Here is a 61,310-nt window from a genome sequence, read left to right on the forward strand (position 1 = left end):
CGTCGGCTTTTCTACCTCCAATAAAATTTGCACTATAAATTCACCGTAAATTCAATCCAATACTTGTATCAAATGATTACGCACTTTAAGTAAAACTTCAGAGATTGGACGACACTTTTCTTCTTACGGCAACTATTCACTTAAACGGTGGTTTTGTTTCTACAACGGTCTTGGAAATAGCTAGAATTTAGTCGCTACTTTTCTTGGAGTTATTACAATTCGCCATAACAAATTTTACGGGGCCCGTATTAAATTTATCTCAAAAACGACATAAAAATGTTTACTGCAATATGGATTTGACAGCGCAAGTCAGCGACTAAGATGTCAATTTTGGCCGTAGTGATAAGCGCTGTGATCGTTTTAGCTACCCCCTCCACCCGCTTTGCACCCTGCCAATATTTATCTATCATTGTCATTATAATTTAATATCTTCAGACATAATTTTTTTGACACAATTTCCTTTTCGAACGTGTATCGCACGATTCGCACGACGTTTTTCAGTACAGATGACCCTCCGAAGTTTCGACCTGACAAAAAATGAACCACTTCTCGCACTAGTGCGTAAAAAAGCACCATCTATACTGAAAAAATCATGACGCGGTATACGACCGTCTCCAAAAACTACATTTTAATGTGAGTTCGGAGATCGATTCTAGTTTTTTGGCATGGTTTTGATATACTATGACCTTGATAATAGTCTTGGCGATTGTCGAACATCATCATTCGCCTGCCCTTATCGCATTCATTTGGGGTCGGCGCAGCATGTCTTCCGCTTCCATACCTCCCTATCATCCGTCATTTCATCATTCACTTGCTTACATATTGGCGATTGTCGAACATATTACACACTTTTTCGAAGAACTAAAAAGTAGTAGATGAATGTACTATGTACTGAACTTAAAGGCACTCCGATTAGTTGAACCTGGACTAAACGGATTCTGAGGTTAGACTTTAATTAACATGAACTGCGTTAACCTCCGTACATTCAACCAATTTTAATCCTAAGCCTCTGTAGAACCTTAACACAGTAAACTTCAATGTGATTCATATGGCGAACAGAACACGGTGTCAAAAAGACAGGGTTCCGTGTTCTGTTGTGGTCTAGGATTGACCGTACCTCCTTGGCCATCCTGACCATGGTGTAGTCCTTGGCAGCAGGTCCCAGGAGTTGCATCCTGGTCTTCAGCAGATCCATCGGCTGGACGATGCAGATTGCCATCATGCTGTAACATCGAAACAAGGATCCAGGGGTTTCACCATAGTGACATTGACACCTTAGCACTGAAAATTCGGTGCCTATATTGTTACTCAGCGTCAATATTTTCTTGTTGAACAGGCAATGAAAGGCGAAGTGTCATCGTTGGGCGACAATTTTATTGACGCTGTTGCGAAGTAGGCCGGAGACCGTATTATTTTTTGTGACATACGCGGCAAACGAGCAGACGAGCTGCCTAATGGGAAGCAGTTATAGCCGCCCATCGCCCATGAACATAAGCGACATCAGCGTAGCCATTTGTACGTTACTGACCTTTGAGAACCCTAAATACCTGCTTCTTGAAGAAACCCATGTCATAAGGGAAACACTCCAGAAGATAGTTCATGTAGGTATAAGTAATGTGTGTGCTTATTCATAGACGTTATTTCCAACATTTAAAAGGGAACAGTTATAAGTTATCCCCAATTTCAAAGCAATTTTGCAAGCGGTATTGAAGATTTGTATTTTTTGTATTTGTTTTTTGTAATAATAGCGTCAAATAGCTGTAGGAGGTAGGGCATAGCGGATGATATTCCGCTTTGTAGGTGTGCCGGTAGGGCACAGCACAGCGGATATCGTCTCGCTCGAATCTAGAGCAGAATCCAACTGGGGTAGTACCTCCGTCTTACAGAAGACCGCAGCCAAATAGCACTAGACCCTACTCATAGTGTTGTGTTCCTGTCGGTGAGCAAGGCTGCCAGAGCTCAACGAGGGTGCGGTGTGCTGATGACAGGAGGACTTACGGAATTAACTTGTTCCGTCTATTGTCCTTTGAGTCGTCGGCAACCCGAACCCTCCTTAGAACTTGTACACTCCTTTTTGCTGTGTACTTAACACAGCAAAAGGGAATGTACAAGGGTGGCAAAGCGCATGTGACACTGTTTGAGTTGCAGGCGTCCATAGGTTACGGTGACCGCTTTACATCAGGCGGGTCGTATGCTTGTTTGCCACCGACGTAGTATAAAAAAAAATACTTTTCCCGAAATCGGTAGGTAGGGGTCCCAATCCTACCGACTGCGCCAACTTCTGTACATAGTACTAGCGACCCGCCCCGGCTTCGCACGGGTGTAAGGCCTCAGTGCACGCTCATATTGGGCGTGCAGGGGGGGGGGGGCGGGGCGTGCGACGTGCATGTCAAACAATTGAAGCTCATACAACTGTCCTGAGTCGACGCTTCATGGATTGTATGCACGCTCGCCCGCCTCTCCCAACGCTCGCACCGAGCGTCCGCTCAGTCCTTTCACTTACGGCTCAGCCACGACATTGGTCTAAGCGCGGCAGCTGTGAGCGGCGGCCATACATTGGAGCGAGACACAGCGATGGGACTTTTCATTCGCACGTATGGCTGCCGCTCACCGCTGTCGCGCTTAGACCAATGTCGTGGCTGGGCCGTTAGATATGCCATACGGACTTTTTAACCGACTTCAAAAAAAAAGGAGGAGGTTCTCAATTCGACTGAATGTTTTTTTTTTTGTAGACCTATATCCCAAATAGTCGATGTCGCTCAAACTAACTACAGGGGATCAGGTAAACCCCGCCGGCGATGGCGGGATGAAGCAGTATGCAGTATTCCGCAATTTTCGATTTCATGCGAGCGAAACGGGAAAAAGATAATAAACAAGTCAAAAGTCACTCACCCGGCCGATCCCCCGAAAAGAAACTGGTAAAGTGGAGGGATGATCGTGATCTTCGGTTTCGGCTTGTCTCCCATGGTTCGAAAAGTTCAATACACATTTGTTACTATGATTGCATTTGTTACATTTGTTGCTGATTTGTTATGTTATAATGGTTGTATTAATGTTGGATGGATGGTTGGATGTGTTAAATTATGTAAAATACGGAATCATGGTGGTTTTTTTTGTGTGACTTTTGACGTCCAAATTGATTTAACTGTTTTTTACAGATTCACGATCATGCATCCTATGGAGTGTGTATAGTTTGAGAGATTGTTATTGGGAAGGTCGTATATATATGCAATCGACTCATGCTTGACCAAGTTTTAAGTTTGGAAGCTCAGTTGTCTATGTGCAGACTTTTGACTTTTCAAACAGGTCTGTTTGAACATTGGTCTGGCGAATCTGTTTGGTCATGGCAACGCATTGTTATAACGATACTGCGCACGTGTGCGGGATGGCTTAAGGCAGTTGCGCTGACAGTGCAAACCTTTGCGTCAAAATACAGCAAACAGTGTGAATTTCACGAAAGTTATTTTAGAAAACTATTAAAAATTAAGTGCATGGTCGTAGAAAAAGTATTGTATGCAACGGTGTTTAACTGAGTCAAAAATTACTCGTGGCGACTTTATTAACAATTTTCGGCTTCGCCTCAAATTGTGACCCACGCCTCTCGTCTTTTTTGACCTCATTTAAACGCCTGTTGCATAAAATACTATAAACTTATTTGGTAATATACAGATAAAAAAAAAACTACTAATACTGTGGTAACCTCTTTAACACTGGCCACACGTGCGAGAGGGACACCAGCCCAAACAATGCCCTCTCATATGGACCGTTTTTGCTAGTCTGATACGAACGCCTTTCTGGCTCAGTGATAAGGTTCAATTTAGTATGGCAAAAAATGTGATCGCGCTGTCCCCTGTAAAGGTCTATGGGAGTGTGTAGTGGACCATTTTTTTTTAAAGTCACTCATCAGCGAGTGACTAAAAACGTGTACAAAACGCGCGAATGTGAGCATGACTTTTTATTTGGAATAAAATTAATAAAACCAAAAGCAAAGTATTAAAAATAACAATTTAATAAATAATTTGTTCAATAATATTTAATAAATTATCAGTGTAAAAATATATACCTACAATACCTACACTTCTTGAAACAGTTGGTACAAATGTTTCATGTTACTATTTTTTACGCGTATAAAAATAAATCAAAATAACCAAACAACATTTTCAGCACATACCTACCTACGTTTTAAATAAATACAACAGAACAAGCAAACAAATATTATCGCACAGTTTACCTATATTCCTAATTCTTATTACAGTAAGATCGTTTTCACATTATGGCATTACCCATTAGAAGTATTAGAACATTAGAAGGAGGAGACACACTCAAAGGTTATGACAGATGGCGCCACCCTATTAATCCATTGCACAGATAAAGAATTTCATACGTGAGATCGCGGAGATGGTATTTGTTTTCTCTCTCTCACATATGAATGACAGTGACATGCCTAGACACAAGAATATTATATACCATGGATATTGCGTGCCGAACATTACGTTGAAGCCAGAAAATTTGACCTTGAATTACGTCACGCCGGTCTTGCATCTCTTTCTTTAGGGTGTCCATGATTAAGCATACATTAGGGATATCCCGCGGAATTTGACGTATTACGTTTATACGACTGATTAATTTTGTAACTTATTAAATTCAAATCCGATCAATCGTTTTATCACGAAAGTGAACATCCATCCTCACAAACTCAAAAAGTAAGGTACATTAGGGCAATTCCGAAAGTCGTCTAATTAGGAAAGTCGCATAGAAATCACCATTATTTCCGTCATATCAAGATTCCCCTTTCGGAATTATCTGAACATTTCTGTCATTCGGAATTACTCTAATGCACCTTACTAATTTGTCAACCGCCAATAAGGTCCATTTCTATACCACTCTGCAGTTACTTTGCCTTACGCCACAAAATACGGTACAGTTTTTACCAGTGGTAAACTACTGGGATTTTTTTCAGAACCGTTCCAGAATAAGAGCGTGGTGAGTGTTGCAACACGAGGCTTAAAATATAACTTTTCTTTTACTGACACCTGTATTTATTAAAAAATGTTTCAGTCACTTTAAACTATCACAATAATATTTTGGTAGTAACTACTGGGAAAACTAATCCCAGTAGCTATCAACCCCCGGTGTGGTAATTAACAATGTGGGGAAAATCCCAGTAGTTAGGACAGGTAAAAACTTGGTGGTAACTAGTGGGAATAGCCACAAAAATATAAGGGAAGTATTTGTCAATGGGGAAATAATGAAATACTAGGACGTTTTAAAACAGTATCTTTATTTTTAAGCGCCGCCCCAAATCTCAAGGAAGGTGGTTCTCAATTCGTACGTATTTCAATTCTCTTCGCATGTATATATATATATATGTATCTCAATTTAATGTTTATGCCACGATATCTCCGTCGTTACTGGACCGATTTTTAAAATTTCTTTCTGTGTCATAATCTTCAGGCTTAAAGTGCAAATCTGCAAATTGTCGAACGCTCTGAAACATTTCCTTTTATCGGTACAATCGACAGCCAACGCTGCCTCCTTCCTTCATCTTTTGGAACACTGAAAAGTTTAATATTATTCATGTTAATTGTAAAGACATAAACAATAAAGTTGGTATTATTATACTGTGATATGAACTATGAACATAGAAACCGTACCAAGTTGATAGATTTAGCTCCATTCAATAAGAGTAAATACCATGCAAGAAAAAAGATTGGTCACCCTAGTCGTAAAACCACACATAGCATTATTTTTCTTTAAAGGTCATATTTATCGTTCTAAACCTATTCGTGGGAATTTTGATATAATTTGAGACAATGAAAACAATATAATGATAAGAACTAACCAAGATTACAAGCAAAATAGCAGAAAATTTATTGCCAGCGAGGTTTATGAACATTTTGGTAAAATAAGTACTTACTTGTGAAATTTTACGTCGGATTTCGGTTTCCATTTACTTCCACAATGGTTCACTATGCAATACATAGCGCAGAACTTAAGTAAATCGTCGAAAAACGTTTATTTCGCAAAATAAATATCTGAATCGGTGAATGACTTTTGACAATTCTGACATATCGGGCATATTTTTTTATTATTAGTGTTCCCATAGTACGCAGGAGGTAAATACCGGAGAAATAAGGTTTTTGATTGAGTTTTTTTTCGTATAATACAAAGAAAAGTAAGTCAATTTGATTGAAGAATGTTTTATACGTTTTTTTTAGTAACTAATCTGGCAATACATCACAGTGTCGGAAAGAGATAGAACATAGGAGTAAAGGTGAATGAACCTGGCTTCAACTCATTGGTCGGCACGCAAAATCCATGGTATATAATATTCTTGCCTAGACACTTGCACAGGCGCCGCCTGGCGGGATAAAATGTCAGTGTGCCTCCTCATTCGTTCCGTTCCATTTCCTTCCACATAAGTTTTACTCTTTTTTACCATGTTGTAGTCTTCAATTTTGACAGACATACTAAAATACAAGTAAAATACACCAACCGAACAGTGGCACATCATAACCTTTACATGCTTTAGGACGGGGTTGCCATAAGTATAATATACGGACGTCAACAAAACCACCTGTAACAATGAGTAAAAAGGCTAAATGTGGAGGCCAGACACATTTCTCCATATGACACACTTAACCGTATTGCCCATGAAGAATAGAGGTAAGGAGGAAAATCTGTCGAAGTAGAACAGTCGCAAAAATGACCGGCTGAGGCCTTTTAATTGCAGTTAGAAAATAACAAATCTCTCTCGACAACTTCTGATACAGGTCAATTCACAAGAGCTGGCACGAATGGAACGAATGTTTGAATGAAAATATGCATGTGTGTGACAGATTAACCAATAAAATGGTGGCTCTTGACAGTTACGACTGTATACCAATACAGGTGTCACTCACACAATCAAAGTTTCGTTCATTTCATTCGTGCCAGCTTTCGTGAATCGACCTGTACATAAAGAGGTTGCTCCTTTATCTCTATTCTTCATGGTATTGACCTTACAACATTTGACTTTTCATTTACAGAAGAAGATGCGATTTTTTTTTTCAAAGTAGTGACGTAATGTCCCGGTATCAACCATAATTTAAGCTAAACTTAAGTAGAAAGCGTTGATCTGCTCCAACACGATGAGAGTAATCACAGTATGGGGTCCGATCTTGAAGTAAGTGGGCAGGAAGCCGCTCCAGAGGCCGAGGGGGCCCTCCTTCTTTACGACGTCCAGGATGATGCCGAGCATGCTCACTCTGGAGCCGCCTTGGGCCGCGTTCTGGACTCTGTAAGATAATAAAGCTTGTTATTTTTTTTTAAGTGAAACTTCTAATGCGACAGCGCGTAACACTCAGTCAGTGTTACGTTGCATGAAATGCCGACTCACTCAGCGCGTAACATTCTGGCAGTGTCGTTGCGCTGAACGCGACTCACTCATTCCATTCATTCACTCAAAAAAAATAATCAAAATAATTTATTCAGCAAATAGGCCACAGGGGCACTTTTACACGTCACATGTACATATTTAGAAAATATTTAAAATTGAATTGATTTTACAATTGATAAGTTCTACTAATTCTAAGTTCTAACTAAAGTATTAACACTTATTCACTCAGTCAGTGACAGAACAAAAATGAATTGGAATGTGTGTTTTATATTTAGATCGAGTGCAAAATGAGTTTATCTTTGTTTTTTCAAGAATTTGAGCAACTAGCAATGTAAAATATTTAAAACAGTAAAAAGATGGATGTAACTAAACGCAATAACGTGATGGTCACTTTGCTATGTAAAAGAGACAGGTTGTGATTTGTAATGAATTTTAATTTAATTTGGTTATGGTTTAGCTACGCCATTGACCTTGTGATCCATTGAAATCGTACATTCAGCCTTGCATCAAATGAGGTAGTTCTAATTGGTGTTTCATATTGTTGTATATGCAATAGTGATGCGGCATCTAAGTTTTCCACCTCGAAAGCTAATGGGGTCATTATTAAATACACGAAAAACCTTAAAAAATTTCAGCATTTGTGATTTTTTTCAACAAAGTACCCATAGTACGGCAAAAGTCACTATACTCAATTTAAAGTAGACAAAATTTGTAATTAAATGAGACTATAATTTGGTCTTGGTACGCCAAATAGTTTCGAAGATTCGGCTTCTCAAAGGTTCGCAGTATGAAGTAGGGTTAGTTAGTGAAATAAGCGTAGTTAACGATAAATGAACTAGACTGGACCTCGAAGGTCCACGGCACTCCTTTAGGAGAAAGCTTACCGAGGTAGTATGTCTCTGTCAACTGATCAGGAAGGTCAAAATCATCATCATCTGATGGTGGATCATCAACGAGTGGTTTACCAACATTGGTACACACCAGACCTGGTACATTACCGCAAAATTGTCCACTGCAGTAGGTGCAAACAGCTGAGCTGTTGACACTTACTTTCTCGCAACCACAACTGCTGGTACAACCTTCTTTGTAAGTCCAGAGAATTGTTTATTTTAAGCAGAAGCTGAGGAGTTGGTGGTTCCAGCTTCGGTTGAGAAATGAAGCCTTGTGGACTACGTAAGAATTCATCTTCAGTATGGATTAAAAAAGATTATACACCTCCGAACAGCTCCAACTACTTTTCCCTTTTGTCGAAATTGTGCAAAACTTTGAATGGCTGTATCTTAGTAAATATATGGCTTACCAAGACAAAATTATATTCATAATAACGATAATTTAGTAGACATCAAATTGTTCATAGCCACTTTTGCCGTTCAAAAAGTTTTTGGTGGTAAAATTTAACAAAAGTCAGAAAAAGTCATAAAATTTTACGGATTTTCATGAATTTAATTATGACCCCATGGGCTTTCGAGGTGGAAAACTTGGATTTGACATTACTATTTCATCTCTAATAATATATAATACAAATTAGAACTACCTCATTTGAGGCAAGGCATAATTGATACGATTTCAATGGATCATTGCCATTTTGGCAATAAACGCGCTTTGCTTAGTTTGGGGCTAAGTTGATCTGTGTAAGGTGTCCCCAATATTTATTTATTTATTTATCTCACGAACAACTTTCACACGCAGTTCAGTATCACTATCTATAAGACCATATCAAATTAACTTAAATAGGTACCTTAATGGTGAATCCACGTAAAAGTAACGCGAGTCACGACTTCAGTGAGCGTTTATTTGAACTATATTTATTTATTTATTTAAACTTTATTTCACAAAAGAACAACTTAATGTACATAAGGCGAATTTAATGCCATGAGGCATTCTCTACCGGTCAACCTTTGGGCAAAGCAGAGAAGATTGTGGGCGGTGCCTTAAGAGACCAATTTTGAAATACTATACTTTAGCAACAAATTAAAGGATCTATGCATATATCGGGGAAGTAACACTTATTTAAAGATAGATAGATTATCTCTTTGAACTTGCGTCGTGAGTAAATGGAACATGACATAAAATCGTGACTCACGTTACTCTTGCCGCGGATTGACCCTTCATATGGTACTAACAGCAACACTCTTAGCTAACCATCGCTAGACGTTATGCCCTTGTAATAAGGATAATAAGGATTACAAAATGTACAGTTAACAGTGTTGCCAATGGTACTAAACCTGGTCTGGGCACAAGACTGTGAATTAATATTGAATCCTTCTCCATTTGACTTACTTCGTCTTGACCTTGTCGAACGGCAAAGAAGCCGCCGTTGAAAGGAACCCTGCTATCATGGAAGCACAGAAGTGGAGGGGAATGCCGTCCCCCATTTTAGGCAGCAGTGCTTCACGAGCCTGCAAGGATCAACACAGTCACATATTTAAACTGTCGTCAAAATTGCCGCTCCTTTTACTTAATTTACGGACATCACAGAGGCTTAAAACGTATTGATTTCACTAATAAAAGGGGCTTTAACCTCGTAAGGCCCAATGTACAGTACAATGTACATAGTGTTGCAAGTTGCAATCTAATTTGAACCTTCCATGAACTGAATAAAGTAGAATTTCCATTGTTACATTGATTTATGAAACAAACAAAAATCTTACCAATTTATTTATAGAATAAGGTTCAAATTCAAAATGGGAAAAACTAACTATGGTGGGCCTTACGAGGTTAAATATTTTACTGCAACACGACGTCAGTGGACAGTAGCTTATCAAAACGCATGCAGCGCCACTTAAAGCTTTGACAGTTCCAAAGTTCGAATTAAACTCATATTTATAATTTACTAGCTTTTGCCCGCGACTTCGCTCGCGTTAGAAAGGGACAAAATGTAGCCTATGTCACTCTCCATCCCTTCAACTATCTCCACTTAAAAAATCATGTTAATTCGTAGCTCCGTTTTGCCGTGAAAGACGGACAAACAAACAGACACCCACACTTTCCCATTTATAATATCAGTATGGATTAGGCAAGAACTTAAATATTAAAGTAAGTAGTTAGTGGTGATATTGAGACAGAAGATAAGATAAATTAACACAGAACCTTACCTGAGCATAAGTACCGAGCTGAGCCGCGTTAAGAATAGCGGCGCGCGCGGCGGTGGCCGATGTTCCACGCATCAGAGTCAGTGCGCCCTCCTCTTTGACCATCCTGGAATTCAACATTTACGTTAGCAGTCAGTGCTTTAGGTACGGTATTAGTAAGTACCTACCTAATCTCGACATTGAATAGAATAGAATAGAATAGAATAGAATAGAATAGAATAGAATAGAATAGAATAGAATAGAATAGAATAGAATAGAATAGAATAGAATAGAATAGAATAGAATAGAATAGAATAGAATAGAATAGAATAGAATAGAATAGAATAGAATAGAATAGAATAGAATAGAATAGAATAGAATAGAATAGAATAGAATAGAATAGAATAGAATAGAATAGAATAGAATAGAATAGAATAGAATAGAATAGAATAGAATAGAATAGAATAGAATAGAATAGAATAGAATAGAATAGAATAGAATAGAATAGAATAGAATAGAATAGAATAGAATAGAATAGAATAGAATAGAATAGAATAGAATAGAATAGAATAGAATAGAATAGAATAGAATAGAATAGAATAGAATAGAATAGAATAAACATTTATTCGTGAACACAGCCAAGACATAATACACATAATAACAAAGAGACAGAAAGGAATGAAGTGCCGCGAAATGGCCTCATCTCAGCGTGTTGCTGGTGACTTCCAGCGTTGATCTTCCGATGAGACCATCAAGTGAGAAAGATTCACGGAGCACTGATTGGAGGAGGATTCATTGGTCTAAGGAAACAGTGGTGACCAGCGGCTACGCGAATGAAATATCCCATCGCTGGGCCTCGGTCTCAGCTGAGACTACTTGCTCGTCGCTGTCACCTATGCCGTTGCCGAATCGTAAATAAGTTAATATTACTTCGGTAAGACTAATGCACTACTCTAAAGAGATAAATACTTAAGGTGTACTCGGGTAATTCCGAACGTCGAAAACCGTCGGCAAATTCCGAAAAGGGATTTATTACTATGGAATCACGGGTGATTATCATTTGAATTTCGGAATTTTCCGACGGTTTTCGACGTTCGGAATTACCCGAGTACACCTTACTAAGAGCGTTGAACATATTAGTGTAATTTCTTCGCTGGTCCAGCGGGAGGCGGCCGTCAGCAGTCATCCGCACCAGCGCCAATTCAGCAGGGTTCCCCACTAGCACTCCAACATTACCCGCGATCACGCCAATGGCCAACTTCGTACCGAAATTTGGCACGCCATTTGTTAAGATTAACCGACTAGCTCAGGGAGATGATTACCTGCTAAGAGCGTTGAACACATTAGTGTAATTTCTTCGCTGCTCCGGTGGTAAGCGCCCGTCAGCAGTCATCCGAACCAGCGCCACTTCAGCAGGGTTCCCCACTAGCGCCCCAACGCTACCGGCAATCACGCCAAAAGCCAACTTCGTACCGAAATTTGGCACGCCGTAGTTACTGCACAAAACGATTTTATAAAGTTAAAGAACACCTATGTTACGTTCATTTTTGAACCATATGAGACAATTTACATGTTGAGACAGACTAAACAGACAAACATGAGTTATGTAAATTTCCTCATGTAAATAAAGATCGTATTATTTTAAGTAGGTACCTGATTGAATAGTAAGGTACTGGCATGTTTACTGAAAGCATATTCATAATATGTACAGGCAGCTGCAGAGAAAAGTGCATATAATTTTTTATGCAGCAAATCGAATAGCAGTTACAGTCAGCGACAAAAACTTATTCAGACAGTTAGACATATCTGCAAGAATTACTACTTAATTGTTGCTGCTCGATTAAAAAATAGTCAGACGATATTTTCTTAATAATTATGTGTATTATCACACTCACGCTGTATAGACATCGGTGATATAGGTGAAGCAGCCGAGCCGGCCTGTCGTGTAGGTGGCTTGTCGGAACAACGCGGCCGAGAGACCGACATACAGGCCGCGAATTCCCTGGTTTTTAACCACCTGAAATTGTGAAAATTCAGAACCCTAAGTTAACAAGCACAATCAGACAATCTTTTTGCCAATTTTAACATAATTAGTACCTGGGAGACCGAGCTTAACTCGGAGTTCGAAAATTCGCGTTTCTCGGGACCTAAGTCCGTTTTCACATTACCCTATCCGATATCGGATGTCGGAAGGATTTCAATGGAAAAAAATCAAGATGGCGCCTGTAATGGAATAATATGGGATATCGGTCCTACATACATCCGATAACGGATGGGAAAATGTGAAAACGCACTAAGACTAAGCTATATCGATTTTTCACTCTCGAAATACAAATTTCATCCCCCACATAACAAATTTCATCGAAACCGTTAGAGCTGTTTCCGAGATCACCGTTATATACTTATTAATAAATAAACATACAATAATTTCTCGTTTAAAGGTGAGGGGATGAGACGTGTTTGCGAGGCCAGAACCTTCCACGTATTTTGGTCTGAACGAAAACCATTGGTACGAACGAAAGCTAAAGCAAAAATTAACTTCTCTATCGGAAGAATTAGGTACTAACTCTCTGAGGCTTTTGGATTGAGTCTTTCTTGATATATAGTTGTATGAGTTTCCTAAAAACTAAGTTTAGGTAGTTTCCTGAAGATCCAATGAAAATAAATTATTACAAAACTTTTGATGGAGCGTTAAGAAACCTAAAAGGCATTCACGAAAATTACAATACTATTGTCTAGGGTGTGCAAACCGGTTAACCGGTTAACCGAAAAACCGGTTAACCGAGACTTTTTGGCCTCTGTTAAAAACCGGTTTTTATAGTCTCTAACTGGTTAATAACCGAAACTGTATTTATTTCTCAAAATTTGGAAAATTAGGCATTAAAAGGTTCAAAAATACGTAATTATTTAATGTTTTGTAATAATAAAGATTTATTCATTACATTTCATTGACAACATTATTATCTGTAATGATTTTATTTTAAAAATTAGTCCCGAGTCTACTCAATTATAAATTTTATACAATACAATAGAGTCCGGTTAGTATATTACGACTCCGCATAGACCTAACGTCCAACCTCTTACAACGACATAAGCACAGGTATTTATTTGGTTTTCGTATGTGATAGTATGAAAGTACATCCGTTTATTACGACTCCGATTTTAACGACCAGCCGCTTTTTACGACACATTTTACACAGAATCCGTCCGTCAAGTCCGGTTGCAACGACGAGCGACAACGTTTTTAGTTTTACGGCCCCCTGTCTTGCCTACAACAAGTAGCAAGATTACATTGTGGCCACGTAACTTTTTGGAGTATTGCTTTTGAAATTTTAACAATTTGTTCGCCTCGGGCACAGTATAAAGCAGTAATAACTCTTCTAACAAACTTCACTCCGCGCGGTGTGTCGAAACTACTCTCCATATGCACCGAATACATGCGAAACTGGTAAGTATTGGGCTGGACAGTCGGGGCCGCGTTTGCGCGCTGTGTTGACGTGTTGAGTTCGGGAGAAAATGACGTCAGCACCGAAGACATATTTTCGTTACTGTAGTGTTTATGGGTGTATGGAGAACAGTTCTCAAAATGCGGAAATGTCAGAATGTTCTTTAGAATTCCTAGTCACCCAGAAAAGTAAGTGGTTGTTATATTTTTGCAGTGTTAGGTACATTATTGCTTACGTAAATGGCGTAAAAGTGAGATTTAAAGCTAGAATGACACATTAAAATCAATAAGGATTTATCTGTAACGACATTTAGGTAGATGCTGCGATCTATCTAGCTCGAAAGTTTGGTACCTACTTAAATATTGTGCAAACATCTATTCAAACATTTTATGTAAATACGATTTCGTCAGTATTTAAGAAACAAACACGTACTTGAATCTTTATTAGATAAAAAGGTAGAAAGAGCGTTGGTACTAGCATAGCGCCATACACAGTTACTACGAGTAGGACAGTAGCACAGGTACAACCCTGCGTGACCTTGCGCAGTAGTAACGACCTAACGACCGCGTCGCCGCTGCCGGAGATTAACTACTGATTTATCCTTATACTGTGCCTCGGGTCTAATCTTATAAGCTAAATAGAACCCAATTTGTATTTTTCGATTGCGTATAAACTAGCTTTACTTACAAATGATGAGCAAGCACGCATACTAAAAAGGACTTTTCTAACTAAACAAGTCACAATAAAATATGATGATAATAATACCCTGTAAATAAACCTATTGATTGATATGTTTTAGTAATAGAGATGTAGATATTACTTTTAATTAAAAGAAATGAAATTTGTTTTGTATGACATCCGGTTAGTACGACGTAATATCAGCGGTCCCTTGAGCGTCGTTGTAACCGGAGTCTACCGTATATTTCAAACTATATTTTTTAAAAGAAAGGTAAAATGGAGATCTTGGTTTTCTTACATCAATTGCTTGTATTACTAGGGGCTCTGGGAGCTATAGACCTTCGCGACATGCCTAGAAAACGCAACTGACGAATCACATTCAAACCACACAAGCCTTTTTTAGCAATTTCCGCATTTACCAAATTTCCAAAAACTGGATAAAAATGATCTTCATCGTGCAAGTAATACCTGCTACGATATTATCAACATCAGAATTCTTAAAGGTAATGGTAATTATTGCGTAGTACGGCCATTTACTAAAAATCCTCAAAACCGGTTAATAACCGGTTAACCGGTTTTGAAGGAAAAGTCTCGGTTATTAACCGGTTTTTTAAGTTAACCGGTTTTTGCATACCCTACTATTGTCCAATTAAACATGAAATGCCGTCCTACCTCTCTGGTCATGGATAGCATGGTGACATTCTTGCCAGCTGTGCCCAGGAGCTGCATACGGGTTTTCACTAGATCCATAGGTTGGACGACACTCGTAGCACACATACTGGAAAAAATGGAGGTGTTAGGAAAATGCTATATGTCGATACCATTAATCTAAAATATCCATTACTAATATTATAAATGGGAAAGTGTGTGTCTGTCTTTCACGGCAAAACGGGGCGATGAATAGACGTGATTTTTTAAGTGGAGATAGTTCAAGGCATGGAGAGTGACATAGGCTACTTTTTGTTTCTTTCTAACTGTTGTATCTGTCTGTCTGTCTGTGGCATCGTAGCTCCCGAACGGATGAACCGATTTAGATTTTTTTTGTTTGTAAGCTGGATTAGTCAGCTGGATTAGAGTTCTTAGCCATGTCTGATAAATATCGGTCACATAGTGGACTGGGGATTTTTTCCAAAATTTCAATTTTGTATTTGTATACTGAGAGAATATGCTGTCTTACACAATAAACATTTTTAACAATGAGTCCCTCACACACACACACACACACACACCCACACACACCATACATATTCTCACACACTCTCTCACACTACCTAAATCACTAGTTACGGAACTCTCTGTTTTCATTTGATATTTTCATTCTTAGTTTAACGTTATATTTTATATTAATTGTAATAGGTACTTATATTTGTAAGTTTGCATGCACTTAGTATTAATTTTTTCTTAAGCCGCTGTTATCTGGTCAAATCACGCATGTAGTTGACTTCCACGATACAGGCTTAGCCTAGTGTGGGAGTCGTCGATTAATTGCAAATTGTATTTTAAACTAATTCTCTTGGTTAATAAAATAATTTAATTTTATTTTTATTTTATTTTATTGTGGCAATAACCACAGTATTATCGACTCACTTACCCACTAAGGCCTCCGAAGACAAATCGAAGACCCCCCGGTATGGTCTTCGTTTCCTTTTTGGTCTCGGGAGGCATCTTTGAGGCTGTGTGATTAATCAGTGACAATAAGCTAACTCATTCCCTTCCTCTAATCGAGAGGAAATTTGAGTTTATGCACCTGCAATGAAAAATATACTATTGTTAAGCAAATAAAAGTTAAAGAGTAGGACTAAGTTTATCGAATTATCAGACGGTCAGCCAAATCTTGAAACTATAAGAGCGTTTTCACATTATCCGATCCCATATCGGATGTCGGCCCAATATCCCATACATTACAGGCGCCATCTTGGATTAATTTATTCTATTGAAATCCTTCCGACATCCGATATCGGATCGGATAATGTGAAAACGGACTAAGGCGATAAATTTGAAAAATGTAAGGGTCACCGGCCAATCGTCTTTTCTAAATGTTGACGTTGGCAGAATTATCGACGAGCCATAACCATAACATTTAAATAGCATTTTATGCAACAGGCGTTTAAAGGAAGTCAAAAAAGATGAGTGGCGTGGGTAACAATTTGAGGCGAAGCCGAAAATTGTTAATAAAGACGCCACGAGTATTTTTTGACTCAGTTAAACACCGTTGCATACAATATTTTTTCTACGACCATGCACTTAGTTGTTAATAGTTTTCTAGAATAACTTGCATTGCCAGCGCAGCTACCCAAAGCCATCCAGCGAATGCGCGCAGTATGGTTATAACAATGCGTTGCCATGGTTACAGAGCCAAACAATGCGTTTTCAATTTTTTCGTTACAGCCGTTTGTGGAAGACAGCGGGCGCAGGCTTAGCGGAATAGACATTTTTGTAGGTTTTTAAAGATCTATGCACGACCCTGTAAATGACGAATAACAGTTCGGGATTAGAAACAAATTATTAAAAATGTAAGGTTTAATTCTCATAGACAATTTTAATTTCGCGCCATCTTTTACTGCCACGATTTGGTTGACCGTCTGCATATAATTGTGTCGCTTAACTTCAAACTCGGGTTCAAACTGTGCTTTAAGGTTAATTATATAACAATACAATACAATCAAACCTCCATCAAACGTTACAGTTTGGCGAGTATTCCTGTAAACTGTTAATTATACGTTTTTTTTTGTGAATAATAAATTAAAAAAAAAATATATTAATAACACCAGTGTTACATGTCAACAAAATGGAATCTGAAAGAATCAACTTTAAAGCAGAATGAATTTACCTGAAGAAGTTAAATGTCTCGATAGGCTACTTGCCTCCTAGTCAAATCAGCTTCTTTTTAAGAACTGTCAAAACGAATTTGAACGACTTGTTAGTATGGAATTTATATGAAATCGAATTGAGTGACGTCACGGTCAACTCAGTTACTTTATTTATTAAACTGACTTATTAAATAGAAATTGGATTTAAAAATAACTTCTGTCCGTGTTTTTCTTATAATTATCTGATGCTTTGTTTCGTGCATGGCATAACATATTTTATTTTTACTATACAGTCAAGTTCCTTATTATACTTCGATATGTCACGTGCTGTACTTTGCTATGTCAGAAAAGACAGTCATAGGTCAAGAACTCTCGTAGTTATTATAGTCAGTTATACTTCGCTCAGACATATTAGTCAGAACAGAAGAGTTTTACTCCTTCTGCGTGATTTAGTTTGTGCAAAAAACGAGATTTAAAAGTGACGATAGGGCTCGAGAAGGTCTTAGGTCTTTCCTATAGACGATGTGTCATATCGTCACTACTTTAAAATAATTTTTAAGAAAAAAAAACCGTCGCCTTTCGGGTTCTGGTGAAAGTTACTTGCGAATGTTGGATTATGTAAAAATGTGTAGGAATTTTTAAAACTGCTTTTAATGCTTTAATTATTAGATGGCAACACAAATGAATACCTATACGTATAACGTTAAGGTTTGAGCAGTTTCCTCAATTCCTCATGAATCCGATTATATTATAAGAAATCGAAGCTTGACAAACTTTGACTTGAAAACTCAATATGCTTAACAAACATAACTAAATAAATGTCACTGTTCTGAACTTAAATGCATGCTTTTCTTACAAAAATACCAAAGTCACTTATGAGTGTGCCGTTCAGATTTGAGGAGTACGGTTCTGACTATCATCAGCAGTTCCACTGCACCAAATGTCACTGTTCTGGACGTAAGTGCATGCTGTTCTTATAAAAATACCAAAGTACCTATAAGCGTGCCGTTCAGATTTGAGGAGTTCGGTTCTGACCATCATCAGCAGTTCCACTATACCAAATGTCACTGTTCTAGACGTAAGCGCATGCTGTTCTTATAAAAATGGCAAAGTCACTATAAGCGTGCCGTTCAGATTTGAGGAGTTTGGTTCTGGCCATCATCAGCAGTTCCACTGCACCAAATGTCACTGTTCTGGACGAAAGTGCATGCTGTTCTTATAAAAATACCAAAGTCACTATAAGCGTGCAGTTCAGATTTGAGGAGTTCGGTTCTGACCATCATCAGCAATTCCACTGCACCAAATGTCACTGTTCTGGACGAAAGTGCATGCTGTTCTTATAAAAATACCAAAGTCACTATAAGAGTGCCGTTCAGATTTGAAGAGTTCCGTTCAGGCCCCGTAGCCGAATGGCATTTCTCCGACGCCAAACGAAAGAGATACGCCGCTGGCTCTGTCGCGCCAATATGCAAGCGCGATAGAGATATTAGAGATAGATATCTACTAGCGCTTCGTTTCGTGAGCGTTTCGTGAGCGATTGTGCCATTCGGCTAGCCACCCTGGCCATCATCAGCAGTTCCACTGCACCAAATGTCACTGTTCCGTACCTAAATGCATGCCGTTTCTTTAAAAACACAAAAATCACCATATTTATGCCTTTCAGATTCGAGAAGTTCCCTCGATTTCTCCAGGATCCCATCATCAGAACTGGGTTCTGAGAAAAATGGGACCAATCTGTATGCATATACATTCAATCAAAAAAAAAATTTCAAAATCGGTCCAGTAACGACGGAGATATCGAGGAACAAACATTTAAAAAAAAAAAAAACAGACGACTCTATAACCGTCCTTCTCGAGAGATATGAGGCGACGGTTAAAAATCTCGTATCTCACGCTGTTCCTCAAAGTTAAAACGCATTCCGTACATACTTACTACAATTTTCATTTCATTTACAGACGAAGATACAAGTTTTTTTAATCTGGATCGATTGTGATTATTAATACATGCCACCATACTCGGTTTGAATACCAATTATACTCGGTTTGACTTTAAATAAAACTAAACGTCTCCATACCTAATTAGTCGTTGAAAGCAATTTTGTAGAGACAATAGGTACTCACGTAAACTACTAATATAGTATATTGAATAACGTTGTCGTGATTAAAAACAAGGTTTATGCATGACACATTAAAATAAAACTTTACGTGTTACCTAGCATAAAATCGAAGTGACTTCGTTTATGCAAAACGATGATGGAAATCTTGTACTCCCTCGTTTTTAATATATTCATCTTAATTTGACACGACCTATTTCTACGATTGAAGATAGTTCACGCTGCTTGATGTTTGGGGACGAAAAATAAAGTCGCACGTCAGATGAGCGCCAATCAACAGTACGAACTTCATTGTCGTATTAAAACTATTTAAAACCTGTGAGCCGATTTTTCAGTCTCACTGTCACTAAAATACCGGTTGAAAACGGTGACTTGCCTATTATTTTCAGTGACAATTTTCTGAATTCGAACGCGTGAGACTCAAAAATCAGCCCGCAGTTTATAAACATAACAAAGATTAGAATAGGCTACTTGCCTCCTAGTCAAATCAGCTTCTTTTTACGAACTGTCAAAACGAATAGGCTAGTTTCCTACTAGTCAAATCAGCTTCTTTTTAAAAACTGTCAAAACGATTTGCTAATATGAAATTACTATGAAATACTGAGGAGTGACGTCACGGTCAATTCATTTACTTTATATCTTTCTCTTTGACTTATTAAATAGAAATTATGTTTAAACATAACTATTGTCCATATTTTTCTTCTAATTATGTGGTGCTTTATTTCGTGCACTGCATAAAATATTTTATTTTATGTATAGGAAACTAGCCTATTTGAATGACTTGCTAACATGGAATTAATATGAAATGGAATTGAGTGACGTCACGGTCAATTCAGTTACTTTATATATTTCTACCTGACTCATCAAATAGAAATTCGATGTAAAAATAACTTCTGTCCATGTTTTTCTAATAATTATCTGATGCTTTATTTCGTACATGATATAAAATATTTTATTTTAAGAACAGTCAAGTTCCCTATCGTCCTCCGGACTCCGGACTCCTATGAGAGATTACAGCCGGCCTAGCTGAAATATGACAATCGTTAACGCCGATCGAAACGCAGTCTTGCTTTGTCACGCCAATACGCAAGAGCCATAGAGATAGCTATATACGAAACAGATATTATGTGTGAATTTGGATAAGTACCCAGTACGGAACAGCAATATAGATAATTTGATACGATAAGGGATAGAGTAAAATCCATACTAATATTATAAATGGGAAAATGTGTGTGTCTGTTTGTTTGTCTGTCCTTCACGGCAAAACGGAGCGACGAATTGACGTGGTTTTTTAGTGAAGATAGTTGAAGGGATGGAGAGGGACATAGGCTACTTTTTGTCACTTTCTAACGCGAGCGAAGCCGCGGGAAAAGCTAGTTCTGTATAAAACTATATTCTTGGGTACCTACTTTAGGTAATACTCGTTGATAACCAGCGGGGGAAACCTTACCTTTATTGTTTTTTGCCATTGATTAAAAAATGGGCCAATTAGAAACGATTTCATTTCATTTAACTTATTTAATTGCGTGTTATTGATAGTTAATCGTGTTGTAAGAGAAACCAATAATTAAAGTTGTGTAAATTGAAAAAACGCCGTTAAAAAAGAACAAAGTTAAAAGTGTAAGAGAAAATTAAAGCTAGAAGTTGGATTGCGATTTAAAGGCTGATAAACACAAACGGAGGGACTAGTAGGATTTACCCCTCACTCCCCCTCCCTCCTTCTTAGGGCTAGACCAAGTCGTAAAAATATTCCATCTCTTGGCCCGAAATTCTCAAATCCTGATTATTTATTATTATCATGCTGACTGTACAAGTGTACATTCTACCTACTTCAACTAAATAAATATTTTAGGTATTGACTCTGGTGACACCTGTCCGACATACATACATATGTATACTATAGGTATTGTGTTATTTTTAACCAACCTTTTATAAATTAAAACTACTTTAAACTGAGTCGTGCCATAACAATAGGTATAAATTATAAACAAATGAATTGATTTTAACGAATTTGATTTTTCATAGAAAATATTTTAATTTGTATTTTTTTAAGTAGTATCACTACTATTATACTATAAACATTAAATAAATGTCATTTTTTCAATTTTTTTCTTTGTATATGACATTAAATTTATTTAATGTTCTGTCAAATTGTCAACCATGGTGGTAAATATATGCCCCCTGCCCTGTTAAAGACCTATCAGTCCAAATATGGTCCAAACCGAATTTTTATTATCTCAGATCAAAAATCAAAATATCGTCACTACTTTTAAAAAAACTTGTATCTTCGTCAGTCAATGAAAAGAAAATTCTAGTAAGTATGTATGGAATGCATATAGACTTACTGCGTTTTAACTTTGAGGAACAGCGTGAGATACGAGATTTTTTAAAAGTAGTGACGATATCTAACCTTAATTTCTGCTCACTTCACACTTTAAGTTCCGCATTGCACTTTTATTCACCCGCAGCGCGGTGCGGTCCGACCATGTCATTATAAAGACACTACCGACTGTTAAAACAAGTGAACGCTACTTGACTTGCAGATGATAAATACTGTCCGGATTGATAACTTTGGACTTTGCTCGTACATTTATGCTTGTCATAGTTTATTGATAATTGTTAAACTTTGCAGCTGCGACGCGAGGCGCTCACTAATGTAATGGTCAATGTGTCATTTAAGGAAAACATCGAATCCTGTAAAAACAAGTCATACAGAATGAATAAAAAAAAGTATTTTCCCCTCACTAGCTCGGAAACGTGTTTTGTCCTTTAATACCAGCGGGTAAAAACGTATTTTATCCACTAGTGGGTAAGTAATTTGACCTTGAATAAAGTCAAATTAACTGCTTTAAAATTGATAAAAATAGGTAAATCTAGTAATAAAGATGATTTACCACCTGTGGAACTACTGGAAGCAGTGATAACCGCATTTTTTGCGTTGTAGTTTCCTCGCTATAGTGAGGGGAAAAGTTTTGTGTTACACTCGGGTGCACATTGTATTTTACTTCTCGTGTGTTAAAAAACTCGCAAGTTCAGGATTCTATTCTCGAACCACTCGCTTCGCTCGTGGTTCAACTATAGAGTCCTTTCACTTGCTCGTTTTTCAATTCCAACATTCGGCGTTAAAATACAACTTTGCCCCTTGTATAACTATAGTACATTACGATACAAATGCGTAAAAAAGGAAGTTCGAAACGAGTGGCGATAAATTAAAACACGACCGAAGGGAGAACGAATTTCCTTTTCGCACGTGTATCATACGACGGTTTTCAGTACAGATGAGCCTCCGAAGTTTCGACCTGGCATATAATGAACCATTTCTCGCACTAGTGCGAAAAAACACCATCTGTACTGAAAATAATTATTAATAATGTAAACGAGCGACAACGGCGGCAGATAAATCGTCAAGCGGTTTTCGCTTGCTGTTTTTAATGTTAAAAATAGTATTTAAGTATTTTTGGATAAAAAAAGCGATCCTTTGCTGAACTACTTATTTCCAGAGAATTATATGGTTTTTTTTGCACCTACTAATTAGTTAAAGTGATCAATATCATTTTTCCACTACTCAAAGGTTGCCTGGAAGAGATCGCTCTTTAGCGATAAGGCCGCCTCAGGACCGGGACAAGTGACTTAGGGTAAACGCCTCATTCGGTGACACGCTTAATTCGGTGATACAAGCTTTGAAGCACTATTCGGGTTCGAATCCCGGTAAGGGCATTTATTAGTATGATGAGCACAGATATTTGTTCCTGTCATGGATGTTTTCTATGTATATAAGTATTTATATGTTATATTATATACACCGTGTTTCACTTAACACTAAAAACCTGAAACTGTTTGTTCAGAATCGAGAGTAGAATCGATTGAGGTATATCTTGATGGGGGTAATATTTTTTGTTTTAATTTGTATTATTAGTTATTGTTTACGTGCTCATTCTACAAATTCGTAATACAACATTGTGCATATCATATTGTTAGAGGTTGTATACCTTTTTCAGTATTTAAGGGTATTAATACTGGCTGGTTACTTGGACGATTTTTTTTTCTTCTACGAAATAGACGTTGTGCGTCAGTTTAAATTTAAAGTTTATCATAAGTCATAACAAACTGAACTCGTACCTAATTACAACCTTGTCATTTTGAATTTTAGGTTTAAATTTGCTTACTGAGTCACCTGTCCAATTTGAAGTTTTCTGTGAGACAGGTTAAAGTGCTTTATATTGCCATAGCTGTCTATTGGTAAACCTTGTGTCGTTGCAGTAACGTACACAATTAAACAGTTTGAAGGCTTATGATGGTAGCTAGCAATTATTTTATTGAGTGTAGAGTTAAAAAATTGAAAAAATTGAAAAAATTCAGCGTTCTTTCCTTCGACATCTTAACTTTCGCACTAAGAGTTGGGACACAGATTATAGAAGTAGGTGCAATCGTTACCGCATGTTAAGTCTTGAAGACAGACGACTTTTACTGGATATCTCTGTACTATTTGATATTATTTCAGCACGTTTAGATAGCTCTTTACTTTTGGCGGAAATAAAACTCTCGGTACCATCAATCAGAACCCGTCACTCAGAACGCTGGCTCTTCAGTCTGAATAAAGTTCACACTAAATATGCTCAAAACTCACCAATAAATCGTATGTTAAAGCTTTATAATACTAAATTTACTAGTATAGATCTGTTCGACTGCACAAAGTGCACACTAAAGAACCGTATGCGACTTTTATTAATGCAAGACAGCTAAGTAACTAATATATATTTATGCATTATTACACATTTATATACCTACCCTTCATCCACTTACTCACACACACACATAAACACACATGACACATGAATACCTCTCACACATTCAACACACTCTCACCTTTTTGCGCGTGCTAGTTGTCAGTTTTTGGTTTTAGCTTCTCTTGCTGTTTATGGTTAAATATATTGTTATATTTACTTTTCCTTCCACCTAGTATTAAGTATTCACTATATTCTTGTGGACATCTTTCATTGGCTTACTGTATTGTATTCTAATATGTTAAGCATTTGTTTGTTTGTATCGCTGTTGATGCCCCAAATATATATAAAATAAAATAAAAAAATAAAATAAATAAAAGCCGAGTAGAGCTGCACAGAAAATTAAAAATTCAATTTAAACAAATAATAATCATCAGATTAAAAAATGAACATTCTAGATACGTTTAAAAAAATAAAAATCAGTTGGGGTGTCTGAGGTTTTGAGTGATACCGGAAACACGGTGTATATATCGCAGTGGCGGAGCGTCGATACAACTCGATTCCCAACGGGTTCCCTAAAATTCTCTAGTATCTGTAGAAGTCCATACAAAACAAATTCCAAACACCCCTCCGGCTTTACCAACGAAAATTTTCACGCCCCGCCACTGATATATCGTTGTCTGAGTACCCACAATACAAGCCTTCTTGAGCTTACCGTGGTCCTCAGTCAATCTGTGTAAGAATGTCCTATAATATTATTTATATTATTTATTATTATTTATTTATATTATATTATTCCGAAAGACGATTTTCGGTTGTTTCACCGTATTAGGCGTGTCACCGATTGAGGCGAGTTTATACCCTACTAGAATAGAGAGCTATAACATAGCAGTGGGCGAGAAAGATCATATCAGCCAATGATGATGGTAATGGTACAATTAATTTAATTTTCCGACGTGTAATACACTACTTTTCTTTTTAGGGTTCCGTACCAAAAAGGTACAAACAGGAACCCTTATGGTGCGACTCTGTCCGTCTGTCTGTCCGTCTGTCACATTCCTAAATATCTCGAGAACTACTAATGCTATCAACTTGAAATTTGGAATAGTTATGAACATTGTAAACCTCTACAAATAGAAAGTATATTTTTTTTAATTTATGAATTTTAATTGTAGAAAATGGCCAAAATGAATGGGGGGCAAACTGTAAATTTCAAGTTACTAGGTCAAGTGGGATATCGTTAGAAAGAGCGCAAATTGAACGTAAATAAACTATTTTTTTTTAATTTTTTTGTTGTGGAAAAAAAAAGAATTTTGAAGGAAAATGTAAAAAAAAAAATACCGTTCCCCCCCCCCCTTATCTCCGAAGTTTACCAACTAAAAATTATGAAAATTTTAGGAAACATTGGATTTATGCTAAATATTATAGGAAAAATATAATCGTGTTTGTATCTTGGAAACTTTTTTTTTAATTAAAAAAAAACTTTTCATATTTTTACTTTCAATTTACCCACCCTTGCGAATGTATGTCGTACTTCAAATTAATTCTTTCCAATAAAGTAAAAACTGTTTAAATCGGTTAACATTATAAAGAATTATCCCTGAAAAACCAACATAGTATACAGGTCGCGCAAATTAGTTAGCGAATTCACCGAGAGATGGCGCTATACACAATAATGCTCATTAGTACCTATACTTTTGTCTTCCAGTCAAGTCATTGGAGTTATATGAAAACATGAGATTATTTTAACTAGGTAGTTTGAAAGAAAGTTTGTACGGGACCCTCGGTGGGCGAGTCCGACTCGCACTTGGCTGGTTTTTTCTTTGTTTAGTTGCTAAGCGATGTATTAAAATATTTTTTTTTATGGTTCCGTAGTCAACTAGGGAACCCTTAGTCCGTCTTCACATTATCCGATCTGATATCGGATGTCGGAAGGATTTCAATGGAAAAATCCAAGATGGCGCCTGTAATGTATAGGATATCGCGACGACAACAACGTACAAGGCGAAATCTGCGATTTTTTTTTGTAGCAGATAGCACCTTGTACGTTGGTGGGTAAGGTGCAATTTTCTGAAAAAAATAATTGCAGTTTGCACCCTATACATTGTTGTCGTCGATCGGTCCGACATCCGATATCGGATCGAATAATGTGAAAACGCACTTATAGTTTCGCCATGTCTGTCCGTCCGTCCGTTCGCGGATAATCTCAGTGACCGTTAACACTAGAAAGCTAAAATTTGGTGCCAATATGTATGTCAATAACGCCGACAAAGTGATAAAATAAAAGGTGAAAAAAATGTTTTGGTTAGGGTACCCCCCCTACACGTAAAATTGTTGGATAAGGTATTTAAAAGTGAATAGGGGTTTACGAAAAACATTTTTTGATTTTGTTAATATTTTCTGAAATAATCGCTCCCAAAGTTAAAAAAAATGCCCCCCCTCTAAAAAATATGAAAAAATCACAAAAGCAGAACTTTATCTGACTTTGTGGGAAAATTATTTTGAACTTGATAAGTTGAACAGTTTTTGAAAGAAATACGGAAAACTACGGAACCTTACACTGAGCGTGGTCCGAAACTCTCTTGGCCGGTTTTCTTGTTTATTAAGCCTTGTATGTTGTGGATAAGAATAAAGTTACATATGTATCTATCTACTATATATATATATATATCTACTCACCTGTACATGTAAAAATTTGAATGTACTCACTGGATACCAACACTACAGTGATAATTAAAGTGTTCATCTCATTCAATCGTGAGGTATTAAAGCGACACTAGTTTATTTTTATCACACGGGTCACAATTCACAATTAATACATCCTGGTGACGTAGTAGCCGAATGGCATTTCTGCGACGCGAAACGAAAACGAAACGCTTCGAAAGGTAGTCTGGCTCTGTCACGCCAAAACGCAAGAGCAACAGAGATAGATATCTACGAGCGTTTCGTTTCGTGAGCGTTTGTGCCATTCGGCTACGTGCCCTGTTGTTTCACCACTTTGACAACAATTCACCATAAATTGCTGCTTCTAGTAAAACTATATTTCACAGTACCGGTTAGTGCGTTTTAACATTATCCGATCCGATATCGAATGTAGGAAGGATTTCAAAACAAAAGATGGTGGCGTAAATATATGGGATATCGGTCCGACATCCGATATCGGATCGGATAATGTGAAAACGCACTTAGAGGGTGCGCCCACGGGCGACTTTTCGAAGCGACTTTTTTGTCGCGACCATTGGGCTAGTATGAAAGTGCGCTCACGAAGCGACGCAATACGTAAGTCGCCGAGCAACTTTGTCGCCCGTGGGCGCGCATTCTTAGGCTGATCGATCAACGGAAATTTCGTTATCTGTACTCCTATCGCCCTAGCGATAGTGGGACAGAGAAAAAAAAATTTTTTTTTCTTGACCTCGAGTGTTGTCAGTGTAGAAATAATAAGACAACTAAAGCAAAAGAACTTCACAAATTGCGGTTATCATCATATTATTAATAAAGTATTAATAAGATTAAGAGCGTTTTCACATTCTCCGATCCGATATCGGGTGTAGGAAGTATGTCAAAGGCGGATGTCAAAAGTGGAATTTTTAATACATAGAATACTAACTTTTTCCCGCGGCTTCGCTATCGTTAATTCGAAAATTGTGGAGTGCTCCATACAAACTTCCACCCCCCATTTATGGGAAGTAGGAGGTTAGAAAGAGACAGAAAGTAGCCTATGTCACTCTCAATCTTATCAACTATCTCCACTTACAAAATCACGTCAATTCGTCGTTCCGTTTTGCCGTGAAAGGCGGACAAACAAACAGAGACACACACTTTCCCATTTATAATATAAGTAAGTACGGATATACAAATCATACATCCGATACCTATCGGATAATGTGAAAATGCTCTAACAGAGACACACGTCCGGATTTTGCTAACTTCTATGACAATTTTATTTCCACCCACTACCGCAAGGCGTAAAGCGTGCGATCTCTACGCGTTTCGATTCACTATGCAGTTTTAGATAACTACTTTAACGCATTGATCATGAACTGTAATAAACAACTAGTTTTGAAGGTCCTAATTTACAACACAAATGAGCTAACCTACAACACGCACACCCTTTCCTTTTCTACGTAATAAAAGAAGTGACCTCCAATTTAGTTAGGTATTATGACTTGTATAATTACACAATTGACGTGTAGAGGCCGTTTAGTGATACGAGGCTTGCTAGTCTTTTCGGCTGTTATGTTTTTTTTATGAACGTATAACAAATAAAATATAGAAGAGATCGTAAAATAAAATACTAGCTCCACCTCCGCGTTCTATTCAAGGGTTAGGTAAACGTCGCAATTTCATAGAAGTTTTTTTTTTTATGGGAAAGGAGGCAAGCGAGCAGACAGGTCGCCTGATGGTAAGCGATCACTGCCGCCCATGGACACCCGAAACACCAGAGGTTGAAGTTTATAAGAACAGTCGCACCGGCGCGGCGGGGCTGGGACCGTAGCCGAATGGCATTTCTGCGACGCGAAACGAAAACGAAACGCCGCGAAAGGTAGTCCGGCTCTGTCGCGCCAATACGCACGAGCGATAGAGATAGATATCTACGAGCGTTTCCTTTCGTGAGCGTTTTTGAGGGGAAAAGTTTTGTGTTACACTCGGGTGCACATTGTATTTTACTTCTCGTGTGTTAATTAAAAAACTCGCAAGTTCAGGATTCTATTCTCGAACCGTATTCTGTAACTGTATTGCAGTTACAATATTATTTAGGAATTCCATCATAAATAGATTGGTACTAGATAAAAAAATCCTTAATGGCCATTTCCCTATAAACTAGTTATGAGTATCACCATCTCTTTCTCTCTAAATCAAGTTTACCAAACACTTCATCAATCCATTAAATAAACACTGACCTACAACGCACTGTTTACTATACTTGAACTTTGTAACTTGACCACGACGCGACATCAATAACTCACCTTATCATTACCACGTAGAATCTATATCACTTCGTCAATTTCTTCCGACATGTGTTTAACACTCACGATCGATAATAAACCTTAAGTTTATAGTCAAAGTAATAAATATAGATGCGAACATAGTGCCAAAGATATGTATACACGACTAACACGTTAGTGCGTTTTCACATTATCCGATCCGATATCGGATGTCGGAAGGATTTCAATGAAAAAAATCCAATCCACGATGGCGCCTGTAATGTATGGGATATCGGTTTGACATCCGATATTCGGTCGGATAATGTGAAAACGCACTTATCCGAACCGATTTCAATAGTAAAATCAAAGGTGGCGGCTTAAATGTATATCGGTCGTTACATCCGATATCGGACCGGATAATGTGAAAACGCACTAAGGTTCATCATCCTCCTTGCCTTATCCCGGCATTAGCCACGGCTCAGGGAGCCTGGGGTCCGCTTTGACAACGAATCCCAAGATTTGGCGTAGGCACTAGTTTTTTTTTACAAAAGCGACTGCCATCTGACCTTCCGACCCTAAAGGTACACTAGACCTTATTGGGATTAATCCGGTTTCCTCATCAAATCATCAAAATGACATTTCGCACATAAAGAAAAACTCATTGTTGCGAGCTGTGGTTCGAACCCGCGACCACCGGAACGAAAGCCGGACTTACTTACCGCTAGACTACCAGCGTTCCGCTTGAAAATGCACTAAGGTGCATACATATTATTTGTACTTTGTTCGCGTCTATATTTAATAGCTTGACTGTAGAACTTAAGGTTTTGTTGTGAATTTTATAAATTCACGATACTACTTATAATTAGTATTAAATGATAACGTCAAGTCAAAATTAATTGTCGCAAATGTGGTACAAAGTTTATCGCTGTATACAACGGGTACCAAATCCGGAACACACGTGCGCGTGTAACATTGATAGCGGAGGTCGCGGGTTCAAATACCGACCAAGGCTCGAATACCGAAGGTAAAGTTTCTCGGAACTTTGTTGATCCGTGCAGCAAATGATGAGAAAACTAGATTAATCAATTCTGGTATAAAACCTGTAAGAAAGACGTTTCTAATTTACCATTTTGTTAATGCTTTCAAATTGTTTTTGATGTGCGCCTGCGAGCATTGTATGTCTACACGTATCGCGTACCCTTTTTCGTACAAAATTTAGAAGTTGTCATACATCGTGTCATTATTTTCTTCTCAAGTTCATAAATTCGTCACTTTCGTCAATACCTTTTTTTTTATGAAATAGGCAGCAAACGAGCAGACGAGCCGCCTAAAGGTAAGCAGTCATCGCCGCCCATGGACATAAGCAACATCAGGGGAGCCACTTATGCGTTGCCGACCTTTGAGAACCCTAAATACCTGCTTCTTGAAGAACCCCATGTCATAGCGCAAGGGAAACACCTCAGAAACCTAGTCTTTATGAACGAATTTTATAAGACTAATGTTTATACATGAAAGGCCACTAGGGATTGCAATCCGGTCCGGCGGATCCGGTAATCCGGCCGGATCCGGTACCGGATCCGGTAATGTAATTTAATTCGTTAGAATAGTGCAAAAAAATAACATTTACGCTAACATTTGAACGTAGCTCAACAGCAGATTGCAACCCGGTCTGATTTCCAATCAAAAAATAATTTAGTACGTACGTTTTTGGCATTACTAGGCCGTTTAGAAGTAAAATAATGTGGTCAAGTGACGCGTCAAATTTTCCGTCTTTGAATCTGTAGTGAAATCGGTGCAATTGTTTGCTTGGATGCAAAATGTGGAATAGTGGAGAGTGACAAAGGGCCATACGACAAAACTTTTCGTTAACATGTCACTGAGGTCGATCCTTCATGTTTTCTGGCCAAATCTATCCGAAATCAAGACCTATTGAGTATATGCCAGCAAACACCCATTAGTGAGGAAACCTGTGTCGCAGAAAGTACATTGGTAGCACACAATTCCAAGAGTTCCCTCTAACGAAATAATGCAACCATCTCTTTCGGCTGGACATCGCCTGCCGCTGGAAGGAGCCTTGGCTCCGGGCGCCCTGTAAACTCATAGAAGCGGTCCGTTGAGGATGAACTACGAGCGACCGGGTCGAGCTGGAGCGAGGCCACGAGGGTAGCTATCTTTAGCTACTAGCTACTTAGGAAGCCATGGCGCGAGCTTGAGAAGGCCTTTTGCATCTCTGTGGTGACGTAGGACTACAAGAACAACAACGTTTTCAGCATGATATAAGAAGTATGAGGGCACATTGCTACATGAATCATAAAAAAACAATTCAAAGCTTAAATATGAACATTTTAAAAAGGTATCCAGTAAGATTAGTGGTTTCAGCAATAGCAAATAATACTAAGGTCAATAACTCTTGATGACTTTAATTTAGCTGATGTAGTTTTGTTTAGTTCTTCTTTGCGTGTGAGAAAAGTTAACTGTAAAATAACACAAAACATAATTATCTTTTTTTAAACAGTTATCTCATAATGCATGTAGGTAATGTTAAAATGTCCGTTCTTAATTGTATCTTAAAAGCTCTATAGGTATTACTGTTAAACAATAAAGTAAAAATAATTTTGTTATCCTATGAAAGTTTAAAAAGAACGGAAGAATTTTATTTGCGACTTATTATTTTAGTAAAATTTACTTGTTACCTGGTAAAAATGTTGATTTCTAAGCTTTAAACTTTTGGTTTATTAATCGTGAAGCAAAATACCATCATATTTCTCATATTATGCTGAAAACATACAAAAAAAGGTACTATTTGGGTACTTTTAATCCTTAAGGCCAATCCGGCCGGATCCGGCCGGATCCGCCGGATTGGGACCAAAATCCGGCCGGATCCGGCCGGATTGGATATCAGACCGGATTGCAATCCCTAAAGGCCACTGATGAAAGTGATTAGGGCAAATTTTTATTTTGTTGTTGATTTCCCTGTTTTTTATTTCTGGCAATTTTTGCACTTTTTCCACTCAGAATCATGAGCTCTTTCGATTCTACTAGGACACAAAAAATGTCCCAAAATTTCCATACATTTTTGTCATAACTCGGTGGGAAAAAATTGTGAGACATTTTTTTTCTCCTGCGGAATCAAACAGCTCATGATTCTGAATAAAAAAGTACAAAAAAATTCCACATTTGGAAGAAAAAGTAAAACAGAAAAGAAAATAAAAATACCTATGCCCAATTTGCCCATTAATGAAGAATGTGCGACTAAAGTAGAACGGTCTACTATTACACAGTAGAGCGGGCAAAAAATAAATACGAGTGATTACGATCCAAGATGATACCAAAATATTGTGCGAAATACAAGTGTCGAGTAAGTACTCGTAGGTACGCGATATGGTGCCAATACTTGTCTCGCTCGTATCAAAACCAGCTTGAAAACTAAAGTAAATGGTAAACTAGAATCGACTTTATACTTACAGGTTTTATAATTATTGGAATTGATCAATCTAGTTCTCTCCCCATTTTTCCTTCGCGGACATCAACAAAGTTCTAAGAAATTTGGCCTTGGATTATACACCGTGTTTCACTTAACACTAAAAACCTGAAAACAGTTTGTTCAGAATCGAGAGTAGAATCGATTGAGCTATATCTTGATGGGGGTAATATTTTTATTTAAATTAGTATTATTAGTTATTTTTTACGTGCCCATTCTATTCTACTCGTAATACAACATTGTGTATATCGCATTGCTAGAGGTTGTTTACCTTTTTTCAGTATTTAGGGGTATTAATACTGGCTGGTTACTTGGACGATTATTTTTTCCGCTACTAGTTTGACGTTGTTTGTCAGTTTAATCTTAATGTTTATCATAAGTCATAACAAATTGAACTCGTACCTAATTACAACCTTGTCATTTTGAATATTGAGTTTATTTGCTTACTGCGATTACCTGTCCAATTTGAAGTTTACTGTGACAAAGATTTAAAGTGTTTTACAGTGACATCTTAGCTGTCTATTGGTAAACCTTATGTCGTTGCAGTAACGTACACAAATAAATAGTCTTATGGTTTATGATGGTAGTTAGCAATTATTTTATTGAGTGTAGAGCTAAAAGTCAAGTAGAGCTGTACAGAAAATTAAAAATTCAATTAAAAAAAAAGTAACGATCAGATTAAAAGATGAATACTCTAGATGAGTTTAAAAAAATAAAAATCAGTTGGGGTGTCTGAGGTTTTGAGTGATACCGGAAACACCGTGTAGACCAGTATATTAGGATTATAGACCAGTTTTCTCACCATTTTTCCGACGAACCACGACGATGTCACGATTTCAACAGGGTTAGCTCTCTTGGATATCGTATCGAAACCAAATTCGTAACATAAATATTATTTAAATCAGAATCGTCATAGTTTCCTCTGTTATTTAGTCAGATGGCCATTCATTTATGCATAAATTATGTTATGTCTGTGACGCTTACTTTAATTCATACCACCTCATTTGAATTGGAAAAAATACTTGTAATTAATTATTTTTTATGTATGAAATGAAATATATAATAATTCTTAGTACAATAACTTACCTCTGGTCTGCTTTCAAACAATTACTTACTTATACTCCCACAGTAATATAAGGTTGTGTTTCCATTTTTTCTAGACTATTTCATCGAAGAAAAATAAATCATGTAGAACCACGGCTGCATTTTCATCGTTTGATGCTTGTGTAGATTTATTTTAGGTATAATATTCGATAATAATAGCACTGAAATTTAATATAATTTGGACCTAACAATAAATTGCAATATGACAAAATAACGGTAAAAATAACACCTCTCTTCGCCGTCAGATTTGACAAATATTTCAAAAATCATAGATCACAGACTAATAAGGTATATCAAGGTATAGTCCTAAAACCTATCTATGGTATAAGCACAGTATAATAAAGAGTACTATACTTTGTCAAACAAGTCTGTCAGTAAATAAGAACAAAGAAAACTATATGCATCCTTTTCTTTAGGGTGCTATAGAAAAGGATACCTATAGTTTTCTTTGTTCTTATTTACTGACTGACTTGTTTAACAGAGTATATCGTACAGTATGGCCACTCCCGTTCCCCGCTGAAATTGCCGCCCACCCCCTCTCGGTTACCTCACAGTTACTTTCTGTCAAAAACACGAACAGTCGATCTGTCATATTTCACTCATACAAGCATAGTACGCGTTCGCCTACACGAGCTTAGACTGTGTGCTAGGAACGCGCCTCTTTCATATATTTGATCGCCAGTGTCCGAGGTGTGGTTTAAGACAACCTTAATCAAACATTACGCGGTCTAAGCTATACCCTGGCACGCCCTCTTAGTCTGCCAGAAAAAGGCGGAATATTTAAAAACCGGCCAAGAGCGTGTCGGGCCACGCTCAGTGTAAGGTTCCGTAGTTTTCCGTATTTTTCTCAAAAACTACTGAACCTATCAAGTTCAAAATAATTTTCCTACAAAGTATTTATAAAGTTCTACTTTTGTGATTTTTTAGGGTTCCGTAGTCAACTAGGAACCCTTATAGTTTCGCCATGTCTGTCTGTCCGTCCGTCCGTCCGTCCGTCCGTCCGCGGATAATCTCAGTAACCGTTAGCACTAGAAAGCTGAAATTTGGTACCAATATGTATATCAATTACGCCAACAAAGTGCAAAAATAAAAAATGGAAAAAATGTTTTATTAGGGTACCCCCCCTACATGTAAAGTGGAGGCGGATTTTTTTTTTCATTCCAACCCCAACGTGTGATATATTGTTAGATAGGTATTTCAAAATGAATAAGGGTTTACTAAGATCGTTTTTTGATAATATTAATATTTTCGGAAATAATCGCTCCTAAAGGAAAAAAAAGTGCGTCCCCCCCCCTCTAACTTTTGAACCATATGTTTAAAAAATATGAAAAAAATCACAAAAGTAGAACTTTAATAAAGACTTTCTAGGAAAATTGTTTTGAACTTGATAGGTTTAGTAGTTTTTGAGAAAAATACGGAAAACTACGGATACCCTACACTGAGCGTGGCCCGACACGCTCTTGGCCGGTTTTTTCATATTTTTTAAACACATGGTTCATAAGTTAGAGAAGGGGGGACGCACTTTTTTAGGGTTCCGTAGTCAACTAGGAACCCTTATAGTTTCGCCATGTCTGTCTGTCCGTCCGTCCGTCCGTCCGTCCGTCCGCGGATAATCTCTGCTAACACTAGAAAGCTGAAATTTGGTACCAATATGTATTTCAATCTCGCCGACAAAGTGCAAAAATAAAAAATGGAAAAAAATGTTTTATTAGGGTACCCCCCTACATGTAAAGTGGGGGCTGATTTTTTTTTCATTCCAACCCCAACGTGTGATATATTGTTGGATAGGTATTTAAAAATGAATAAGGGTTTACTAAGATGGTTTTTTGATAATATTAATATTTTCGGAAATAATCGCTCCTAAAGGAAAAAAAAAGTGCGTCCCCCCCCCCCTCTAACTTTTGAACAGTAAGTTTAAAAAATATGAAAAAAATCACAAAAGTAGAACTTTATAAAGACTTTCTAGGAAAATTGTTTTGAACTTGATAGGTTCAGTAGTTTTTGAGAAAAATACGGAAAACTACGGAACCCTACACTGAGCGTGGCCCGACACGCTCTTGGCCGGTTTTTTTCCTTTAGGAGCGATTATTTTGGAAAATATCAATATTATCAAAAACGATCTTAGTAAACCCTTATTCATTTTTTAATACCTATCCAACAATGTATCACACGTTGGGGTTGGAATGAAAAAAAATATCAGCCCTCACTTTACATGTAGGGGGGGTACCCTAATAAAACATTTTTTTCCATTTTTTATTTTTGCACTTTGTCGGCGAGATTGAAATACATATTGGTACCAAATTTCAGCTTTCTAGTGTTAGCAGAGATTATCCGCGGACGGACGGACGGACGGACAGACAGACATGGCGAAACTATAAGGGTTCCTAGTTGACTACGGAACCCTAAAAATGCCCTGGTATATCTTGGTTGGGCTTCTACAGAAAATGTAAGATATCGCTGATAAAGTGGTGTTCTAGAATTTCACTTTGCTTTGCACCGACTTGAACAAAAGAGGTAAGGCCTTTGTATGATATTCTATGATTAGAGACGGACTAAAGATACCTATACACACAGCAAAGAGTAAAGTAAGTATAATAGGTAGATACATGATGTTTATTTAGTCACCTGTAGAGAATTTACAGGTCATACATTTACCGACAAATTGCTACCATATCATAATCAGCCACTATGCGGTTTTCTGGTAGGTGTGTCTGTGCAGTTTCAAAGTTCACCGCTGATAGATGTTAATAAATTAATAATCAATCGTTTAACTGTGGCCAGTGCAACTGACCCTAGGTCTAAACTATATGTACTAGTAGGTACATATTTCTAAAAGCGGTTCTCAATGTTATGTAATAAGTTTCAAAATGGTTACTGAATCAATCACAATTTGCAATCACTTAGGCCCACTTGCACCAACCACTTAACTCAGGGTTAGTGGGCTGTCATCTGTCAAATTCCATATAAAATGGAGGGTTAACCCCCGGGTTAACCCTCCATTTTCGTTGGTGCAAGTGGCCCTTAGCGTGTTACCGATATATCATGGCAATAGACAGATGTTATCAATCCATTTGTGTATCTGTATTTGTTTATAAACATTGGTATCTACACACATACATTTAGATAAACTATCTTACAGACAGAGATTGCATCGTATAGATTTCGCATTATAAATCATTTTGCTACAAACTATTCCCACAGACATTTAATAGTCATCGGGATAATTCTAATAAGCCTAAATATAAATAAGATAGCGTTATTTTATCTAATTATCGCAAAGATCTTGTCTTCCTGTGGCCACCTTCTGCCTTTTTTTATCATTAGACTGCGTAGACAAGTTACCAATCCCTCGAGTCTCATTTTATAATTAAATATCACGGAGACAATTTAAAATAAGTACCTAATAAATAAAAGCAAAATAAATAATTCCAATCCTTTATTAAATTACTATCAAATAAAATACATTAGACAAATTAAAACGGATAAAATATAAAGTAAAAGTCACCACTGCCACTCTTCTGTATAATCTTGGTCGACTGCAAAGTGTCTCCTGAAAACAAAATGGGAAGCTGTTGGAAATCATCGTTATCGACCTACTTACTAACTGGACACAGGACAGTTAGGAAAGCATAACTTGCCTAAAGATTGACATGAATGTGAGCAACGATGAGAGAAATTTTGTGCGAAAATCAATAAATCAATATACTTAGTAGTACTTGATTTTCGTAGTTCTTAGTAGTACTTCGGTGGCAAACAAGCATACGGTCCGCCTGATGGAAAGCGGTCACCGTAATCTATGGACGCCTGCAACTCAAAGAGTGTCACATGCGCGTTGCATTAGAAACTTGTACACTCTTCTTTACTGTGTTAAGTATAAGTACACAGCAAAAGGGAGTGTACAAGTTCAAAGGAGGGTTTGGGTTGCCGACGACTCAAAGGACAATAGACGGAATAAATTAGTTCCGTAAGTCCTCCCGTCGTCAGCACCCCGCACTTTCGTTGAGCTCTGGCAGCCTAACTCACCGGCAGGAACACAACACTTTTGATGTAATCTGGCGATCGAAAAACAATTAGGTATGTGAATCAATTTTATTCATGAACGGTTGAACACGATCGGCGTGTACATGCATACTAATTTTCGCACAAAGTAATATTCGTATGATTTGAGGGATATGCGGAATAGACACTGGTAGAAATTCTGAAACTGAACTACCCTCTAGAGGGCGGCGTGATGTAAGCCACTCCCCGCCAACTTCAGGTCAGTGGAGTGCGGTATACCCCCTGCCGGTGGACTACCGCATCGAGTCGACCTTCTGGCTGTCAGTGTGCGTTGAGCTGGAACCGGGACGTACCGTCTAGCGGGCGGGGTGCAAGGGGACCCGCGTAGCGAGCGCGCCGGCGGCGTGCGGCATCCGGGCTGCCGGCGAGCCACATCGCTAAGGAGCGATAGGCAGGAGCGAGACAGACGCTGGTTGAAGTTCTGAAAATTAAGATAAAAACATGCTTTTAATCAGATACACCCAATTTGTTACTGTAGGTACTTTTAACGTGCTGTGCATAAAACAATCATGCGATTGACACTAACTCGTATTGGCTAGAATCATAGAGTTGCAACGCGTTGAATGAAAGGGATTATCTTTTAACTTTATATTGATTTAAACTAACACGATTTGCACTCATAATTTTAGAACTCAACGGGACTTAATCGCGTAAACACTGACATTTATATTTGGCCCGACGTTTTGAACATCACATTATGTTCGTGGTCACGGGTAGCCTGGCGAGGAATTGCATCAACATCTTCTAGCCGCACGAGTTTTTCGAACTACCCGCACTTGTTCTCGATTATTCACCTTTGCGCTAGGGTTGTCACATTGCCTACACACAACACTCACGATATCAGTCGGAGTGTCCTTAGGTGTTTTTTCACGCTTCGGCCAAATATAAATGTGAGTGTGCACGGGAAAACGTCCCACTTTGTCGATTGCTATAAAGCCGCTTTCTCAGTTTATTCATATAAAGATACAAGTAAATTTCGCCTTAATGGTAACCGACAAAGTGGGACGTTTTACTAAACACAGTCACAAATGTAAGTGTTTACGCGATTAAGTCCCGTTTAGTTCTAAAATTACCTTGTAACTTTGTCTTTTATGTTGCCCTCGTGTTTCTTATTAAATCTTATGATGTAAGTAAGGTCAAATTCGACAAATGTGTCACTCGGTGTGACTGCGTCTTTTGGAGATATCAAAAGGGCGATATACCTGTATCTACAGCTATTAAATTTCAGTAGCCATTCTTGAACAGATATAATGCACTTACTGGCAGACAGGATCCCTTCATTTCCCGCAGATCGATCTTGCGGAACACCTCACAGAGCAGCAGCTCGTGAAGGGTCGGCGTTCTTGGACCGAAGATCATCTCGATCATCTCCACTATCTGTCCAATTATAGAATAAGGCCTGATTTAGACGGCATGCAAAATCGCATACGATTTTAGTTACATTGCGGGCTGTTGGGGTTACATAAAATTTTGCACAGCCATCAAATACAGCAATGTAATAAAACTCGTATGCAAGTTCTCGTACCGTCTAAATGGGGCCTTAAAGTCATCAATATCATTATTAGGAGTTTAAAGTTAAAAGTAACACATATAAAAACTCATTTCTAATGATTTCACAAGGTTCACAACCACATAGATGTTTTTATTTTAGGTAATACAAAATCTTGTGACTTGGCTTACTCTGATTCATTTGTCAAATTTTCAATTTGTCGAAAGCGTTTTCATTTTATAATTCATCGAATTTCAAGGGTCACACACACACATATACCTACCTCACGCGCTCATGATAACTTTTATAAAAATATAAAATTTTCAGACAAATAAGTTCGGGCAAGTTCATTATAACGGTTTTGAAAAATGTATTCCGAGAAATCAATTTCTGCAAACACAAACACTTCATCCGGTCCCAATATCTACGAAACGATGAACACATACATGTAGATAGTTAGGCATCAGGTCCGGTAGCAATGACAGATCCAGGTCGGCGCCCGCGCACATCTCGTATAGTACTCGGCCGAAGCTGAGGGCCTCGACGTGTTCCGCCGTCGCCGGGATTCGGGGGGACGCGCCAATTAACGTGTTCTCTAGGGCGCATATCCTGGGGAGTTAAGTTTGCTTTGTCAGAGATTTCAAAATAAAATTTGTGTTGGTATTTTATAGCCACCACCACACATCCTGTATGTGTATATAGCAAAGAGGATCGAGTATTATAGAGAGATACTGTCAAAGTAAAATGTGTAATCACAGTCCACTGCCATCTCACGGCACAGGCTTAAAACTTTTGAACCTCAGTTTCAACAATTTGGCCCGTATTGTTAGGATTATATGTGTTAAAATGTCTAATATTAATATTAGCGCCATCTAGCCGAGCGTTCCCCAAAGGTGTAACTCCATTTAGGCCACCGTACCTTTTTCTCTATGGTGAGAGTTAGTCTTTGGTATATAGATACTTGTTTGCCGTTGCTATAGCGTGTAAATATAGGTAAATATTTAATTACCTATCTTAGAGGGGCTAGAGGTGTAACATGACACAATGGTTAATAATTGGCAATCGCAAATTAAATAGTGTAAGAAGAGGAACACCTGACTTTCATGCGATTTGGGGTTCCGACATACTTTTTCATTTGCTCGTATTATGCACTGAAGATAGCTCATAGTCGTAAGTATGACATGGTGTCGCCTGTGTTATAATTACACTATAATGTGTGCTTTAAGTTCCACATACTCCCTCACATTTAACTATCCTTTCTAACCACAACCGTATATTGAATTACTAGTCCCACGTTGGGCGCCAAGTGTTTACTCTAATTGTCCTACCGTCCTGAATTTAACTCACCTCGCTATACCATTTTAAACCATCACGTTGTCTGTGTGCAGATGCCTGAAGGGCGGGAATCCCTTCTCCCTGAGGAAGGTCAGGCCCTCCAGGATCTGGTAGGATCATACTTACGACTATATTGTGTTCCTCGTTCCATATGCTCCCTCATCTGTGTCTTACTATCTCTTTTAACTACAATCGTTTATAGGAATAATTCATAATTCATAATTCATTTATTGCATTTGTAATCATGTGTTACACAAGGTCTTACAATAGGCTATTCACAGCAAAAGATCACATGAACCCTGTTAGGGTATACAGCAACATACTTAACTAAGACTAAAACTATAATTATTTACATAAAATGGATTTTTAAATAACATGCATTTTAAGCAACAATAGGTATGTACACGTATACCAGTAACTCAAATAGAACTTGCGTTAATGTTCTTTTGATTGAATCGAGTCCCACGCCCAAGCGCCAAGTATTAACTCTATCGATATCGTCGTAAACTTTAACTCACCTTGCTACACCATTTTGAACCATCACGTTCCCCGTGTGAAGATGCCTGAAGGGTGGGAATCCCTTCTCCCTGAGGAAGGTCAGGCCCTCTAGTATCTGTCGGCCGAAGCGAGCCACTTGCCACGCTGGCAGACCGGTGCCGCCTGAGTCATACTTGCGGCAGTATTCCTCGTTCCATGTGCTCTAAAAAATAGAGAAGTATTTTATTGTAAAAGAATATTAAGTATGGACACACAGCACAGGGGGTCATTGAAGGATTTGAAGGTCACCGAGAGTAACCATTTTGTGAAAAACGTAGGTTCGAGTATTTGCGTTTTTTTTAGGACACAGGTACGTAATAAATATAATCAGAGGTAGATTAGGTAGATATCTCTGCAGTTACACGACTGCACTTTCATTGCAGACTTCCAACTTATAAATTATAAACGATTTACGAATTGTAACCCAAACATTGTCAATGACAGTTCGCATAGGTACTTTAACTTTTAAAATATCAATGATCAATGATCATAAATTTAATGATGCTTTGTAGTATAATGGTGATACGTGATCTGACCATATTACCTTGTAAATGAGGTCTTTCAAACTCCCCCGAGCGTTAAAAGGCATGACAGTCAGCGCGTGTCCACTAAACGCCTCCAAGTCCAACACTGGGTAGATGTACGGGTGGTGGACAGAACGGAACAGTTCCACTATGAGTGATCTGGAACGCTCGTTGAATTCAACGGGACACTTGCTGGGCAGGGGCATCTGAGGAATGGGGAAAATGGTGTAAGAAAATAATAAGTAAGTTTACATTCACGGATAATTAATAATTCATAATTCATAATTCATTTATTGCTTTTATGGGTTTTACAAGATTTTACACATATTTAGGTTCCAGCATAAACCCCGTTAGGGCACAGCAATGTAAGCACTTACAGACTAGGACTTAAAAACTAGCACACCGTAAAATATTAAAACGTATTAGTAAGATACTCCTTTATATTATAAAAAGAGTTTTCAATCAGAAACTTTTTGAGTTTCGAATAGAATATTGACTCTTTCTCTATCTGTTTGAGTTCTAAAGGAATGTTGTTGTACACTGTTACTGCCATATGATACGGGCCAGAATTTACTATTTTTAAGTTTGTAAAAGTACTAGCTAGTTTATTTCTTTTCCTTAGGTTTTGATTTCTGGGAAAATTGTCACGTGTACGCTCAAATAATTGATTTTGTTTTTTAACAAACTTACATAATTCGAAAATATACAAAGAGGTAAGTGTTAAAATATTCATTTTTTTGAAATAAGGTAGGCAACTCTCTTCTTCATTTATATTTGCTAATATTCTTATGCACCTTTTTTGTAACAGGAATAGTGACTCTACATTTGTGCTATTCCCCCATAGGATAATTCCATATGATAACCAAGAATGTGCATAGGCATAGTAAGCGTTAGTTGCAGCTTTTAAGTTTGTACATTTCTTTAAATGGGATAGAGCATATGTAAATTTTGATATTTTCATCGATACTTTATCAACATGTGCCTTCCAATTTACACTAGAATCTATTTCCACTCCCAGTAGAGAACATGACTCAGCAACTTCCAGTGGTTCATTATTGTAGGATAGGTTCATATCAATTTGTGGCTTTTGCCAGGGTTTTATCTGCATGATTTTTGTTTTAGAGATGTTTAATTCGAGGTTATGATCTTTAAAGCCAGTCTAATATTAGTTCCAATGATTTATACAGTTTATTCTTTAGTTCCTCACTATCGTTGCACGGGAAAATTAAGGATATGTCGTCGGCGTATAGAACGGCTTTGTTACCTAATATCTTTGGCAAATCATTGATATAAATTACGAACAGGAGACAGCCCAAAACACTGCCCTGTGGAATAGAATTTTGTACATACAATTTTTCAGACCTAATTTTAATCATACTATTATCTTTTAAGTCATGATGGTCAATTTCTACATATTGAACTCTACTTTTCAAATACGAGGCAAACCAATTTAGAGCTATTCCACGGACACCTATACCATTAAGCTTTTGTCTAAGAATATCATGACTGTGACACTCTATCATATGCCTTGCTCATATCCAACATCATAGCCACAGCATATTTCCGATCATCTATTACTCTCAGAACTTCACTTATGAAGTCATAAAGAGCTGTTACAGTTGACCTTTTCTTTCTGAATCCATTCTGGCGGTTATCGTATATTTTAAATTTCTCACAAAATTAATTTAAACGTTGTGCCATTGCCTGTTCAAAAACTTTTGAAAAAGTAGATAATAACGCTATGGGTCGATACTGCTGAGGATGGTTTGCATTTTTCATTTTAGGTTTGGGTTTTATTATTGATATTTTTAGTAACTCTGGAAAAATGCCCTCTCTAAATGACTGATTAATTAAATCTGAAAGGGGACCTGTTAGTTCACGTTTACAGTACTTTACTAGGGTCGGGGGTATCTCATCAAAACCAGATGTCATTTTGTTCTTAAGTTTTGTAATTATCTTGTCAATTTCCCGTTCATTTGTTGGATATAAATACATTGAGTTATTCAAAGGTTCAATCACCGGGCGCCCTTTTGGTATTTTATTTGGTTCTATTTTTCCCACGGATATAAAGAATTCATTAAACATGTTAGCTATTTCTTGGGGTTGGTTTATAGTTTTATCATTAATTTCTAATTTAATATTTGTTTCGTCTCTATGTACTACTTTGTTTGTCCGTTCTTTAATAACTTGCCACGTTGTTCGAGTAATATTTTTGGATGAAAGGATTCTCTTTGTGAATTGGTTTTTTATTGATGCTTTTATTGTTCTTTTTAACGTTTTTTCATATTTTTTGTAATAATCATGTAACACTTCACTATCTGTCTGCGTTATTAGTATTCTGAGTAAACGTTTATTTTTACACGACGTTCTTAGTCCCTTTGTGAGCCAGGTCTTTTTGTTCGTCCTACCTATTTTTATCGTTTTTTTTAGGTACATAGGTGTCGAGAAGTGAGACTAAATATTCATGAAAAGCATTATAATTTTGATTTATATTTTGGTTTGGTTTGATGAGAGTACTCCAGTCTGTATTTTGCAGTTGAGCTCTGAAAAGTTCATTACTTGTAGGATTAAATATTCTTTTTTCTGTACGCAATGCCCGAGTGGTTGCCTTATTTGCAGTTGTAAGAGTGATAGTAACTGCTTTATGGTCTGAAAGGCCAAAATCCTTAACTCTATGAGAAAATAAGCTCCGGTCACAGTTGGTGAACAATATATCTATACATGTAGAGCTGGTATTCGTAACTCTAGTTGGCTCTCTAATATATTGTGCAAAATTATAGCTGCTAAACAATTCAATCATATGTTTCTTTTGGTTCGAATTACTTAAAAAGTTTACATTCAGATCTCCGCCAATTATAATATTTCTATGACAATATTTAATACAAATTATCTTTAGTAGTTTTTCTAGTTGTGCATTCACTAATATAGTTTCTCTACTGCTGTTAGGCCAATACAAAACTATGCTCATCAAGTTTATGGAAGGAATTTCTACTGCACTGATTTCAATGATACATTCTATTGATAATTGACTTAAGCTTTCACATTCTACATATTCTATACCTTTTTTTAACAGTATGCATACTCCTCCTCCCTCATGATTATTTCTGCAAAACATGCTACCAATGTTATATCCTTCGATAACTAGCAGGTCACTCTTTTGTACTGTGATCCAAGTTTCCGTTAAATATACAATAGAAAAGTCATTTTCCTCTGTTAAAGCTTCAAACTCTGGCAGCTTATTTTTGATGCTTCTTATATTTTGGTATAAGATTGACAGGCCTTTGTTCGATGATGATGTTGATTCGTCGATTAGTTTTTGTTTTCCAGCCTTTGGTAGATTTTCACGAGGTTGATGTAGAGTCACGAAAGGACTGGTTATGGATTTCATAATCCTGGTTCACATTATTAGAGGTCGACGTTGTTTGATGTATGTTGTCCTGGCGGGCCGATGGTTGATCATACACGACGTGCACTTGGCCTTTTTGTGTTTGTATGTTGTCCACCGAGCTTAATGTATTATTGTCATTTACTGGTTTTGGTATTTCTTCACAATTGGTCGGCGGGGGGATTTTTTCCTCGCCGTTTATAAATAACCGGTTGTTTTTGATAATAGCGTGCTTACCTTCTATTTTTATTAAATATTGGCAGTAACAAAATAAATATTTAATGGCCTCTTCAGTCTTCACCGCTGGTGGCCTAGCGGTAAGTACGTGCGACTTTCGATCCGGAGGTCGCGGGTTCGTACCAATGAGTTTTTCAGAACTTATGTGCGAAATGTTTTGATATTTCCCAGTCGCTTTTCGGTGAAGGAAGACATCGTGAGAAAACCGGACTAATTCCAATAAGGCCTAGTTACCCTTCGGGTTGGAAGGTCAGATGGCAGTCGCTTTCGTAAAACTAGTGCCTACGCCAAATTTTGAGATTATTTGTCAATACGGACCCCAGGCTCCCATAACCCGTGGCAGATGCCGGGATAACGCAAGAAGGATGATGATGAATGGCCTCTTCAGTCTTCAATTATAAATTATCGCATGTGCTTTGTGCTTTGAGTCATTCGGGGTAACTGAGCTCAGTGGTTAAGTGAGTGTACCGCATTTATATCTAAAACGAAGCATAGGTAATCTGTCTTCACCCCTCCAGTGTCTTCAATGCCTATAAGCCTATTGAAGACACTGGAGGGGTGAAGTAGTTGCGATGATGTCACCAAGAATATTTTTGGGATTTGAGTAAATCCCAGCGCGCGTAGCCGAATGCACAAACGCTCACGAAACGAAACTCTCGTAGACATCTATCTCTATCGCTCTTGCGTATCGGTGTAACAGAGACCGACTACCTTTCGCGGCGTTTCGTATTCGTTTCGCGTCGTAGAAATGCTATTCGGCTACGGGGCCAGGTCAGCTCTGGATCTGGCCTCTAACAGAAATTAACTAAGGTGCATTAGGGTAATTACGAATGACAGAAATGCTTGGAAAATTCCGAAAGGGGAATCTTGATATGATGGAATTGATGGAAATATGTAATGGTGATTATATGCGACTTTCGAAATTAGACGACTTTCGGAATTACCCTAATGCACCTTATAACATTTTTCTGGTTCTCCTCTAGTCTACATTTATTGAAGATCCATTTTTTTCTTGTCACCTTACCAAAGAAAGCAGACGGTCCGTTTTGATGGAGTTGTCGTGTACCGCGAACCAGTACTTGTTGGGCCGCGAGCCGATCGTGCTCAGCTGCGATATAAGGTCATATCTGAAAGAAGATCATTTCAATTACGATCTTTTGTGACGATCTTGACGAACTTTGAAACAGCCTTAGCTTTTATGTTGTCCTCGAATTATGAGTCTAATCTAGGAATGCAAATATATTTATGTTACCTAAATTTACTCTTTAGAGATCTTCGAAATTGATATTACTACACATACACATCGAACTCCAGGCTCCCATGAGCCGTGGCAAATGCCAGGATAACGCAAGGAGGATGACACATTCCATGCAAAGTTGAATCTCCGCTTGAAACATAATAGCATAGATGGACTAAGAAACAGAAGTTACCTTGAAGTGTGTGATAAGTATTCTGAGCAAATTATGAATGCTGCCGAGTTCTCCATGGACCTTTCGCCCACTCTGAAAATGAAAGGAAATCATGCAAGAAAGCAACTGAGGCAATCTTTCACATGAGCTCTTTTTAAAATAGTTATCTCAAGACTTAGTTACTACAAGAATACTGTATTTAGTAGGACCGCACCAGATAGTCTAGAGAAGCTCACAATCACGGGACGCATGGCAAGGAAGCGAAGAAGTGGAAGCATGGGCACACGTTGGGCAGACAGAATAACGTCTATGACAAAGACCACTTTGCACGCTAGCATGCACCGGGCCCAGGATCGAGTGGCGTGGAGACAACTGGTGAAGAGTGTCCACATTCGTCACGTCCCTCAGCCATGAGGATACGAAAAAGAAGAAGAGAAGACTGTATTTAGAGTTTATTCTTTGTAATGAACTAATAAAATACCAAACTTACTTAGGGGAGGAAGGTGGTTCTGAAGTGGAAGGCGAAGACTTGCCGGATCCAGAACCAATGATGGACTTGTTGAACAACAGCTTGGCTAGCGAGTCGATCTTCTGCGCCACCAATGGGGTCTTCTCGGAGTTTTCCTCTGTACGGCAAAATCATACTCAATTTTAATTTTACCTTGCGTTTTTTTACGTTAGGTCACTAAGGTTTCCGATATTAACAGAACCTTTATCATGAATTGACATTTTATAACACGATACGCTATTGCGTATTAAATCGTCACGCAAATGTAAGTAAATTTTGGTGTTGTACTTTTTCACTAAGCTGTACGAGGTCAGGATTGGATTGGAAATATAACTTTTGTGAGCATAATATTTATATTACTGATACCCTCGCTTTCTTCTCTGTCCGTGGACACGGATCGGATACGGAAGGCATCCCTCCGGTTGGCTGCAGCTATAGACTCCGGGTTCAATTCTGCTGCCGACTGCGCCCTCCTACACGCTCCACGACGCTTCTTCTTCCTATGTATAGGAATAAACAAGTAAGGTTAGGTGCAATATTGACCAACATATGTTTCATCAGCATGAATTATTAAATTACATTAGGACTATATTACAATTACATAAGAGAAGATCATTGGTAAACAAAACAAGAAATACAGCGCCTAACATTGACCCCAGCAGTACGCCTCATCATTCCTTCAAGAGTATGCTTAATAGATGTACTTTATTTGCATGCATCGTTACGGTTTAAAAAAAAAAAAAAAAAAACTTTATTATTTAATCCCTTTCTTCATTACGGTCAAGATTTCTGACCAATAATTCGTGATCCATCATGTCAAATGCAGAGCTAAGATCAATCAATTAAAACTATAATTTTGAAGACCATTATCTAATATTTAGCTACTAACGGGACGGGGAAGCAACCCGTATCTTTATATTTTCTCTGTTTCCTGCAAAATTCTGGAAAATACATGTAAAATTCTCAAAATTAGCTTACCTGTAAGTAGATCTCGGTCGCTCCTGGTAAAACCGGTCGTGTCCCGTGTACTCGGGCTCCTTCTGCTCCCGCTCGCCGTTATTGGCCTGCTGCATGTGCTTGTACAGGTTGAACATCTTCAACTTGCGGTGGATGTACTGCTTCAACTTGACAAACTTTAATTTCATTAATACTAAACACTTCACATTTCGTACAAAAAATGTAAGAACACTGTGGTAAGAACAGCCCTTAACTCTTAACTCAGACGGTTCGAGGGAAACGGTGATTTTAAATATTATATTTGATTTGATAATCAACTTAGTTGAAATATTTGTGAAATTTAACGAAGTGCCACGTTGAAACTGATTCAGAACAGAAATGTGGAGCGTGGCGAGGGTTTTAAGCCACGTCAACTGAAAATTGTTACTGCTATGTGAAACAGAATCCTCAACGCCATAATGATTGTCTCATAATTAACTTTAAATTATTTTTCACTTTGAACACTAATTTAAATAAAAACAGTTTTAGCACCTAGCGGGTGTGATCATGAATGTATATACAGTCACCTAATTAATATGTTACACAACGGAGAACAAAAAATATCTGAAACGATCTCGTCACCACCGGCATAAATAATTTATGGTTTCTGTACCTACCTTGTCATAATAACGTCTTGTTTGAAATGTCATACGAAATTGTCAAACTATTAAAAGCGACAAAGTACAGAATTCATCACTTCTTTATGCCGGTGACTGTAACACCAAGTTTCTTCTATATGTAATATATACACTTTTGTACAGAATTGTGTTTACCATAAATAGAGTATAGAATCTGAATAACATTATTATTTTTCCCTTCGAAGAGTAACATATTACTGCAGATGACTCAATTTTTTTCAATTATTTTTTCTTCAATTAAGGCATTAACATAATGCTCTTATAAAAGTCAAGGGTACATGTGTACAAACTTAAAATAACAATTAACACCAATCAAAATACAATTTAAATTACACTTTGTCAAAAACTAAACCACGCTCAACGAACCGTCTGAGTTAAACCCGTTGATTTTAAAAAGGTTTATTAATATGTAAAGCGCGTATTCCGTACATCAGTAGGGCAGAAGTGTGTCAGCGGGAGCGTGGCTAATTGAAACCGTACAAGTGGGGCTTGGCCGAGCTATTGGACATCTACGTAGTAATAACCGTGGACTTAATGTGTGAATGCTAGAATGTGCTATTAGAAATATAAATAAACATTGGAGATACTTTACACAGATCAACTTAGCCCCAAACTAAGCAAAGCTTGGGTGCTAAGCGACGACATACATACTTAAATAGATAAATACATCCATACTAATATTATAAATGGGAAATTGTATGTGTCTGGTTGTTTATCCGTCTTTCAAACGGCAAAACGGAGAGACAAAATGACGTGATTTTTTAACTGTAGATAGTTGAAGGGATGGAGAGTGACATAGGCTACACTTGGTCTCTTACTAACCTTCCACTTCCCTAAAAAAGGGGGTGATAGTTTGTTTGGACTATACCGCAATTTTCGAATCAAATGAGAACGAAGTCGCGGGCAAACGCTAGTACTTATATACATAGTGGTCTACATAAATGCCAGTAATTGTCATGATACTCATGATGATGATGGTATCCAGTTATCATTAGGGATTTAGGGCTCTCAGAAGGGATTTCCACCTCCAGGCTCGTCATTATTATACTTAGAGTACTTAGACATTCGAAAACACTGACAAAGACTGCGTTGCGGATGAATTTTCAAATGGGAATAGTGCTTTTGTTTTTATTTTAATGTTGGTAGGGTGTAACTTTTATATATTTCTATGTCATTTGTGTTATCAATAAATGATTGGTTTTAAAACTAACGTTTTAACTAAAGTCGATTCTAACATACCCACTTTTCGTATTGGAACTTGTTTTGATACCAATTGAGCTATCTTCTCAAAACAGATCGGATATGTCAGTGGTAATAGAACCGTTTCTTGACGAAGGTTATTTTTCATACGAATCATCTAGAGCTAATTCTAATAAGGTCTAGTTTACCCTTCGGGTTGGAAGTTCAGATGGCAGTCGCTTTCGTAAAAACTAGTGCCTACGCCAAATCTTGGGATTAGTTGTCAAAGCGGACCCCAGGCTCCCATGAGCCGTGGCAAATGCCGGGACAACGCAAGGAGAATGATGATGATCTAGAGCTAATATTTGACGTAATTACCGTACTTATTTTAAAGTTCGTGTACGAAATGGGCCGATAGTCGCTTTCCTCTACAAAACGGGAAATCGCTAGGATCGGCTACGAGTTTAGCGCTACGAAAGTTTAACAGTGAATGAATATGGACTACGGACTACTGCGTAGCACGATGTACGAAGATCAAAGGAACAAAGCATACATATATATAAACACAATGGGAAACAGGAGTGTATGTATGTATATAATATATATAGGGGCAGGCAGAGATCACGGATTTCCATTTACTACGATCCTGACTCCTGACAAACCATTTTCGCTTCACGCACTTTCATAACTTTTGTCATACACGCTCGTTGGTTTCGAGTAGTTCTGACCTGACCTTTTTGCAATATTTCCCTGATTTGGTGGAGAAAAGTTCGCCTAGGTCTTCCACTTCCAACTGACCCTTTCACTTCTTCTATTTCTCTTGTAATCGAGAATATGTGGATAAAAATTATACGATCGAACTTTTAAACACCACACCGTGCACTATTTCCCCATGATACTTAGGTACAGTCAACCAATTTGAATCATAGGCCAGTGTAGACCTTTCCATAGTAAACGTCAATGTGACTTCCTATGGCAAATAGACGGCTTAAATGAGACAGGGTTCTAGAGTGGCCTAGGATTCAAATTGGTTGACTGTACAATATTAACCAAACTCGTATGTTTCACCGATTCGTTACGTGTTCCATTTCTTTACGCTGTGGCGGCGAAAAACTCTTTCATGACACGGCAGACGTGTCAAACGACTCATACGTATACACAATAATGACACTGCTCCTGTGTCATTATTGAGTCGTTACAGAAACAGTTAAGTAATAAATATGCCGAAACATGGACGCTCACTAAAAAGGCTGTGCATAAGATCCGAGTTTCACAGAGAGCCATGGAGCTTGTCAAGAGATCGAGATTCAAGATCGGGTGAGGAATGCCGAGATCCGTCATCGCACCAAGGTGCAAGACGTGGGTTTCGTCATTACCAAACTTAAATGGAGTTGGGCGGGACATGTTGCTAGGCAGAGCGATGGCAGATGGACTAAAATGATAATTGATAACAGAATGGTGGCCGCTCACAGATGTAAGAAGCGCTTGGCATCCGTTAGCTCGTTGAGTGGACGACATCCGGAAAATTGCGGGTCACAACTGGATGAGACTAGCTCAGGACCAGGACAAGTGGCGTACTAGAAGACTATGCTCAGCAGTGGGCGATAAAGGGCTGATATGAATGAATGAATAAAAAAAATTGTCTGCTTAATTACGTCTTATTTATAAAGAGCGCTTTCAGTCATATAAAGTAATGGCTAATTCCACGTAAATACCCATTCGATGCTGTTTGATGTACTCGTACCGCGGGTAATCCGATTCTGAATACCTACCCGCTGAATGTAGGACTGTAGGTGGCAGAAATTGGTGTCAAACGCGCTTTTATATTTAACTAGCGACCCGCCCTGGCTTTGCACTCGGAGTAAAACATAAAAATTGCCATTGCGGACTTATAAGACTTATTCTTTCTTAGAAATTAAATTCTTTTTATTTCGAGTAACAAAAATGACTCATAGTTTTATGGTTAGTAAGCACTTAAGAGCTATGTTATTATGTACTTATTAACAGTTAGGTATTTATTACTAGGCTACTAGGGCAATGTTTCTAGACAAGAGACAGACATATTTTCCATATTTAATATTATAAAAGCATGTGTGTCTGTCCGTTTTTCACCGCAAAACGGAGCGACGAATTGACGTGATTTTTTAGGTGGGGATAGTTGAAGGGATGGACAATGGCATAGGCTACTAAGTATTTGTCTTTTTCGAACAGTCCAGAGTATTCGCCATAAACTGCTCCTAAATTTCATGTCCTTATCTATTACATTTTGTATTTAATTTTGAAAATCTGGACTGGAATTGATGGCAGTAATTCTTTGAGAAAAAAAATGATTTGGCTGCTTAATTTGATGGCGTTGTGTAGGTACGTATACTGATTTTTGGTCACGGATGTAAACCAAGAACGATTTAATACTGGACTGATAAAGGCCATACAAAAAAGCGTACCCCTAAAATGTATGGGCCCGTTAGGCTTAAAACTAGATGGCGCTGTTCGCAGCCTGGAAGTGGCCCAAATCAACTTTTCCAAATATTTTTGCGTGTTTTTTATGTTTTATAAGAACAAATGACATATCTATTTATTTCAAAATAATGATAATTAATTATCACGTCAATAGACATCTTGGAAAAATATTGTAGGCATTATCAGTGTAGTTATATTAATAGGTGGCGCTAAAAAATCGAGGTTACATACGATTCTTAGTATGAAATGAAGTATGTAAATCATTGCTGTAAACAATGTCAAATGCCCAACGGTAAATTTAGACACCTAAAATCACAAAATAGAACGAAATTTTTGTGTATACTTTGACTCAACATGAAAAACTACAATAATAAAAAATGATAATTTCACACGAGTTTATATATTCCATGCTTTCATAAATACAATAAATCCTGTCACAATTGTTCATATATTTTGACAAAGTATAAATACGACCACTTTGAAAATTAAATCACATCACGACAAACACACGAAACAAAAACCTATTAGCAAAATAAGTCTAAAAGCAAAATACATTAAAAAGTAAAAGTATTCAATTTTTTTAATTCCCAACTTATTTTAAGACTATATGACACTGCTTTTATTTCAAGTCAACCTTAGAGAGTTTTCACATTGCCCGACCTGATATTGAATGTCGAATACAACGACGAAAAATGTTTAAAAAGTGTCTTTAGATATACATAATTTACAGATATAAAGTGGCAGACCGTCGGCTAAGTCATCGTTATTTGTAATTTAAGTTATTGAAATATATAAAAAAAATCCAACAACTCAAAATCGCCACTTATAGAGAATAAATCGTCAACAAAAAATACCAAAGCACCATCTAGCGGTTTTTTCCGACATCCTGTATTTCTGTATCGGATCGGAAAATGTGAAACTGCTATTACTCTATATTAGAGCAGTGTTTAGCCTTAAGGGATAGGGTACCACGGCATAGTATAAGGACGATTGAGTAGTTAATCTCCGACGCGATCGGTATTTGGCTCTCTCGCACGCGCCGCGCGCGACACGGCAGCGCCACGCAGCGCGGCGCGTACTGACGCGACCGGCATCCTCCGGTTTCGCATGTACTCTCTGCACCTCGCTGCGTGCGAGCGCTACTCAAGGATAAACCGCGCGGCGCAAGATTCGTTAGAAGAATTATTACTGGTTTTATACTGCAGTGACCTGACCACGCTAAATAAGTTTCGAGTGAATGCGTAAAGGTTCATCTTATTCCTCTATTCTCACTTTCTGCTATGAATGAGGGCAGAAAAAGGAAAATTGTTCACAGCAGCAAAATGGCAGAATGTCGAGGGACAATGTAATAGTGTCTTCACACTGTCTGATCCAATATCGGATGACCTTTGTAGAAAAACGCCGCTAGAATACGGTTAGTATCTGTCTATATAATTATACTTTTTAAGTTTTGATAATTGATAGGATGGAGTTACTTTTCGGAAATCCATGTTAATCAAACTCTAGAACATTCCTTTTGCTAATCCGCGATGAGATAACGTGTAAGTCAATCAGTGCAACCCGTTACATTTACTAGCGTTTTTTATACATGCAATTAATTTTCCCACCCTCCCACCGCAAAAATAAATACACAAACCCACCACAAAAAATAGAAAACTCGACACGTGTTTTGACTACGAGGCATCTTCAGATGTTGACGGTGCGAAATCTGGAAACTGACTAGTCAATCCGGATTTGGTCAACATCTCCTTAATATTTGATTCCTTGTAGTCTTATCCGACACAGATCCGATATCCGATATCGGATCGAACAATGAGAAAACGCACTAACGAAACGCAGTTGCAAAAAGTTTACAAAAGCTTAAATTTTTTCTTCTCGTAGCACTCAATAATCTTTCGTTCTTGAGAAGTTTCATTTCTTTATAATTCCATCGATTCCAAGGGTCCCCGATATCTAGCGTCTCGGGAGCGTAGCGTCGGGCCAACTATATGAAAAAAAACGCCGCGTCGACATTGAGTCGACGTCGCGCCGACTCGGCATCAGGCTTTGCTATACAGTTGGGCCGACGCTACGCTCGAGAGACTCTAGATGTGGGGGGCCTTAGTATGCGATATTTATAGAATCCTACACCAACCGCACTTATTACAAATCATGCCAAAGGCACTTTACACTTTGGGACTTACAGCGTTCACATTATACCAGGGGCGGCTCACTCCGCGATTCTATCGCCGCGCTACAAGTACATGCCGGCGGCCGCGAGTTCGCGGCCTAATCAGGGGTAGCGCGCATTCTCACGGAACGCACGTTCGCACTTTCTATTGTTACTTTACGTCGCGAGTTTTTTTAAGGTTAGTGTCCGCGTGTGTAATGGCTAATAATGTTTAGTTAAATGAATATCATGAATAATATATATACCATGGACATTTTTACACAGATCTACTATTGATTAAGTCCCCCGGAAAGGTTCAATAAGTCTTGTGATGTTGGAATTTAAACAAAAATGTATAAATACTATATATATATTATATGATGACCTGAATATTATAGTATAACATTTTATCTGAGTATTAATTCGTTTTAATCAACATAGGCAACCCTATCGCCGGACGCCGCGCACGTGCGGCTCGTTTCTTTGTAAGAATGTTGTAGGCATTTATAAAGGCGGCATGTCGTGAACATCAAAGCAGTGAGCCTTCTGTACTTGTACTATTATATATTCTGTGATTATACGACCATTATAGGATGTAGACAGGATGTAAAAGGCAGATGTAAAAGATGGCACCTTCAAATAGGATACCGGCCCTACATCCGATATCGGCTCGGATAATGTAATAACACTGTTCAGAAACAACAGTGACAACACGACTTGATGACATTATTTTCCCTTAGTGCATTTTCACATTATTCGATCCGATAATCTGAAAACGCACTTGGGCTGTATCGCGTCTTGTAAGTTGAAACAAGGGTGTCCAAAACGACGTATGAAATGACAGTGTGTATGATCTGCCGTACGCAGTAGGGGAAAATCTATAGGATTCAAACCAATGACACATCTCACCTTGGCAGCAGAGGACCTGGGTGCGTAGCCGAATGGCACAAACGCTCACGAAACGCTCACGAAACGAAACGCTAGTAGATATCTATCCCTATCGCTCTTGCGTATTGGCGCGACAGAGCCGGATTACGTTTCGTTTTCGTTTGGCGTCAGAGAAATGCCATTCGGCTACGGGGCCTGGCCTTTCTTTGAGGGGGCAAACACTAAAAAATATCGAATATGGCGCCCCTTGGACTTGACGAAGTTCGAATTTGGCGCCCTTCTCACGTTGGTGCCCAGGGCATGGGTCCTGGCTCGCGCCCCCCTAGATTCTTCATACCTTATAACTTAGTGACAACAGGTGACTGCCTGACATTATTTCTTAGGCTGCGCCGCCTCTTGCAAGCTAAGATACCTATCAACAAGCAAATCCAGAATGACGTATGATATGACAGTATGGGTTATCTGCCGAACGTAATAGGGAAGGAAGCCCTTCCAAAGATACCGGATGCCTTTCTTCTTGAGAATGTCTTTGAGGATGTCCACACTTCTGGAGTGACGCTCTTGGAATGATTGATATCTGGAATAAAATACAGGGTAACTTGATATAAATGTGGAAGAAAAAGTGACCAAGGCCTCTAAGTGTACCGAGCTGGAATCGAACCAGCGTCCTCCGTTTACCGGACGGATGCCTCAACCGCTCGGCCATCGGGTCACGAAGGCGAGGGTCGAAAATTCCAAGTACTTATATGACAATTTTACACGGCTCGTGGTGCCCTCTGTCATCCCTGAGGTAGAACAGTATGGTTCGACCTCTTAGCTCATATCAATAAATTGCCATATTAGAATATTTTCTGTGAAAATAATTTAATGTGTTCTTAGAGTAAAATATTTACCATATTAAAGGTATTTTAATGAGTATAAAAATACGGGTGTTATAAGTTTGACGTGGCTGTATGTATGTGCTATCGTAGCTTTCGAACGAGTGAGCCGATTTAGATTTTTTTGTTTAAAACCTGAATTAATCGGGAGGCTCTAAGAACAAATTGAATTATTTTCATAGGAAATATTTTAGTTTGTGTTTTTTAAGTAGTTTCTGTGAATCGGGAGGGTTCTTTTTTTAGCCATGTTTGATGAAAATCGCTCCAATATGTCGGGGTATCTGATTGGTAAATATTCATCGTTATATTCGTCATAACTAATGTGGGTGACCTTCATTTCAGATTTACCTGCCTTTTATATCAGGTACAGTTCCAAATACAGTCTTGGGCATAACGTGGTTTCATTTAATTTTCCCCTCACTAGCTCGGAAACACGTGTTTTGTCTTTAATACCAGCGGGTAAAAACGCATTTTACCCACTAGTGGGTAAAGTAATTTGACCTTGAATAAAGTCAAATTAACTGCTTTAAAATTGCTAAAAGTAGGTGAAACTTAGTAATAAAGATGAATTTACCACCTGTGGAACTACTGGAAGCAGTGATAAACGCATTTTTTGCGTTGTATTTTCCTCGCTATAGTGAGGGGAAAAGTTTTGTGTTACACTCGGTTGCAAATGTATTTTACTTCTCGTGTGTTAAAAAACTCGCAAGTTCAGGATTATATTCTCGAACCACTCGCTTCGCTCGTGGTTCAACTATAGAATCCTTTCACTTAAGTACTCGTTTTTCAATTCCACACTCGGCGTTAAAATACAACTTTTCCCCCTTGTATAACAAATAACTATTATTGATTTGTGGGAAATTAACCTGAAAAAAATTTGTAAACTAGGTATCTAAAAATGGCTGTATCTGTACCTGGTCTTAACCTGGTCGACGGGCAGTGACAAAAAGGTAGAAAAAAAGCTGGAGATCAAAGCAGTGTACAAATGTAGCTTGATGCTGCTGTCCATATGCTCGCCTCCGGTGAATACCTCTCGAACCTAAAGGACAACAATCGCCATGTTTTTTTTATATTAAAGGAAAAAATTAAAAATTTACGCTTCCGGCGGGATTCGAACACGCGTCATCCGCAACCCGGGCGGCCGCTTTTAACCAATTGAGCTACGGAAGCCGCGCCGCGGACTCTCTCAAATAATCTTTCCAGACCTTTCTTTATACGTACAGTCATACACACCTTTTGGCATATAGCGACATCTACCGACAGAAAATTAATATTTTTCGTCCATTTTTCCTAAACTTGAAGTACTGCTAGCGGACGTTTCCGCTTACGCTAACCACCTCTAAAAACGCGCGTGTTAAAGTTAAGTTACACCACCTGTAAAAAGATCTTTTCCTTTATTTTATTTAAATGTCTGAACGCTCAAACAATTATATTATTTGAGCATATAATAAGCAGCATAAACTTGGATAATATAGCATAGAGGAGAAACAGCTGGAACGTACCTCTGAGTAAACCCCGACTTGTGCGGTTGTGACGAAGATGGACCGAATGAGCGTGGGCACGGCGCCTCGCCACCACGTGGCTATGCCTTCTCTGTGGGCTATTCTGAAAGCATACTTCATTTATACACGGTGTAACATAAGAGAACCGAATGATTTTAACTACGCATTTCTGAGGGCAAAATAAAGATAACATTTTATATGACGTCAAGCTAATTTCGCCAATTTTCTTTTGTAATTTTTTTTTGGATGTATTTTCACATAAAAAGTAAATGTTATTCGTAAAAATAGCAGTTATAATAAAAATTAACTTTTTTTTCTAAAAAAATACTTTTTTGCAATGAGTTACTAGTTATTTTTTGACATCTATCAACGAGGATAGTTAAATTATGTCCGATAACTGCATCATCGCCATCAAAATAGCGTTTTATTCTGAGAAATAATAAGTAATTGTTTTTTTTTAATGCCTATATCTCTGAAAGTAGGCGAAATCCAGAAACGTTTATATGACATTTTACTCTTATAATCTGTTGAGGAATACGCTGTTAAAGTTATTCGTTTTTCTCATGTTACAGGTGTGTAGGTATATTAAAGTAAAAAAGGTGGCAGTAACGGGGACGACATAACCTCCCTATCTCCGAGGTGCCCAATCCATGAACGCGTCCACTATCCTAGCTCTAAAAATAAATCAATACCTGGGCGTTTTCCAAATTAAATCCCGAATATCGAATTTTACCAGATCTGGGACGTGTTTGGGCTCATTCTTCTCAGAATCACGAGCTGATTCGATCTCGACGAAAAAAAAATGTGTCCCCAATTTTCCATACAAAATTCGAGTTTCCAATACGTCACGCTCGTAGTAAGTTCATACAAAAATCGTGACGTAAAAGGAAAAAAAAATAGGACACATTTTTTTTATCGTCAGGATCGAATCAGCTCGTGATTCTGAGAAGAATGAGCCCAAACACGTCCAGATCTGCTGAAATTCGATATTCGGGAGGAAAACGCCCACCTACGGGCTAGTGCCTATAAACTTTCGTCAAAGATAACTAAAGTTAGGAACTGGTATTACCTTAGTAGCTGCTTGAGGACGTTTTCGGGCCGCTGAACATATTTGCAAGCCATGGAACAACGTGGTGAGCATCTCGACCGCCGTAACCGTCCGACCTCGATCATGCGAACAAGCCCTATCTCCGAAGGAGTGCCCATGAACGCGCCAACCAGACCGGCCACGATGGCGATCTTGAGACGCGCGGGGAAGTCTGGCAGCTGGTCGTACTCGCTGTCGAAACAGAAGGATTAAGAGGTTTTAAACATACTGTGCAATGAAATAAATATAGGTACCGTACGTAGCCATACCTATGAACGTTTGCTCACGATAATAGGTATCGCTATCGTAGCTAGCTATCTCTATCGCTCTTCCGTATTGGCGGCAGAGCCAGACTGCGTTTCCATCGGCCTCTGGCGTCAACGAATGTCGGTCGGCTATACCGGCTGGTCAGAAAATTTCCTATATCTATTCAGAAAATTATCAATAACTTAAGTGGCCCTCAACTAAACTAGACGGAACATTCAAGCCAACTCAAGTTCACAACATTGTATATGATTTCCCGTGGTAATTTAGTATGAAAACTCAATCGCTTGAACTAATTATGTCAATGTTCACAACCGTGTAATTTAGGCACATTTACAAAAACTGAGTTTTAGAGTTGAACCTCGGCTGTTATACTATATAATGTAATGTTGTACGATGCAATTAAATTGCGCTGCTTAAATCGTGGTATTTTACCAGTTGAATTTGTGACATGTCTAGTGACCACGCGCTCTTTGTAAACGCTTCATGCGGTGTCGAAGCATCTTCATGGAAGTCTCTTTTGCTGCTGCTGCTGGACAGCTGTAACCCACTTACTTTTTATACTTGGTCCAAAGCGAGTTGTAGACGAACAGTCTAGAGCCCGTGTAGGTGAGCTGGCGCAGCATTCCTGCTGTGAGTCCCGCGTACAGCCCGCGCGTGCCTTCACACACCATGATGCGGTGGAGCATCCTCATGGTGGTCACTTTCTTCGGGAAGAGCTGGAGGCGAACCTTGATCACGTCCAATGGGTGGACGGCTGCGGTGGCTATCATACTGTAACGTGAATAATTTAAACAAGTATTTTCAACTTATAGTTATTGACTGGGATTACTTTTTTGATTTTTGTCGAGCTCCATCGAGTGTGAATGCGACTGGTAACGCTGAAAGTGAACGCAGCCGACGCGCGTGAAGGAGACTAAATTAGTCATCAGTTTGCTTTATTGTTTGATTTCAAATAATAACATTGTTAAATGCACCTCACACTTCTATTCAAATATTCCCTTGCAGCTGATCGACACATCAAACGAGTCAGTAGTACTCACAGTGCTACGATGTATAGTAGACCTGCTCTGAGTTCACGGCGTGCGAGTATTCGAAGACGAGGAATCACAGGACGACTCTAAAAGTAGGAGGAAGGCCTATCTAGATGCTGTAGATGAGGACGGTAAGATATCTTTCGAAGATTTACTGGTGAAACGCGATAAATCGAGATAATTTGTCCTTGAAAGAACAACGTTGTGTAAATTGCACTTAGTTCGAATTTCAAAAACCAGTTTGTTCAACTTATCGGGTTTCATCAGCCCTCGCTTTCTCTATTTCTGAAATTTCATGCACTGACGCTATAATTATTTTTTTCACGATTATGTCTTAGGCACTGGTCCCACCGCGAGCTATTAAACTATGAGATATCGGCTATAAAAACGAACGAAATATAATCACTCCCGTGTCACAAAAGAGACACGGCGATGTTTATAGTTACTGGCCCAGCGGTGAACTATCAATATGGCCGTGTCTCTTTTATTTGCACGGGAGTGCTTATCTTTTATTCGTTTTTATAGCCCGCCTTCTTCAGTTTTCCGTGATCACGATGCATGCAACTGCGTCGAAATATCGGGAGCTCGACAAAAATCAAAAAGGTAATCAGTTATCACGGTCTGTATTCCGGACAATGTAAGTATCATGAAAATAACCGTGAATCATTCAAAACTCTTAAGTATTTTCGACACCCATAATATATTCATAATAGAATATAATAAATTAGAATATACAGGGTGGCTATTAAGTAACTACATTAATATAATCAACCTTTCAACCACGTGTATTATTTTATTCTTCCGTCTCGTATTTTACATGGCGCAGTCGGTAGGATACGAACCCATATCCACATGGAATCTAATTTCGATTACAGAGGTAGACATTAAGTGCGTTTTTGCCTTTGAAATCCTTTGTACATGCGATATCGGATCGGATAATGTGAAAAAGCACTAAGCTAGGCCAGAGGGGCAATTTTCGAATGTCGACCATTCGATTTCGTGAATTTCGTTTAATATTTTC

General features: G+C 38.2%; 4 protein-coding genes across 9 annotated transcripts in view; all 4 read right to left on the reverse strand.

The window, feature by feature from the left end:
* The window catches only part of LOC125231257 (mitochondrial 2-oxoglutarate/malate carrier protein-like), a 10,136-nt gene extending 7,004 nt beyond the window's left edge, over positions 1-3,132 (reverse strand). Inside the window, exons 1-2 of the mRNA XM_048136647.1 lie at positions 2,893-3,132; positions 1,118-1,223 (exon numbers count right to left, since the gene is read on the reverse strand). Coding sequence (XP_047992604.1) covers positions 1,118-1,223; positions 2,893-2,966 — 180 coding nt within the window. The 5' untranslated portion in view covers positions 2,967-3,132. The remainder of the gene's footprint in view (positions 1-1,117; positions 1,224-2,892) is intronic.
* A 3,828-nt stretch (positions 3,133-6,960) lies between these two features.
* On the reverse strand, positions 6,961-27,076 carry LOC125231397 (mitochondrial 2-oxoglutarate/malate carrier protein-like). Of its 4 annotated transcripts, none has more exons than XM_048136842.1 (8): positions 26,901-27,076; positions 16,165-16,320; positions 15,246-15,351; positions 12,345-12,466; positions 11,772-11,945; positions 10,474-10,576; positions 9,659-9,777; positions 6,961-7,277 (listed from the first exon to the last, which is right to left on the reverse strand). In XM_048136842.1, exons 2-8 carry the CDS (start codon positions 16,236-16,238, stop codon positions 7,088-7,090), a joined length of 888 nt encoding a protein of 295 aa, XP_047992799.1. In that variant the 5' UTR covers positions 16,239-16,320; positions 26,901-27,076; the 3' UTR covers positions 6,961-7,087. The 4 variants fall into 4 exon arrangements, with proteins under 4 accessions (XP_047992799.1, XP_047992798.1, XP_047992797.1 ...); XM_048136841.1 differs by lacking the exon at positions 26,901-27,076 and adding an exon at positions 21,924-22,086; XM_048136840.1 differs by lacking the exon at positions 26,901-27,076 and adding an exon at positions 21,908-22,085.
* A 10,076-nt stretch (positions 27,077-37,152) lies between these two features.
* On the reverse strand, positions 37,153-49,291 carry LOC125231167 (slowpoke-binding protein). Of its 3 annotated transcripts, none has more exons than XM_048136529.1 (12): positions 49,278-49,291; positions 48,193-48,371; positions 47,581-47,714; positions 47,197-47,332; positions 46,728-46,799; positions 46,322-46,424; positions 41,696-41,881; positions 41,133-41,314; positions 39,726-39,888; positions 39,051-39,167; positions 38,084-38,211; positions 37,153-37,281 (listed from the first exon to the last, which is right to left on the reverse strand). In XM_048136529.1, exons 2-12 carry the CDS (start codon positions 48,357-48,359, stop codon positions 37,233-37,235), a joined length of 1,437 nt encoding a protein of 478 aa, XP_047992486.1. In that variant the 5' UTR covers positions 48,360-48,371; positions 49,278-49,291; the 3' UTR covers positions 37,153-37,232. The 3 variants fall into 3 exon arrangements, with proteins under 3 accessions (XP_047992486.1, XP_047992485.1, XP_047992487.1); XM_048136528.1 differs by lacking the exon at positions 49,278-49,291 and adding an exon at positions 49,182-49,187 and having other exon boundaries at positions 48,193-48,402; XM_048136530.1 differs by lacking the exons at positions 46,728-46,799; positions 49,278-49,291 and having other exon boundaries at positions 48,193-48,732.
* Positions 49,292-55,264: 5,973 nt separating this feature from the next.
* On the reverse strand, positions 55,265-60,028 carry LOC125230866 (mitochondrial 2-oxoglutarate/malate carrier protein-like). Its single transcript, XM_048136118.1, has 5 exons — positions 59,811-60,028; positions 58,974-59,183; positions 57,905-58,007; positions 57,317-57,441; positions 55,265-56,101 (listed from the first exon to the last, which is right to left on the reverse strand). Exons 1-5 carry the CDS (start codon positions 60,026-60,028, stop codon positions 55,897-55,899), a joined length of 861 nt encoding a protein of 286 aa, XP_047992075.1. The 3' UTR covers positions 55,265-55,896.
* Positions 60,029-61,310: the final 1,282 nt, after the last annotated feature.

Source organism: Leguminivora glycinivorella, chromosome 11, assembly GCF_023078275.1.
Source record: "Leguminivora glycinivorella isolate SPB_JAAS2020 chromosome 11, LegGlyc_1.1, whole genome shotgun sequence".
Lineage (NCBI taxonomy): Eukaryota > Metazoa > Arthropoda > Insecta > Lepidoptera > Tortricidae > Leguminivora > Leguminivora glycinivorella.

Bases quoted from the DNA above. Each gene is read 5' to 3' on its own strand.
- LOC125231397 (XM_048136842.1), bottom strand. From the start codon at position 16,238: ATGCCTCCCGAGACCAAAAAGGAAACGAAGACCATACCGGGGGGTCTT. The intron at 10,577-11,771 runs GTAATCATCTCC...GTTGAATTCCAG, and splicing joins GTGTTCAACGCTCTTAGCAG to GATGGTCAAAGAGGAGGGCG. The intron at 7,278-9,658 runs GTAAGTCAAATG...ATTATCTTACAG, and splicing joins TTCGACAAGGTCAAGACGAA to AGTCCAGAACGCGGCCCAAG.
- LOC125231167 (XM_048136529.1), bottom strand. From the start codon at position 48,359: ATGAAATTAAAGTTTGTCAAGTTGAAGCAGTACATCCACCGCAAGTTG. The intron at 47,333-47,580 runs GTATCAGTAATA...TTTGCCGTACAG, and splicing joins GGACAGAGAAGAAAGCGAGG to AGGAAAACTCCGAGAAGACC. The intron at 46,800-47,196 runs GTAAGTTTGGTA...TTTCATTTTCAG, and splicing joins GAACCACCTTCCTCCCCTAA to AGTGGGCGAAAGGTCCATGG.
- LOC125230866 (XM_048136118.1), bottom strand. From the start codon at position 60,028: ATGATAGCCACCGCAGCCGTCCACCCATTGGACGTGATCAAGGTTCGC. The intron at 59,184-59,810 runs GTAAGTGGGTTA...CTGTTTCGACAG, and splicing joins CTTTGGACCAAGTATAAAAA to CGAGTACGACCAGCTGCCAG. The intron at 57,442-57,904 runs GTACGTTCCAGC...GTTGTCCTTTAG, and splicing joins AAGTCGGGGTTTACTCAGAG to GTTCGAGAGGTATTCACCGG.